This window comes from Medicago sativa, chromosome 3, assembly GCF_051527215.1.
Source record: "Medicago sativa cultivar Bolivia chromosome 3, Bolivia_mono, whole genome shotgun sequence".
Classification (NCBI taxonomy): domain Eukaryota; kingdom Viridiplantae; phylum Streptophyta; class Magnoliopsida; order Fabales; family Fabaceae; genus Medicago; species Medicago sativa.
The window spans coordinates 82378181-82444876 of record NC_140751.1 but is presented as its reverse complement, the minus strand read 5'-3'; the positions used below and the strand labels follow the sequence as shown (position 1 = coordinate 82444876).

General features: G+C 32.6%; 7 protein-coding genes and 1 pseudogene across 9 annotated transcripts; 1 reads left to right on the top strand and 7 right to left on the bottom strand.

The window, feature by feature from the left end:
- Window positions 1-10666: 10666 nt before the first annotated feature.
- LOC146940960 (chalcone synthase 1A-like) lies at window positions 10667-12367 on the bottom strand. Its single transcript, XM_085754746.1, has 2 exons — window positions 12166-12367; window positions 10667-11900 (listed from the first exon to the last, which is right to left on the bottom strand). The coding sequence occupies exons 1-2, from the start codon at window positions 12341-12343 to the stop codon at window positions 10909-10911; spliced, it is 1170 nt and encodes a 389-aa protein (XP_085610872.1). The 5' UTR covers window positions 12344-12367; the 3' UTR covers window positions 10667-10908.
- Window positions 12368-13801: 1434 nt separating this feature from the next.
- On the bottom strand, window positions 13802-19550 carry ALB4 (OxaA/YidC-like membrane insertion protein). Its single transcript, XM_085754745.1, has 11 exons — window positions 19054-19550; window positions 18087-18197; window positions 17818-17892; window positions 17208-17268; window positions 16826-16899; window positions 16605-16709; window positions 15994-16101; window positions 15286-15389; window positions 14988-15200; window positions 14585-14894; window positions 13802-14194 (listed from the first exon to the last, which is right to left on the bottom strand). The coding sequence occupies exons 1-11, from the start codon at window positions 19414-19416 to the stop codon at window positions 14111-14113; spliced, it is 1608 nt and encodes a 535-aa protein (XP_085610871.1). The 5' UTR covers window positions 19417-19550; the 3' UTR covers window positions 13802-14110.
- A 4960-nt stretch (window positions 19551-24510) lies between these two features.
- On the top strand, window positions 24511-25411 carry LOC146940958 (photosystem II reaction center proteins PsbY, chloroplastic pseudogene; annotated as a pseudogene). Its single transcript, XR_015032213.1, has one exon. The product of XR_015032213.1 is annotated as a photosystem II reaction center proteins PsbY, chloroplastic pseudogene (transcript).
- Window positions 25412-26064: 653 nt separating this feature from the next.
- LOC146940957 (uncharacterized) lies at window positions 26065-31565 on the bottom strand. The gene is made up of 6 exons (XM_085754744.1): window positions 31415-31565; window positions 31248-31315; window positions 29101-31156; window positions 27794-28969; window positions 27202-27256; window positions 26065-26481 (listed from the first exon to the last, which is right to left on the bottom strand). Exons 1-6 carry the CDS (start codon window positions 31521-31523, stop codon window positions 26358-26360), a joined length of 3588 nt encoding a protein of 1195 aa, XP_085610870.1. The 5' UTR covers window positions 31524-31565; the 3' UTR covers window positions 26065-26357.
- A 1783-nt stretch (window positions 31566-33348) lies between these two features.
- Window positions 33349-36259, bottom strand: LOC146940956 (very-long-chain 3-oxoacyl-CoA reductase 1-like). Its single transcript, XM_085754742.1, has 3 exons — window positions 35435-36259; window positions 35234-35303; window positions 33349-33819 (listed from the first exon to the last, which is right to left on the bottom strand). The coding sequence occupies exons 1-3, from the start codon at window positions 36070-36072 to the stop codon at window positions 33565-33567; spliced, it is 963 nt and encodes a 320-aa protein (XP_085610868.1). The 5' UTR covers window positions 36073-36259; the 3' UTR covers window positions 33349-33564.
- Window positions 36260-39933: 3674 nt separating this feature from the next.
- On the bottom strand, window positions 39934-43685 carry LOC146940955 (very-long-chain 3-oxoacyl-CoA reductase 1-like). The gene is made up of 3 exons (XM_085754741.1): window positions 41666-43685; window positions 41128-41197; window positions 39934-40410 (listed from the first exon to the last, which is right to left on the bottom strand). The coding sequence occupies exons 1-3, from the start codon at window positions 42286-42288 to the stop codon at window positions 40129-40131; spliced, it is 975 nt and encodes a 324-aa protein (XP_085610867.1). The 5' UTR covers window positions 42289-43685; the 3' UTR covers window positions 39934-40128.
- A 2348-nt stretch (window positions 43686-46033) lies between these two features.
- Window positions 46034-48774, bottom strand: LOC146940954 (very-long-chain 3-oxoacyl-CoA reductase 1-like). 2 transcript variants are annotated; one of them, XM_085754727.1, is made up of 4 exons: window positions 47808-48774; window positions 47096-47146; window positions 46732-46801; window positions 46034-46482 (listed from the first exon to the last, which is right to left on the bottom strand). In XM_085754727.1, the coding sequence occupies exons 1-4, from the start codon at window positions 48425-48427 to the stop codon at window positions 46198-46200; spliced, it is 1026 nt and encodes a 341-aa protein (XP_085610853.1). In that variant the 5' UTR covers window positions 48428-48774; the 3' UTR covers window positions 46034-46197. The 2 variants fall into 2 exon arrangements, with proteins under 2 accessions (XP_085610853.1, XP_085610854.1); XM_085754728.1 differs by lacking the exon at window positions 47096-47146 and having other exon boundaries at window positions 47808-48766.
- An 812-nt stretch (window positions 48775-49586) lies between these two features.
- Window positions 49587-53769, bottom strand: RGS1 (REGULATOR OF G-PROTEIN SIGNALING 1). The gene is made up of 11 exons (XM_085754726.1): window positions 53535-53769; window positions 52905-53025; window positions 52713-52776; window positions 52525-52609; window positions 52305-52378; window positions 51764-51955; window positions 51437-51525; window positions 51048-51286; window positions 50520-50644; window positions 50171-50292; window positions 49587-50060 (listed from the first exon to the last, which is right to left on the bottom strand). The coding sequence occupies exons 1-11, from the start codon at window positions 53615-53617 to the stop codon at window positions 49857-49859; spliced, it is 1398 nt and encodes a 465-aa protein (XP_085610852.1). The 5' UTR covers window positions 53618-53769; the 3' UTR covers window positions 49587-49856.
- Window positions 53770-66696: the final 12927 nt, after the last annotated feature.

Below are 66696 nucleotides of genomic sequence, written 5' to 3'. Positions count from 1 at the left end.
TTGAGAAGAAAAAAAAACTTAAATGTTGATGTAAAACTAATTTTTAAGTTGAAAGATTTCAATTTCGAAACTAAGAATTTTAGATGTGCGCATTTTTAAAAAAATTATATAATTAATCATGTTTAAGTCTTGGTTTGATCCTTGACTTCAAAGATGGGATATCTTAAAGTTCCTATTATTTTTCTCTTGTAGTGTCAGGATTATTAGAATGTACATTAACATTTTTATTCGGTGAAACCTTCTCTACTATTTGATTAGATGAAATAAAATTTTAATAGCGATTCATTACAAATATTCTTGTGTTGATTATGAAAATTTAAAATTTAGACTTGTATTTTTGTTGTAATTTTAAATTTTTTGATTGTATATAAATTAACTTCAAATTATTTTAAAGTTTGTTATTTTATTAATTAAGTTCCTCCTTTGACCAAGTCACATTAATGTTACATGTTCCTTAACTTGCTACGTTTCTCATTCGTAATTAATTTTTTTTTTTAAATAAATTCATTCGTAATTAACTAGGATATATAGTTTTGCAAAATAAAATTTTGAAGGGATAGTTTTGCAACTGTCAACTTTAACCTGCAATTGATGATCGAGGTTCTTGTTGTTACTACCTCATTATTCAATTTTAGATTTAAATTGGGTCACCATATCCCCATCAATATGTTTCCCAAAAAAAAAAAATATTCCCATCAATATGTATTGGTCACTAGACCAACAACAAAATATAAAAAATAAAAATAAAAAAATGATGCAGAGTTTCATACAATGTTGCATATATCATCATTCTTATAGCTAATCCAATTTTTCGATATATTTTGAGAGTTTGTTTCTTTGAGCATCGAATTGTTTTCTTCTTGTGCCATTGCTAATTCATGTGCTATACTGATAAGAAGTGATTTTGGATGTTATAGCTAGTGAACTTTTTATGAGATCAACTACATCAGCTAAGTGACATGTGGTGGGCGAAATACTCATACTATGTTTTTTCTCCCCTCAACCAAATTCGATAAGTTTCGGTGTTCTTTATTTTTTTTAATTATGAATCATATTTATTTGTGCTACTATTTATTTATGATTTATTGTTTTGATATAATTCTATGTCTAATATTTTAAACATTTTGATGCACATGTGATGTTTCGATTTATAGAAGAAGGAAAACGGGTTTTTATATTGGGTTAAATAGAAAAGTGAAGTTGAGTTGGTCTTTTAGGTCTATACCATTACAAATATAATTTAGACCAATTAATCAAATATTTTTGTTGCTTAGGAGTACTTCATCTTGAGAGAGATGTAACTGATAGAGTATAATAGGAAGAAAAAAAAAATTAAATCTTCATTATAAATTGAAAATGACACTCTAATTTGAGACCTATTTTGGATTCGATGCAAATAAGGTAATTATTATAGGACAAAGAGAATATCTTTTCCTATTTAAACTAGTGCACAAAACACTTGTTAAGTTGGTTAAAAATGGCTTGTGTAGGTTATGAATTGTAAGTCTGTGTTAATATCAGGTTCCTACCAAATATACAAAAGCAAGCTAGATCATTTCTTCTATCAAACCTAATCATAAGCCAAATTATAATATTAACAAAGCTCAAACATAAAATTATGAGTTAATTAAGTAAACAAACATTATGAGTTTAACAAACCAAACCACAAATAATAACATATCAAAGAGTGTTTGCTTACCTCTAGCCCCATCTTATATTGAAAAGGTTTTTGGACCTGAAAAAGTGAATTCAGATGATGCTTTTAATACAAAGTGAAATCAGATTTTCTTACGTTGAAATCCTTAAAGCAAAACCTTAAATGAAATATTATAAAAAAATTGCAACAGATAACAAACATCTTGACGAGTATCAAGCTGCAAAGCAATAGATTGTTTAAGAAGTCTTTGGAGGGGAACTCCTTGACAAGTATCTCTAGGTAGTGGATATCAGAAACAAGAAGATAGAAGATTGAGACGTTTAAATATAGACTAAATATTTGTCATCTGAATGGAACAAACAGGGCCGGCCCATAGCCCGTCGAGGCTGGGCTATGGCACCGGGCCTCAGATTTTTGGGGGCCCAAGATATTTTTTTTTTGGTATGTAAAGCACTAAATTATTAATTATATACATCTAAAGCGAAAAATTTTTATGTTGGTCACAGTGCTGTGGTGGCGCGGCCTCTCATGTTTTAATGTGAGGTCATGGGTTCAAGTCCCTCTTGAGTCCTTTTTATTAATAATTTTCTTTTATAGTGCTTTATTTATTTTTTTGGGGCCTAAAATTCAATTATTTTTACATCCCTTAAGAGATTAAAACTGGGCCTACGAATTTGTTAAGACGGCCCTGGGAACAAAAATCAAATCTTAGATAACTAATGACCTAAATATAGTTCATATGGTTATATGAAAAATCAAATATTTGTTGATTAATGGATTACCTAACCATAGTTAACATGGTTATTAAGATACTAAAGTCTACCATTTTACTAAATGAACATTGTTATGATGGACCATGACATGAAGTTCATAGGAAAGACGATACCTTAGTAACGTAAGGGTCATATCAGATGAATGAGATAAATGGATTCATTGGATTTCAAAGGATTAATTTTTTTAAAAACATTTGGAAATATATGTGTGTAACAAGATGCCCTTTATTTGAATAATACGGAGTACAACTTCATAGAAGATGAAACTTCCTATAATACTATTATTCATTCTTAGCGAGGCCACATACATGGAACTAGAGTCTAGATAATCATTGGCGCTCTACTTGAATTTATTTTAAACCAAAATAAACATAAAAATATTATCAGTGGCATCTTTAGGGGCATCTAAACCATCGTATCAAAAGATATCTTGAGGATCCATATCCTCCTCTTCACATATTGTTGAAACAAAACATCAAATGATGTTGTAACAAAGGGTTTCAAGAAACTTGCGGTTACGACGCTTTGTTGATCTCATTTGCAATTGGCAATCACTGTTCGCTTGTATGCTCTCGGTACTCTTATTTTTCTCATTGCTTACTTGACTTTTTCTATCGGTGCACTTTTTTTTCATATGGATCTTTCGACAATCTATACTTTTCTTTCCGCAAATCATGATTGAATCACAAAAAATAGGGAAAAAAGAAAAGAAACATGTATAATTGGGTGCAAATGGATCATTTTTCTAGGCAAAATTTTGTGTGCATCGGATCGGATCAGTTGTGATTTCCACAATTACTCTATGATGCTATAATTTTTGTAATCTTAACAATAAAACCGCTTTGATTTTTTATTTCGTATAATAATTGTGGAAATCACAATTGATTTGATACACCCAAAATTTGGCCTATAAAAATAATCATTTGCTTCCAATTATAAAAGTTTCTTAGTATGTTCAAAGTCACAAATACATACACACACACACACCATCTTCCCTTTTTTCTCTCTATTTTTCAACCATGTTTAGCGGAAAGAAAAGCAAAGATCGTCGAACGATCGATGTGAAAAAAATGTACACCGATAGAAATATTCAAGTGAGAGATGAGAAAAATAAGAGTGCTAAGAGCTTGCAAATGAACAATGATTGCCAACTATAGATGACTTCAACAAAGTATCGTAACCACAAGTTTTTCAAAACCCTATGTTAATATATCATTTGTTGTTTTGTTTCAACAATATGTGAAAAGGAGGATATGAACCCTCAAGATTTCTTTTGATATGAGGGTATAAATGCATCTAAATATGTCTTTCATAATTTTATATTTTATGTTTATTTTGGTTTAAAGTAATTTCAATTAGAGAAGCAAATGTTTAACTAGTTTTATGTATGTAACCTTGTTAAAGACTGAATTTTAGTATTGTTGGGAGTTCCATCGTCTTTGTTTTTCATAAAATCGTAATTAGTGCAAGTGAGTAGCCGAATATCATAAGAAAAGGCCATTGTAGAGTTCTGTTACACTTACATGCCTATACTTTTGAGGGAAGAAAAACACATTATGGAAGTTCTCTACTAACGGTATTCCAGTCATGGCATACATAGGCCAGAGTTTATTGATCCATCTAATTGCGGCACACAAAAATAGCTTCAAATATGATAAGCAGACTATAAAGGGACGTCATATAACCTACAAAGCTGCATACCAGCCATCAAATCACATTCATTCCATCATTTCTGTGGCAATGAACAGTTTTAACCACATAGGCGTCAAATTGCATCGGACGTCGCATTTCTATATCTAGAACATAACCTACTAGATGACAGTTGGACCAGTCAGTCATTCAGCAGCTTAATTTCTAATTCTTCTAATTGATCAATCCTTTGACACGCGATCTGAGTCTTCTCCACGAGGCTGCTTGTTTGTAGTAGCTCTGGTTGTCAATACTTCTCTTGGTTCATGTAAATTTGTGAAATTAGAGGGAGAATGGTAAAATTTACAAAATAAATCCTAGTTAACCTTATCCTAATGGCAAAAAGAATGTTTCCTCATTGCTTCAAGAAGTAATAAATGAAAAATTTAAAATTAATACATTATTATCAACACCCTTTATATAAACTAATCATAACTCAGCAAGCAGTATAATATTGCACACTACAATTTTGCATGCTTATGTATACAGTTTCGCAAACTATTCCAGTATCATAAACCTGAAGCATTTGAAATATAAAACAGCATTCCATGAAAGTTCATTAAAGAGGTAAGCAATCTTCCAAGCAAACACTGATATCATAGGAATTGTTGAGTAACCAAGAACATTGAAGAAAAGAGAAAACTAGAGAAGAAAATCAGAGTGAAATGAGAACTTTTTCATTGAATAAGAGTTTGTTACAATGATCTCTTATATAGGTTGTTATTGTAGGCACATACTATGCTACTGTGTATCAACCCTATTACATTGTACCCTATCATCCCTATAAACTAGGAAGTTAGTTATTTCTGGTAACCAACTCTGAACTAGTGCCAGCTCATGTAACTTGCAGTGCAAGTAACTAAGGTGTAGTGTTAGCCTGTGGCACAAGGAATTGAGAGGCATTGTGTTCCTGCTGCTCATCATTCAATAATGATTCTTCTATCCTTTTTGTACTGTGTTTCAACATCCTCCCACAAGCTTGACCATGATAAATATTTATCATTCCAAGCTTGGATATAAATTGGTTGAACTTTGGAGGTGCTAAAGGCTTTGTTAGAAAATCTGCCAATTGCTCATGTGTTGATATAGGAAGAAGTCTGAGGATTCCCTTTTGAATCTTTTCTCTAACAAGGTGACAGTCTATTTCCAAATGCTTTGTCCTTTCATGGAAAACTGGATTGGATGCAATGTGAATTGCACTTTGACTGTCACAATACATGACTGGTTGCTTGCTGCTGTTGACTTTCAAGTCCTTTAAAAGGTAGAGCAGCCACTGAAGCTCACATGTAGTAGTGGAAAGAGCTCTGTACTCAGCTTCAGAGGAAGATCTGGAAATGGTTACTTGCTTTTTAGCTCTCCAAGAGATGAGTGAAGAACCTAAAAAGAAGCAGAATCCAGTTGTTGATCTTCTGGAATCCACACACCCTGCCCAGTCTGCATCAACATAGCCCAGTAGTTGCTTCTCTGAACTTCTAGGGAAGAAAAGACCAAGACCAGGATTGTTCTTAAGGTATCTTAATACTCTACAAGCAGCTTTGTAATGTGTGATTGTTGGGGAATTCAGAAACTGGCTCAGCTGCTGTGTAGCTAAAGAGATGTCAGGTCTAGTAGTGTTCAGGTATAACAGTCTGCCAATGAGCCTCCTGTAGCAAGACACATCTTCAAAAGGTGCACTTGTGTCTTGATGCAACTTGATGGAAGTATCTAAAGGTGTTGATGTAGGCTTGGAACCTAAAAGACCAGAAGAATCAAGTAAATCCAAGCAATATTTCCTTTGAGAGACTGAAATGCCTGCTTTAGAGTGAGCAACTTCCAATCCTAAGAAATATTTGAGGATCCCCAAATCCTTAATCTTGAATTTAGCATCTAGAATGGACTTGATTCTTTGAAATTCAATCAGAGAAGTACCAGCCAATATGATGTCATCAACATAAACTAAAATTGCTGTAAAATTAGTGTTATGTTGAAGAGTGAATAAGGAGTAATCAGATGTGGACTGAGAGTAACCTTCATGAAGCAACAAAGCAGTCAATTTTTCATACCATTTTCTGCTTGCTTGTTTCAAACCATAAAGACTTTTCTGCAGTTTGCAGACTTTGCCAGGCAAGCTAGAAACCCCTTCTGGTATACTCATGAATACATCCTCTTGCAAATCACCATGAAGAAATGCCTTGTTAACATCTAATTGGTGTAAATGCCAGTTTTGAATAGAGGCAATAGCAAGAAGGGTTTTAACTGTAGTGAGCTTAGCAACAGGAGAAAAAGTATCAAAAAAATCCAGTCCCTCAATTTGATTGTAACCCTTAGCTACCAATCTGGCTTTGTACCTTTCAATAGAGCCATCTGCCTTATGTTTCACTCTATATACCCATTTACTGCCAATTGGCTTCACATTGGGTGGTAAATCCACAATGGACCAGGTACCATTAGCAGTCAATGCCTTTAATTCATCATTCATAGCCTTTAACCAATGTTCAGACTGACATGCCTCCTTATAGGTTTTAGGCTCAGTGAAGAAAGATGGAAAAGACTCTATGTGATGAAGAAAGATGATCAAAAGAGTGAAAATCAGTAATGGGATAAGAAATACCTGAGTTGACTGATTTTGATGATGAAATGGAAGAGTTATTGCATATGTAATCTTTCAAATAGCTGGGGGCAGACTTGACTCTGGTAGACTTATGTATAACAGGTGATGAAGGAAGAGGAGGGTTAGTGATGGAAGTGGAAGATGGTGGTTCATTGGTGGAATTTGAATTTGAATTGAAAGGGTCTGACACAGTTTCAGAAGGAGGAGTTTCAATAACAGGAGCAATATCATAATCTTGTGCTAGATGTGTATGATATTCCCATGAGACATTTGAAGGATTATTTTTATAAGGAAAAATACTTTCATGGTGAGTGACATTTCTAGAAACAAAAATTTCTTTGGAGTGAGTGTCAAGAAGAATGACTCCTTTCATACCACTTTTATAACCAAGAAAAATACACTTTCTTGCTCTAGAAGCAAGTTTGACTCTGTTTGCCTGAAGAGTTGATGCATAAGCTAAAGAGCCAAAAACTTTCAATTGATGCAAATCAGCATTTTGATTGTGTAATAGAAAATAAGGTGTTTGATTGTTTAAAATGGGGCTAGGCACCCTATTCATAATGAAGACTGCATGAACTGCAGCATATGACCAAAAAGATTTAGGTAAGTGGGATTGAAAAAGAAGTGCTCTAGTGATGTTTAAAATGTGTTGATGTTTTCTTTCCACCCTTGCATTTTGTTGGGGTGTTTCAACACAGCTAGTTTGATGCAAAATACCTTTAGAGGCATAAAACTGAGGCATATTAAATTCAGGGCCATTATCACTTCTAACAATTTTAACATGACAGTCATGTTGATTTTCAATTAAGGTGATGAAATCTATGACATGTTGTCTAGTTTCACCTTTAGATTTCATTAAGGTTATCCAAGTGAATCTACTAAAATCATCAACAACAGTTAGAAAATAGGAATGATTATGAACAGAAGAAATTGAAATAGGACCCCAAATGTCAAAATGCATCAATTCAAAAGGCTTTTCAGCTTTATTACAACTTTCAGGAAATGGTAATTTCCTGTGTTTAGCAAAGTGACACACATCACAAGTTGCTTTAGAATCTACATAGACAAAAGGAAACTGAGACTGTAAGGACTTCATTCTAGAAAAAGAAAGGTGACCTAGTCTAAAATGCCAAAGGGCACTATCTGGTAAAGGAGCAAAGTTGGGAACAATCTTGCTTGCTGAACAAGTCAGCTTATTTGAAAGATTCAAGTAGTATAACTCCTCCCTTTTATCACCAGAACCAATCATCTTCTTGGTTTTCTTGTCCTGAATAAAACACTGGAAACCATTAAAACTCACAATACAATTTAAGAAATTTGTTAATTTGGACACAGAAATGAGATTAAAGTGAAATTCAGGGACATAGAGAACATCATGAATGATAAAATCATCAGAAAATTTAATGGTTCCAGATTGATTTGCCATAGTTAAATGACCATTAGGTAGTTTTATGTTAGTAGGAATGATTTCATTGTAAGAATGAAACCATTTTAGATTTCCACAAATGTGATCACTAGCTCCTGAATCAATGATCCAAGAACTTAGAGTAAAATTGTGACAAGTTAAAGAAGAACAGAAACTAGTACCTTGCCTGTCAGTTGGTGAATGACCAAGAGACATGGAAGAAGAAACCTGATTAGAAGCATGTGCAGTTTTTGAACCTTGGTTAAGAGATGAATTCTGAAGTAAAGATATTAACTTCTCATATTGCTCATGTGTAATAGCTGGAGCAGTAGTTTTGCTATCACCACATGATGAAGACTTCTCATCATTAGTAACATCCTCCTTTGCAATATGATTAGCAGATGAAGAACCAAAAGTCTTTTGAAGGTGAGGTGGAACTCCATGTTTCTGCCAACAAGTTTCCACAGTGTGATTCTTTCTACCACAGAAAGTACACACACGTACACCATGTTTAGAATTGGTTCCTTGAGATTGTGATTTTCCAGAAGAGTCTCCCTTGTACTTTCTGGAATCAGCATAGTTAATCAAAACTGAATCTTCACTAGGTGAAGCAAAATTTCCTTGTCTTTCATGTTGCAAAACCATGGAAAAGATTTTGTTCATGGAAGGTAATGGATCCATTAACAAAATTTGAGACTTAACCATAGCAAAGTTCTCATTCAAACCAGTGAGAAATCTAATTGCATAAAGCAGATTATGATTTTGTCTAGCATTGCGCATGAATTCACAAGAACAACGTACTCTGCACACACAATTTGGTACAGGCATATATATCTCAAGCTCCTCCCACAAAATCTTCAACTCAGAGTAAAAAGCAGTTACAGACTTGGATTCTTGTTGCAAAGCATAGATTTCTTGCATAAGTTCAGAAATTCTTACCAAATCTCCTTGAGAGAATCGTTCTTTCAGATCGTTCCAAACATCACATGCATTTTCCATGAAAATTATGGATTGTGCAATTGAAGGAGATACAGAATTTACAATCCAGGAATGCACTAAGTTGTTGCAACGATTCCAAGGTCGAAACAGAGGATCAAAATCATCAGTGATAGGTTCAATTGTACCGTCAACGAATTCAAACTTCATTTTGCCTCCTAACGCTCTTCGCATTGATCGAGCCCAGGAATGATAGTTTGAACCGTCCAAAACCGGAGAAACAGTGACAGATGAAGGTCCATCACTAGGATGAACGAAGAAAGGACTAGATTGATCAGTGAGAACATCGTTGTTACGAGGCGCCATTGATGGAGCTTGAGAAAGCTTGCGGAAGACGAATCAAAAGGCTCTAGATACCATGTTGAGTAACCAAGAACATTGAAGAAAAGAGAAAACTAGAGAAGAAAATCAGAGTGAAATGAGAACTTTTTCATTGAATAAGAGTTTGTTACAATGATCTCTTATATAGGTTGTTATTGTAGGCACATACTATGCTACTGTGTATCAACCCTATTACATTGTACCCTATCATCCCTATAAACTAGGAAGTTAGTTATTTCTGGTAACCAACTCTGAACTAGTGCCAGCTCATGTAACTTGCAGTGCAAGTAACTAAGGTGTAGTGTTAGCCTGTGGCACAAGGAATTGAGAGGCATTGTGTTCCTGCTGCTCATCATTCAATAATGATTCTTCTATCCTTTTTGTACTGTGTTTCAACAGGAATGTTGCTACAAAATTCACTCTTGCATGATTCTTATGACATTAAGCTAAATCGGAGAGTTGAATGGTGCCCATGCACGCAAAATTGCCACAAGCATGTTATAGTTCCCACCTCCCCTGCCAATCTTAAATGTTAGGCAATGAAATCAAAAAGCATTTTCTAGCGTACCTATGGATGAATTAATTTATCAATGCCAAAAAATTTAGGAAACATGTCCTATATTTATATATTTAGTAATACTTTTTCTAGATTTTTCTTGTTTACTGCATTGAAATGAGTAGAATTTTCGTCATTTTCAGTATCAGATGTAGATGTGGAATTATGGATCAGAATCAGCAGCCACGGATTGGGAATTTTCAACTAAGTTGCCTACAGCTTGATCTCCCCCTTCGATTGTTTGCTCGTGATTTGCTTTAGCTGCTGCTTCATCAGCCTTCCTTTTTTCTTCTCTCTGCCGTTTCTTCCTTGCCTCTTGCTCCGTTAATTGCTTAAATATGCAACAAAAAGAGGAACACAATTACAATGTTAGATAAAAGATGCTGGTACAGCAACACTATTTGGAAAAATAACACGTGTTCTTTCATTATAATGTTAGACTAATGATTTTTTCCATAGGTAGAAAGGTATTTTTATTTTTATGTGCAACCTATAAATGGTGTACAAGGAAAAAATTCAATGCGGTGGATAACAAATACGAAATGAAAGGAGTCAATCTTGTATTACATTGATTTTAATGAGTTTCAACAATCCATTGAGACTGAGGACATGGAGTTGATTGATGTTCCAATGGTTGGAAAAGAGGTTTCATTGTACTCACATGTTTGATCAATTGGTATGAGCCGAATCGATGCATTATTTGTATCTAAAGATCTTATCAGAAAATAGAAAATCAAAGGTTTGTTTAATTTAATACATTGATAACCGTGATTAATTATAGATACATGAAACATGTGAAGAATGATAAATGAAAGGAAAAAATTCAATGCGGTGGATAACAAGTTGACTATTTCAGGGGGATAACAAATACAATCACTTTTGGGTGAAATAGAACTTGTTGCCTTGGTAAAATGTGAGGATTTAGGTGGCCACACTATGGAGCACAACAGTCTCGAGAGTGAGTCCAGGTCCAAAACTTAAAAGCACGCCCCATTCAAGTCCTTCTCCTGTTGTGCCAAGTCCTTCTTCTTTTGACTTCCTCCTCATCTCATCCAAAATGAATAACACGGACGGACTTGACATGTTACCATACTCGCTAAGTACATGCCTAGTGGTTTGCATTTTCTCTGGCTTTAAGCCTAATTTGGCTTCAACTTGGTCAAGAATTGCTCGTCCGCCTGGGTGTGCAATCCAAAAAATGGAATTGTAATCAGAGATATTCAAAGGTTGTAAGGCCTCAACAAGAGTTTTCTCAATGTTCTTTGAGATGAGGTCAGGAACATCTTTGATGATATGTAATGTTAGTCCTGCTTCTCTAGTGTGAGCTTTAATAGCTCCTTCACTATCTGGAATGATGGTTTGTGCAGTCCATACCAATTCAAACAAAGGCTTCTCAACTTCTCGCAACGAGTCTGAACCAACAATCACAGCTGCCGCACCATCTCCAAACAATGCCCGTCCCATAAGACTATCAAGATCAGTATCACTAGGTCCACGGAAATTAAATACCCTGATCTCTGAACAAACCATCAACACACGGGCACCTTTGTTGTTCTCAGCCAAATCTTTAGCCAAGCGAAGAGCCATCGCACCAGCAAAACAACCTTGTTGGTACATCATATAACGCTTTACATATGGACAAAGGCCTAAGAGCCTTGTGAGCTGATAGTCAGCGCCAGGCATATCGACACCACTTGAAGTGCAGAATATGAGATGAGTAATCTTTGACTTAGGTTGACCCCATTCATTGATAGCCTTTGTTGCTGCTTCTTTTCCGAGCTTTGGTACTTCCTCAACCACAATGTCCTGTCTTGCATCCAAAGAAGGAGCCATAAACTCACAAAAACTTGGATTCTCCTTCAATATTTGTTCTGTCAAATGCATGTATCTCTTCTTAATCATAGATTTGTCACCTAGAAAAAATGATACGCAGTTTAATCATTAGTCTTTAAGTAACACTAGAAAAAATAGAGACAAATAAAAGATATATAACATGGACATAATTTATATGCAGTCCGAAAATATTTACATTTTCAATCATATGTAATCAATCATTAACAATATTTAACTTTAATCATAACTACTTTTAAAGTCACATGTAATTTGGTGACGGTGCAAAATTTGTACACTAACCATGTGTATAAAAGTAAATTCATATAATATAAATAGATATCTTACACATGCGCTGAAATTTTTCTTTCAGCTCAGTCTTGTGCTCACTATTTGTGATGCGGAAGTAGAAGTCCGGATATGTACTCTGATCCACGCAGTTTAGAGGAGTTGCAGTGCCGATTGCTAACACAGTCGCAGGGCCGTCAGCTCTCTGTGCCTGGCGGATCTCATTAACTGTCACCATATCTTAGCTTGCAATGTATTAAAAATACTAGTTGATATTTGGTGTATGAAAAAGTGTTGTTTGGAACATATGATATATATAGTGTGGCTGGCTGGCTGAGTGAATAGAAGGAAACGTTGTTAGATGGGGTTCAATCATTATTTATGATAAGTATTTACATTGTCAACGAATTGAAGTATATATTACCTTAGGTATTAAACGTACACATTTACATTGTCAACGAAGGGCATTTAACGTATAATCACTTATAGCGTAAATTGTGTTCATTTATATTATCAATATGTTGGGTTCAATTAGCAACTATTATACGTATGGCATTATCAATTTTACAGTAGCATGCTATAGCATATACATTGTCAACGAATTGAAGTATTAAACCTGGATTCACGTAACGTAAGCAACCTGAAGCGATCAAATAAGCAAGGTGGCTACTACATTACCTAACAAAAGAAATTGGGTAACGTTATCCAAAGTTGTCACAAACACGACCCTCTATGTGTAGGATTATTCTTAGGTTTGCTATTTATGGAAATACTAAAAAACAAGTTCGTTTTTAAGTTTTTTTTTATTACAAAGTTGGTCCTTTAAATCAGAAAATATCTATGCCATGCATATTTTTCATCAAGCTCGATTAAAAAGTGTTTATGTAGACGTTTAATGTTAAGTTGATATGTCCAACTTCACTGTTCTCAAAACTAGGATTCATAGATGTATCATAGATGAATATTTATATGTAAAATTAAGCTTGAATTTAAAAACAAGAAGAAAATGTGCATAAGTAATCATGTTTGATGTCATAAGAATTTTTAGACCTATCACCTCATTGTTAAATGATCAATAGTCACTTTCTAAAAAAATTGGCTTAAAAAATAGATAATGTAAATATTCTACAACCTAAAGAACCAAGTTGTAATAAAAAAGCTAAAGGGACCAATTTGAAATGAAAAAAAACTTAAAAACTAACTTGGTCTTGTTCTAAACACACAACTTAAAGGACCGCGAGAGATATTTGTCCTTCCGGAAATTTACAAACACCTCCCTTTAAATATGTTAAAATGTCTTTCATCACTTCTGTTTCTCAAAATACAATATCCTCCCTTCTCGTTAACTCCGTTAAACTACCGTTAAAAAAATTAGTCTCATAAATTGGGGCCTAACAAATTAGTCTCACGTCAAAAGTTAGGCATCGGACAAACTTGCATGACGCATCATGTCTGAAAACGCTAAACCGTCATAAACTCATCATTATTGCAAGTGAGGCCAAATATCATAAGAAAATACTATAAAGGCCAATGTAAAGTTCTGTTACACTTACATGCCTATACTTTTGAGGGCAGAAAAACACATTATGGAAGTTCTCGGATAATGGTATTCCAGTCACAGCATATACATTGGCCAGAGTTTATTGATCCATCGTATAGCGACACACAAAAATAGCATCGAATATGACAAGCAGGCTATAAAGGGTATTGTCCTTATTTATTAACTAGTTGGTGAAAATTGATGTAAGAAAATATAATACAAACTCAACCTACAAAGCTGCATGTCAGCCATCAAATCTAAATTAAACCCAACCCATGCCGACCGGCCAATGTAGAAATCCTCAAATCTCATTCATTCCATCATTTATGTGGCAATGTAGATTGTTAACCAGCCTCAAATCGAATGGGACGTTGCATTTCTATTTGTATTACTAAATCATGGCCAATAGATGACAGCTTGACCAGCCAATTATACAGCAGCTGAATTTTTAAATGCTCTAATTGATCAATCCTTTGACACGCTATCTGAGTTTTCTCCATGAGCTTGCTTGTTTGTAGTAGCTCTGGTTGACAATACTTCTCTTGGTTCCTGTGAAATTGGAGGGAGAATTGTAAGATTTACAAAATAAATCATAGTTATCCTTATCCTAATGGAAAAAAGAATGTTTCCTCATTACCCCCAAAGAAGTAATAAATGAAAATTAAAAAATTAACACATTATTATCAGCACCCTTTATATCATTTAATCATAACTCAGCAAGCGGTATAATATTGCAAACTATAATTTTGTATACTTGTGTATATTATAGTATTGCAAAATTTAACTATCCCAATATCAGAAACATAGCATTTGAGACATAAAACAGCAGTGCCAAGGAAACACTGATATCAAAGGAGATGTTTCTACAAAATTCACTCTTGCATGATTCTTATAACATCAGCCAAAATTGCCGCAAGCATGTTATATATGCAATAATACCTTTTCTAGATTTTTCTTGTTTACTGCATTCAAATGAGCAGAACCTTCATCATTTGCAGTATCAGATGTAGATGTAGAATTCTGATTTCCCTCCAAGTCCTTACTATTACCATTTATTACTCCAGATATAGATGGATCAGTATCATCAGCCACAGATTGGGAATTTTTAACTAAGTCGTTTACAACTTGGTTTCCTCCTTCAACTATTTGTTCGTGATTATTAGCTTTAGCTGCTGCTTCCTCGGCCTTCCTTTTCTCTTCTTCTCTCTGCTGTTTCTTCTTTGCCTCTTGCTCCATTAATTGCTTAAATCTGCAATAAAAAGACGAACACAATTACAACAGGTTAAAATCAATCAATAGCATTATGAAATAAGTGTGGCTCCTTATAATTATAATCACTAACTTGTCACCAGGTCGTGGTCCTTCTGATGTCAATTTTGAATCTTTTCTAGCTTCTTCAATTTTTGTGGAATTTAGATTCGATACTGACTTTTGAACCTGCATTAGGTCTACATTTTTCACATTATCATCAAGAACTTGTCTCAAAGGATTTTTCGCACCTCCTAACTTTTGAAGCCATATTTGCTGTAAAGTGCTCAATATATTATTTGTGAACCTGCACAACTTAAAAAGTATAATAAGCAAATATAGATATCACGCTTACACATATAAGACCATTGGAAGGTTTTACGTGTGCTTACCAGTAAAGGCTAAGACCTGAAGGAACTGAAAGAGCAAAATAACCAATCACTAATGGAAGGACCTTGTTTAAGACTTGAGAACTCTTCACATTAGGATCAGTAGCCTGAATCATGGAAAATTATGAGTAGTTCAGGTGCAAATGTAAACACAAAGATGCACTTAAATGTCCAAATACCAAGTAAATTAGCACAAATAGTTTTCATTAATTCCTATAGAAAAATGGGTCACATGACTGTCATGACATATTAGATAGTAATAGATGATCCAGTTAGACAGCCTGGCTATACCAAAAGGAAAAAAAATCATATCAACATACTTCACTAATTAACAAGTTAGAAAAGTGTTTTACTAAAGCTATAACTAAACATAGGTATAGCGCTTATGCAGTACAACACAGAAACGCTTGTACAGTCAACAAGGTTCAGATAGGAAGTAATGTTTTTATGTGGGTAGTTATGGTATGTTATTAATAGGGTGTCCGCAGTATAGGCAGTTATCTGTGTTTGTTGATAAAGAAGGAAACTCCTAGTTAGGGTTAATTTATATAACCGAGCAGTTTGTTAGTGTTGAATTCAAATCTGGCCTGTAAACTAGATAATATCAGTAATAAATTCAATGTGTTATTTCTTCAGTCCACAGGTTCAGGGAGAGCATTAATTATAGAGCCAAGAAGCCTCCAATTTAATTGTACATGCAACATCAATTACCTGTGATGACTGCATTATCTGGAGAGAAATGTATTGAGAGACAACCAGCAAAACAGGCAAGACAAGGTAAGCCAATGTATCTGGCCATCCAAGGGGAGGGTGACCATCCTGAAATGAAAAAAAAAAATCAAAGCAAAAAGCATTAAAACAAACCTCAAATTTACATCCACCTAGAACCTGCCAGAAATTACCAACAATGTGAACAAAAAATTAAAATAACAATGGAAACTTTTCACAATAATCTAGATTAATGAAGGTGAATCATGTAAGTAATAGGCCTCCAATTGTGAGGACTTATTCAAGGAGAAAACTGAAGAACTTAAGTGGGCCAAGGACTGGGACAGCGCTTTTTTAATCTATAAAAATAAAATGATTATTGAAAAGGCAAAAGCAGCAAAATCAAACAACTGATTCCGAGCAAAAATGCACCTAAAAATTAGAAAATGTAAGAAATGTGCTCTTACTAATGAAACAAATGAATAGAGTTCTCAATTCCATTTCATACGACTTCAGCATGAAAGTAAATGACCTCGTCAAGAAATAATTCTTACAAAGTTGCAAATTTGATAGTCTCGACACGTGTAATTTTACTTGCTAATTGAGGTATTTACCACAAAAGGAAAAAGCCATGAGATACCACTTCCGTTTTGCCGAGCTGCAATTGTAGTTGGACCAGAAAGAGAAGGTATCCAAAAGAAGCCTTCATTGAGGAGTCCCTTTATTTATTATTAGACAAAATATTACATTAGCCATTGACGATAGAAATATATGTATACCTGAAAAACAGCCCAGGTAACTATCTAATAGAAACTCAACATAATAAGCAACAAACCTCATCAGCCACATTAGAAAAGGCTCGATATAGCCCGATCCACACTGGTGTTGTTAAGAGAACAGGCAGGCATCCTGGGAAGAATGAAGAGTGATTGATAAAAGAATTAGCAAGTTCAATTTTAAAAAGCAATATTAATGCTTTATACAGGAGTGGATTGATCACTGCCTCCATCTACCTACCCAAGCCATAATAATCTTTTGTGTGTGTGCGTGTGTGTACAACGTAAGAAACAGTACAAGCAAAATTCTGGAAACAAATCAGAAAACAACCAGACTTGTAATCTGAAAACTGAGGAAGGCCACATCCTAAAAGCCATAGGAAATACCTATGACTACAGTCTACAACCCCTTTGCAATAGTGACAATTATGACATGGATACCTGCTAGAGGATTAATGTTGGCTAATTTATATAACCGGGCAGTTTCAAGTTGAATTCTCTCCTGCAAGAAGACAATACATAAGAAATCTTGTCAGTTGAAAAAAGAAGGAAAAAGCTTCGGTAAAAGGATACAGAGTCAAAATGCTAACATCATGTTTGGAATCCTCAAAAATGCTTTTATTCGATTTAGAAATCAAATTTAATGTTTACAATCATATGTTTGAAACTCGCTAAAAAATGAAATTGACTTTTTTTTATGGAAAAGGCCATTAAATAAGAGTAAATGGTCGATCTGAATAATTAAATTAAATTAAAAAAAAAATCAATTCCCACAAATACTACCATATTCAAGAGGATTTGTGACACATGAAAAGAAATCAATGAGATTTTAAAAATCATATTGTTCCTTCTCTTTTATCATTTCAAACACAAATTTGATTTACAAATTACAAATCAAACCAAATCCCATTTCTCAGCATTCCAAAATCCATACACGCTCTTATGATGGTAAAGAAGTAAATAAAAAAATCAGTTTACATTACCAGGAAATAGTTCAAAAAGAACATGTTTTATTGGAAAAAATAACAATTATAGAAGTCATATAAAATACCTGATCCCCGGCATACTGTTTCTGGATAGCCTTCACTTGAGGTTGCAAAGATCGCATAGCCATGGCAGATTCTACCTGAGAACAGTCACAGAAAAGTTTATCTAACTAAATCATGGTGAAAACAACATGATGAAAAATGTCTTTTAAATGTCAAAGGCAATGACAAGCATTTTACATCCTTAAATTCAGGAGTATCAAAAGAACAGGACCCGTATGGATCATTTTCAAAACTTAAAAAACATGTGAAGCACGTTCCAAAAACGACAAACCTGTTTTCTTGTCAACGGAAATGTGGCAGCTTTTACAAGAACAGTGAGCATTATAATCGCAAAACCATAAGCATACGGCACATGCAAAGTAGAAAGCCCGTCCTTGAGTACCTGAAAACGATAAAATACTTCCCTTCAGAATTACTCTTGACTATATATCCAAGTAGAAATAGAACCATGTGAAGTTATGTAATTTACAAGTACAAATAAATCACAACTCACAAGTTAACAACTTATAACGATTTCAGAAAGAGAACTAGAAGAAACACCTATATGAAAAATAGGATTCTTTAGCAAATTGCATATAATTTATTGATATGAAAAATTATAACTCCAGAGTTGTGTTTCCATGACACATAGAAACAGAAAGGGAAACCGATGGTACATTTTATAGGTTTCAACATAATCTTAGTCCCTGCAAATATAGAGTTTGTTGCTTTTAGTCTCTGCGTCGTACGTGGGCCAATAAAATCACACCATGTCGCTCAATAAGCTGAAGTCGAAGACTAAAAGCAACATTTCTTGAATTTGCAGAGACTGAATCCAAACAACAACAAAAAAACTTATTAGACTAAAACTAAAAAATGCCATAATTGCAGAGACTAAAATCATATCTAAACCTATTTTATATATGGTGCTTGTGATATTTCTCAAGTCACAAGGGGTTTAAAAATGTGGTCTACAATCATATCGCAACTGCACACATTTCACAGCAGATAAAAGGTTCACAACTTAACAATTTAAAACCATGGTAACCATAACTGCTGACACCGTTAACCAAAACCCTACCTACCACCTCAAAATGAAGAAAGCTACAACTAAAATTACAATACTACTTCACAACTCTAATTTCACCCTCTCTAGTATGATTATAATTCAAATTCAAATAAAAGTTTAAATTTCACAATCAATAAAATCAAAAACAAAATTAAAAATATAGTTAAATCAAAGTTTAAGAAACCAAGACCTTGAGAATAGTTTCCATATAATTGGTAATTCCAGAAAACCAATCGTTATTCTGTTTAGCGGCGGTGGTGGTGGTGGTTGTTATCGCCGTATCGGAAGACGAAACAGCAGCATCAGCAATTGTGTAAAGAAAACCCTCCGCTCGGTTAAACAATTCCCTGAGAACGAATTCAGCATCTTCCGGCTCGGGTAAAAAACCGGGATGAAATCCGAACCGGGCAACGGAAAGAGAACCGCGAAGAAAGCGTTTGGTCGAGCCTGGGAAGGCGTGAGAGTGAGGTCGAAGTGGAAGATGATTGGCTCTGCTCCGGTTTACGAACGGAGAAGAGAGTATAGTCGGCGTGCAAGGTAACAGAGCCGCCATTATTTGGGGTTGAAATGAACCGGTTCAATGAAAAAACCAAGCACCGACCGGGTTTTTGATAGGAGCGTTGTAAGTTGTAGAAAGCGGAGTGAACAGAGTGGTGGAAAGAAGGTACACGGAAATGGAGGAGATGTAATCGAACATACAAGTATGATGGTGATATAGTTAGAGAGACAAAGGGGTTTGTAGGATTTTTGTTTTTTTACTCCGCCTTTCTTGGGTTTTTAAAAAATTTAAAGGGTCCACCAATATTATAACAAAATTAATATTTTACACCATAAAAGAAAGAAAATGTATCTAAAATATTTATCTTTTATTTGTCAATTAGTTAGATATTAGTACTCATTTTACATTTTAAAATAAGTTGTTCACTTTAGACAAGTTTGGTCTAAAATTTTGGTGTCAAATATGGGGTTATTTAATTTTTTTTTTGACAAGTATGGGGTTATTTAATCTTTATGTATATTTTTTAAATGCGTATAAATTGTAGAATCCAAAAAATAAAAGAGATTTGTAAAAAAAAAAAAATAAACTAAAAGAGTTATGGAAATTAACAAGCTTTGTGTCACCATGTCTTTATTTTTCGGTAAATTACAATCAATCAAATGTTTTACTTTAAAATTATGAGTAAAGGCTAACCTTGTTAATAATTTGACGGTCATAATTGATTAAAAATGTAAAAATATCTTTATATTAAAATTATTATGTATAAATTAAATTTTGTTTTTGTGAGATATTAAATTCATTGTTTATTTTACAATAAATTCATATTGTAATTAAAGGTTGTTGGCATTATTATTAGGGTAGTTCTATGGTGAAGTCAAGGAAATGACTTTTTTGGTGAAGTTAACACTATACCATCAAAAATGTAATGAGTAACACCCCATTGTTTGTACAATGACATCAAAAGTCTAGTCCTCATAGTATCATCAATTCATCAGATTAACAAGATTACACTTAATCTAATTTTATCCTACCTTGTTATAAGAGTAACACCCCACAAAGTGTAACACTTAAGACTATCACATAATATCATCAACTCTGTTTGCATGTTAAAGATTCCGACAATAAAATAGTACTTGTAAGTTGAAGATGTTGCAAGCATTACTAGATGAATTACTATTGATGATTAATTAGTAATCAACAATTTAAAAATGAATCAAACATTAAAATCAAAAATTAACTTTTTTAAAAAAGTCAGTTTTCTGACTGCACCATAGAAGCTCCCTTATTATTAATTTCTCCTTTCGGTCATCACTTCGAGGGAGTAATATAATAGTAGTATCATATTTTCTTTATTCCAAACTCCACGTGATTAGTTAGTACAACTATTGTGTTTAAATATGATTATTTTAATTATAATGCTTGATCACATCATTACCAAACCAAATTTACAGTGTGATATATATTATATAGGGTAAATACAGACTTTGGTCCCTTAACTTATTTTTGCGTTTCATTTTGGTCCCTTAACTTTAAACTATCTCAATTTGGTCCCATACGTAACTCTCCGTTTACTAAAGTGGTCCCTTCTGTTAGTTTTTTAAAAAAAAAACGTTAACTTTGTATTTTTTATTATTAAAAATAATTTTAAATTATTAAAAACATAAAAAAAAAAAAAAAAGGTTTTACCATCATTTATAAAAAAATTAAAAAACAGAAAATTTAAAAAAACAAAAATATCTTTTTTTCCTTCATTTCTTCATCTTCTTCATCTTTCTTCTTCATCATCTTCATCACACCTTCATAAAACAACACATTTCAATTGGGTCCAAACCCATAACCTTAATTCTCACACCCTTCATACCCATTCCTTCCTTATTCCCATTCTCACTAAAAATCGAAACTTTAAAACAACACATTCCATTTTCAGCAAAATCATCACCAATTCAAATCTCGTTAAATCATTGCTTCATTCCTATACTCACTGTAATTCATCACCCCTGGTTTTGATACCCTTTTCAAGACTTTTGCTCATATGAACAAGCTGAGAAATGGTACTGATACTTTTTTTTTAAATAAAGGAATATGGTTTCTTTCCAACTATTAGTTCTCATTTCATCCAATTCCATTCGTCAACAAATTATATCACCATAAATGTTTTTCATTATCCAATCCCCTTCTTCCTTGGTGTTTCTCTGTCGTACTTTCTCTTCATCTTGAATTTAAGGTTATTGGAAAAAATTAATTTTGATTATGGTGTGAGTGACTGAGTTCTAATCTGATGACCCATTTGATTGAAGAGAAGAGAATGATAATGGGAGAAGCAGCAAGAATCTGCATTTATCCAAAAAAAAACGCAAATTCAGGTTCAACATCTCTGCTTCCTCTCTTCTCAGGTTCAACAACAACAATCAACACAGGTTCAACAACAAACAACAAGAAATCCAAACAAATTCAGATTCATCTCTTCTCATATCAAATAATTCGTACAGCATCAACAAAGACAAAATCAAACCAAAATCTATCCATTCTCATGTCGCCGCAGCTAAAAAAAACATCGTCGCCGTTCATGTCGCCGCCGTTCATGTCACCGCCGTTCAACCTATTGCCGCTGTTAAACCCATTGTTGCCACCGCGCGCGACCTTGAACCCATCACTGTCAGCTGCCAGTTCCTTCTGCACAGATCTGTGTTTATGGGTTTGGGAAGAGAAGAGAAGAAAGGATGATTACAGTGAACCCATTTTTCTTCTGCACAAACCCATTTTTTTTCTTTTCATGTTTTTAATAATTTAAAATTATTTTTAATAATAAAAAATACAAAGTTAACGTTTTTTTTTTAAAAACTAACGGAAGGGACCACTTTGGTAAACGGAGAGTTACTTATGGGACCAAATTGAGACAGTTTAAAGTTAATGGACCAAAATGAAACGCAAAAATAAGTTAAGGGACCAAAGTCTGTATTTACCCTATTATATAAATATAGATAAGGTGCATGAATAGTTAAAAGGAGTAAAACGGGGAGACCTTAGTTTGGTGTGCTAATGTTCATGATCTGCTCATAATAGGAAACAATTATATTGAGATCGAAGAATTCAAAAGTAAGATGAAGGTTAATTTTGGGTGAATTGTGACACTTCATTGGCCATGAGTTTGTGGAAATAAGGAAGGGAAACATGCTTGATCAAAATAAGTACTATGTAGTATATGTATTGAAGAGGTTTAACATGTTGAATTGCAACTCAAATGAAAGCCAACATTAATCTGAATAAGGATGATTAAAGGGCGGAATAGACATCAATATATACAAACTACTAATTGGTTTAGGCATGGTATATTTTTCAGTGTAGGAATGGTGAGCAGACTTGTGCAACAACGTAAGCATTGTCACATGATGGCAGACAAGAGAATCTTATAGTACTTGCAATGACCAATTGATTATGATATTGTTTTCTAATTCTTAAAGCCATAGAGATGGTGAGTTGGTTGGTTTTCTGACTCGTTAGAAAGGATGAGGACCATGAGATGTGTATTTAAGCTATTTGAAACACCAATTTCTTTGGACTCAGATATGCAAACACTTGTAAAATTGTCATTGTGTGAAGCGTAATTTATATTTTCTTTTCATGCACTATGCCAATGAGTTTGATTGCAGTCTTTGTTGCGTGAGATTGGAGTTGGAAATGAAGAAGCAATGAAGCTCAAGGTTGACGACAAGTCAACATCAACTTAGCTAAAAAATTATAGCTCTTAGAAGGAGCAAGCATATGGAGACCAAATTACATTTTCTTCGTCATCAAGTAAGAAAACGAAGAATCAACTTAACATACTGCAAAACTGAAATGTAAATTGCCGAGTGCAAACATCATGACAAAACCTTTGAGGATTGAGAAATGTAACGAAATGAGGAAGATGATGAGTGTGTCGTCCTTGGAGTCATTGGTTTAAAGGAGAATATAAATTGAGAAAGGGGAAATTACTATTAATAAATATGACACTCATAACATTTTACGATTGTTTCAAATGAGATTTAAACTTTGTATCTTACGATTTGATATCAAACTCTTGCTATTAGGCTAACACATCATGGAGAATGAAGACAAGCTAGTTGGTTTAGTTTTGATGTCCACATAACATTTCTTCCAACATATAGTATGAGTTTTTGTTTTTATTCATTGTTCTAGGAGAAATAGATCTACGAACTTACTCCCTCCGTCTCTTAATGTAACCACCCATTTGATTTTATTTTTGTCCCTAAATGTAACCCCCTTTTCAAATTACTAGATGCATTTATTACTTTTTTCCTAAACATACCCCTAATTAATACTACTAACTTGTCTTGAAATATGAATAATCAAATTTAATACACATACAAACAAATGACAATTTGGTAATATTAATACACAAAACAGACACATTAATTACACTGACAACTTTTCTTAAGAAATGTGAAAAATACAAAGGGGGGTTACATTAAGGGACGGAGGGAGTATATATATTTTGTCAAAATATAAGTAAATTTTAGCTACAAATTGATCAGTTTTTATTTGACTTCAATCTCCTTTGATGAAACGCATTACCCATGTGTACCCAACACTTGTGCTTGAATTTTGAAATTGATAGAAGTAATCAAAATATTGTTTGAAAATGATTTCTAAAAGTTGCTTTGTATTTATTAAGATGGAGAGTAATTTAGGTGTTTCATATGGTTTTGTGGAAATAGACGGAGATTACTTGAGTTGAGTTTGTCAAGGATTTGAGCCTTGTTTCATATTTGCAACTGCAAGGAGAGAATTGCTTTTCTTCGAAGTTATCTATTGAATGTGTTAAAATTCAAAAAAAAAAAAAAAAAAAGTAATTCAAGACTACCTACCGAACATTTTTGGGGGGTCTGGAAACATTGGGGGCCATAAAAGCAATTTTTTTGTAAGGTAAGCAATGACCAGGCTAGGCCCAACATCATTCATGGACTCTAGCACTAGGCACTAACTACCCAACATGTTGCATTTTTTGTTGAAAAGAACATGTTGTATTTTTTGAAGAAAAAAAAAATGTAGCTGATCCTCAAGTTCTCACAGCAGACAAAATAAGACAATAATAATTTCATTATTGAATTTTAGTTTTTGTATATAAATGAAGTGATAAGAAACCAAAGAATAGGAGGTGGAAATCTCACCCATGAGTCTATTTAGATAAGAAAAGAATCTAGAAATCACAATATTATTGGTCCTCATTTCTCCTACGTGGCTTTCCCATCTATATTCTAAACTATAGTCTTCATTCTTCAATAGCAACGACCAAATTCACTCCCACTCTTGAGAAATATCAGTGCCAATCTCAACATATTCATCAATGGCGGCAACAATGGCAATGATGATCAACACAAAGTGCCTAAACACAGGCCTACCCAAGTTGCAAAATCTTAGCACCACTACTAAGCTAACATCAACATGCAAAACCACCACCATGCAGAACCTACCAAAGGGTCTTGTCTCAACCAAGAACACCAACTTTGTGTCACCTTCACTTGCAATTGCAGGAGCAATATTTTCATCCCTTGCAACCTCCGACGCGGCTTTCGCAGCTCAACAAATAGCAGAAATAGCTGAAGGTGATAACAGAGGAACACTTCTGCTGTTTGTTGTTGCACCAGCTATAGGTTGGGTTTTGTTCAACATATTGCAGCCAGCTTTGAACCAAATCAACCGTATGCGTAACGCAAAAGGTGTGATTGTTGGGCTTGGACTTGGACTTGGACTTGGTGGACTTGCAGCTTCAGGTATGGTGTCAGAAGCATCTGCTAGTGAGATTGGTTTGATTGCTGATGCTGCTGGAAGTGACAACAGGGGAACACTTCTGCTGTTTGTTGTTGCACCAGCTATCCTTTGGGTGCTGTACAATATTTTGCAGCCTGCTCTGAACCAGATCAACAGGATGAGATCAGATTAAACTAGGGGAGATTTTTGTGCAATGTTTTGTTGTAACACTTGTTTGTAACTTGTATCTAATGCTCTCTCTATCATGTGTTATATATCAAACATGGTTTTCTACTTAGCATCCATTCTATTTTCTTATTTGCCTTACTTTTGTTGTTGTTGAGATCATCTTACTCTAGCACATCACTCATTTTTTGTTTTTGCAATTTTAAAAATGCAATCTCTAGCAAAAGCACCTTCAACAACATAACAGTTATCATAGCATGTTTAGATTCATTGTGGGAATAAAAGTGAATTTTGAATCACAAGATTAATTTTTGACACATTCGATGAGAAATTAATACAACTTTCAAATTGATTCATTCACAACTCATTTGAAAATATATTCAAACAAAAATTACTTTCATTTTACTCACATTTAATTAAAATCATTTTTTTAAAACGATTAATTCAGACTATTTTCATCAATGTTAATCAAATACATCGACTTCTGTCCAATCAAGTTACATTGTATTCCTTGAGCACTTCTCAGGACATTTATCTTCAAAGTCTGACTGAATGTCTCTCATGAAATTATTATCGTCTACACAAATTATTATTTATTCGAATCAGGAAAATACTTGAGTGTCCGCATGATGTTCAGTTCAAATTATTGCAAACATAATTGATTTGTAAGCAGAGGTTTCTTGTTTGAGAAAAAAAATTCTTGCTTGAGAAAATATATATCATTCTAAAATCTATCAATGCAGAGTACCTCAGCCGGTAAGAACGTTGACGAAAAACATACTATTACTAACATTGTATAGACGAGCAACAAAATCGTTTGACATTGACTTCAAAATTTCTACAAAAAAATTGACTGATGTACTGTTTATATCTATGATAATAAATAATATACCACGATGGTATAATTAATAAACTTGACTCGTGACATAAATCACCGCATGATCCGTAAACAAGCTTAAAAGAAAATCAGCACTGTTTGGGATGAAGGTGAAAAGAAGCAAAAATATCACAACTACGGAGAACAAAAATATCACAACGCTGAAACTTGTGATTATAGATCAGAGGCCCTCACTCTCTTGAACTTCAGTATCATCCAATTGAGAGGTTGTCATTCTGGCTTGCTTATACCTTGTTGACCTTCTAACAACATCATCAATTGACATTTTTGCTGTGCCTGACAAACTGGACAAAGAATGATTCCAAAATTCAGCTATTGCAAATTCAAAAATGCAGTGCATAGCACATGAATAATGAAAAGTAAAACAAAAAAAACGCCCACAAAAACATCCATCATCTACAATGATGTATAGCTCTTAAGAAATAAGCAACAACAAGCATGTCCCAGGCAGACAAAAGCATCTATACATTCAAAGAATTGATTAAATAAAATTTTTAATCTTTCATCATACAGATGCAAGTAGCAGTAGAACTTGAGGTTATAGCTACAAATAATTGATGATAGCAGGCCCAAGCTATAACTATGAGCACAATGTGACTAGTTTACATCTCTCACATAATGATCGGCGGATGTGAACGACTCAATTCATTATAAAATAAACCATCCATCTAAAAGATGTTGTATTATAGGGATAAATTCCATTATTTCTTATTATTTGTATAGAGTGTAGATGGATATATTTCCCATCACTTGTACAACTGTTTTCATATAATTGGTTACTAGGACTGGTTATTTTTACTTAACTTGAGGATACCAATTGATAAAATTTATCAACGTTAGTCTGTAATAACAAATTATAAATTATAAATTAGAAGGATGAAAAATGAAACTGAGTATGGAAGCAGAAAGACACACATTATAAGCAATTTATTGCTTTAAAACATGCACATATACAATGTGCTCACTCTGCAAAGTCATCGCAGAAATACAAGTTATTAACTTACCTTGCTTTGAAGGGACTTCTTTCATCATTTTCCAATCTTTTCCCATCATAAGAACCTGATCCAGTTTGATACAAAAAGAGAGGGAAAAAAATTAGTTCCAAAGTTTGACATCACCATTTTTATGAAGAGGCAAGATACAGTGAACTAAGATATACAATGATAAAAATCTTTAATGCAAGCTAGATCAACAACATCAAGAACAAATCTTAAAGACTACCGAAAGTTTTCTGAGTAAGTCCAGTAGATAAGAAAATAGTGGCCCAAGTAGTTAACAGAAAAATTACCAAGTATGCGGACATGCACTGTAATTTCAATATTTTAAACCATAATAAATGATTTATGTGCATGCTTGCAGCTCTTCAAACACACGGTATTAGAACTAACAGCGCATTACAAAATTACCAAAGATCAGATCTCAATGAATGGGGTGAAAAGGAAAAGCTAACTCATAACAGTCTTGTTCAAAAAAAAAAAAAAAACTCATAACACAGTTAGTTAGAAACTCTCCATCCACCCAAAGAATATTTGTATCCACTATATCAACAGATACATTAATGAAGGTAAACTCACAATCAAAGTAGATTTCACTTACCATTTTGTCGTGAATCGACACCTGGACTGTCATTCCCGTCTAAATAGTATGCGTGTGAATTGTCAGATGGAGTTCTAGTGCTGGCATCAGAATTATCAACCTTCTCTTGACCTTCATCTTCAGAGGAACTGCTACTATCATCCTTGAAAATTGCTCCCTCTAACAACAAGCTTTTCTTCTGCTGTGATTTACTCACAACTTCCATGACATGATTTCCAGAAGCTTTTCTTGCTTTATTTTGAACCATTTTGTTGGAACCTTCAAGCTTTGCAGTTGAAATAGGAATGTGTTCCCTTTGTTTATCCAAATCCATACTTTTCCCAGAAGCATTGTTGCGATATTTTCGATTTTCAACAATTGAGGACATGGCGCTGTTAGATGGACTAGAAAATTTTGTAGCTTGTCGAGTCTTGTGTGCATTTGGTGCCTTATCAATCCTGTGTACATCGCGCTCTTTCTTACTATCAAAAACATGACCATTTGTGAGCATATCTGATGTGCTCTTTGAGGTAGAAGATTGTTTGTTGTTTGGTTTCTTTTCCAGTCTCTTACTTACAAGTTCATCCACATTTTCAGCATTAGATGTTGTTTTAGTTTGCTCCAAGGAATCAGCATTGTCCGCGCTAAAATCACTTCCCTTATCAGTCACAGAAAGAACAGTCCCTTGTATTTCCCCCTGCAACATTACCATCCCTTCCTCTTCAGTTTGATTTAGAAGACTTCCCTGTGTTGCAGCATTTTCCGGAGGATCACAAACAGTTTCTTTAAGAGACTTCGCAACAACAGTTTCACTCTCAGAAGCATCCACAAGACCATTATCTGCTCTAAGTGTATGTCCTCCGCCTTTATTCTTACCTTTTTTTACCCCCTTATGTTCCTTTGCTGGTTTTACAGGTTCCTTCATTCTATTCACGTCGTCATTTTGTGGTGACACTTCTCCTTCCCCAGCTCCCTCGATTTTACCAGCTTCACTTTCATGACAATGGCTACCGACAACATTCTCGTTATCCTTCATCAGATCCTTGGGCTCATTCACATCTGAAGGCTGTACTTCCATTTCAATATCACCTTGTTTATTATTATTTCCTGTTTCTTTTGTTGGAGACTGTATGCTTTCTTTGTATGCAACCGCTCCAATCTCCATTTTGTCAAGATTCGTTTTGTTAATGATGATATCTGCCCACAAAAATAACAATAATTGGGATAGATCTAAAAGTACACTATTCTAAAATTTATCAAATTAATTATAACACAAAAATTAATAGGAAGGTATTTTCTATTTTCACCCATTTACTGAGTAGTATCACCTTCTGATTCTTTCCTTTCCTCGTGAGCTCCATCAGCCGTTTGTGCTTCATCCTTTTGAGATGATGTATCTCCCTTCAAAGGTTCTATAGAATTATGAGTCGGAGATCTCTTCCTTTTCTTAGGCTTCTTCTTTAGAGGAGATTTGAGTTCTGAGGCCTCCTTCATTGTCACAGCATTAACCTCGTTCGCAGTGTTATTATCGTTGCTTTCATTGTTCTCCTTCAAAACTTCAGTTGCCTTAATTACTTCTTTATCTGCATTCTCTGCAAAGATGGCTCGGACAATATTCCGCTTAACTGGTACAACAACAGAAGCGTCGCTTTCTTTCAAAGTGTCATCTCGGACTGTGTCTTCTTTTTTCCTTACACTCTTATGCTTCTTCTTTGCACTTTGTACGGATTTAGAAGTTCCTTTCTCACATACAATAGAGTCACCCTTAATGCCTTTATCAGATCCATCTACCTCGCATTGAGTATGTGAATTTGGAACCATCTCCAAATGTGTGACAGCTTTTTCTGTGTGCTCTGGAACACATGGGCGATCAAAAAGGATTTCTTCTTTTTCATCTTTTTTATTCTTTGATTGAGACACCTGAAAATTGTTGAAACTGGATGCCCTTTCAGATGGACAGTCGAGAGGATTATCAACAGAAACAATGTTGTCTTTTGAGATATCACCTCCCACAGTGTCTTTTTTTTTCTTTTTACTCTTACTCTTCTTCTTTTTCTTTGCACTTGGTGCGGGTTCAGAAGTTCCTTCCTCACATACAATAGAGTCATCCTTAGTGCCTTTATTGGATTCATCTACCTCACATTCAATATGTGAATTTGGAACCATCTCCAAATTCTTTATAGCTTCTTTTTCAGTGTTACGTGAAACAAGTGGGCGGTCAAAAGGGACTTCTTTGTCATCCTGTTTGTTCCTTGATTGAGGTACCTGAAAATCATTGAAACTGGATGTCCTTTCGGATGGACAATCGACAGGATTATCAACAGCAGCAATGTTATCTTTCGAATTATCACCTCCCACAGTGTTTTTCTTATTCTTTTTACTCTTGCTTTTTCTCTTTGCACTTGGCACAGATATTGAAGGTGCTTCTTCACACACATTACGATCATCCTTATTTCTTTCACTGGATCCATCTACTTCACATTCAATATGTAAACTTGGAACCACCTCTAAATTTTTCACAGCTTCTTTTTCAGTGTGCTCTGAAACACGTGGGTGATCAGAAGGGATTCCTTCTTTTGATCTATCCCCTACCACAGTGGCTTCTTTTTTCTTTGTACTCTTCTTTCTTCTCTTTGCACTTGGCACTGATATTGAAGGTGGTTCTTCACACACATTATGATCATCCTTATTTCCTCCACCAGGTCCATCTACTTCACATTCAATATTTAAACTTGGAACCATCTCCGAATTTTTGACAGCATCCTTTTCATTCTGCTCTGCAACACGCAGACGATCAGAAGGGGTTTCTTCTCTTTTCCTCTTACTCTTCCGTTTTCTCTTCCCACTCTGCACAGACATTGAAGATTCTTCCACACCCACATTATCATCATCTTTATTTCCTTTATCAAGCCCATCTACTTCACATTCCATAGGTAAACTTGGAGCTTCTTTATTCAAACGTCTACGATCATCTGTCTTGGAGTTTGAACCAAGCAATGGAATCGCCGTATCATTATCACCCAGTAATTTGACACCATTCTCCATATTCGCGACACCTCCTTTAGCAGTATGTTCAGAAACACAAGGGCTAACAACACGAACACCTTCCCTCTTATCTTTCTTATTCTTCAACAATTGCAACTGGGAATCACAAGGCAAAATAATCCCATTATTATCGCCACCAGAACCAACTAAAGCATTATTCACAATGCCAATAGATTCCACCTGACGAAGTGAACCATGAGGTAACAATTTTTCATTCGGTCTAGAATCTTCCAATGCAGAAACATCAACACTAAGAAACCAGCTTTTGTTGACACCAATAAAAGCACTTCTCACAACCATTGAATCAGATAAGTGATAAAAGTGGCCATTACGTTTAACCTAACAGAAACAAAAACGAATAAAAACGACATAATCAATAAGACATTGCAACAATCATTATTTGAACAACAGTGGAAGCAGTAGTGTGTACCTTAATGCCATGAATCTGTATTTGTCCGATTTTGGGAAAGCATGAAAGATGTTCAGAAACGATTACCTCTACATATAAGAAGCATGAATGTTATTCGAAGTTCAACAAAAAAAAAAACAAGTCAATGAAAACTAACAGAGAGAGAGAGAGAGAGAGAGAGAGATTACTTTTGAGGTCGGAGACGGTATCGTGATCGGAGACGGTGAGAGCCAAGTGAGTATCGAGGTTTGTATCGATGAAGACGACGGTACCGGAGTCAGAAATCGGCGTCGCCATCTCGCACACTGCTTACGCAAAACCCTAATTTACAATCTGTCTGATTTGTAAACTTATTCGTGTTCATATATATACTCAAGGGTTTATGGTTTGGTGGCACCCCTTTATCTTATGCCCTGTCCTTCTCTTGCGCCTCGATTGTAAGAGTTTTTTTTAGTAAAAATAAGAGTTTATTAGATTAGTTTTTTTTTTTTTTTTTGAAGAAGTTTATTAGATTAGTTGGTAACTTAGTAAGGAATTATCTCTAGACACATGAATAAAGCTCGATTAATACAAAAAAATATATTAAACAATACTATTGTGGATATTTTTTGCGGTATCCATCGGACTTCGGTCCAATTGTCATCCTTAACTCCAACAAGTGTGTGTAATAGGTATGGCAGTCAAACATGATCCATCTTAAATACTAGCATATGTCATCTAACAAACGCGTCTGACGATGGTTGTCATAGGAATGGAATATATCGTCATCAACAACCATGTAATCCAAGAATGCTTTATGCAAATTCGAGACAAGAGACCCTTTCCATGAACAAACCACGCTAGCCCGTGGAAGTTCCTCGTCATAATTTTTGTCAAAATCATGCTAACATATGGTTTCAAAACGTTCCATAATCCAAGTATGTAAACCCTCTCCATTTTTCGTCAATGACACCTCTTTGAAAATGTAGTGCAAAGATCGTGATCTATCTAATCATAAGGTGTCTTTTCAAATTTTAGGGAGCCCAAAGTTAAAGTTTCACAACCTTCAAACCACAAAAAAAAAAATATATGACAAATTGTCATTTTGTTTTGCCATAAAAATAGTATCAATCGGAAATTATCTCTCAAAATGCACCGAAGAAAATTATCTCTCGAACCAATCGATTTGTAACTCCCAAACACGTTATTTAGGGGTAAAAACATAATTTCATAGGACATGTGAGCAACGAAGAAGGCCAAAAGAGCCATTTTCAAATTATAGTTGTCACTTAGTAGTTAGATTTCACAAACAAAACAAAAAAAACTTTTAATGATTGATGTTTTTTAAGGGACTGAACCATAATAGTTAATTTGTTAAATTAATATTTACTCTTTTGTATAGGTTTAAACTTCTAACTCCCAACTCATTTTTCCTTAACTCAAATCAATTGAACTATCAAATTCTCAAATTTCATGGTAGCTACTCATGCAATTTGAAAATTGTACGGTAATTTGCTCCATTGATCCGACACAATTTCTAAATGACTCACAATCACGTCTAACCAACTCACAATACTCCATTGCTCCATCGAGGAACGTAACATCATCACAAATGTTGCACACCAAATTTGTGTATCTCATGTCTATGAAATACTTGCTTGGGCACAAGTGTTTGGTCACAAATTTTAGACACACATACATAATTGAGAAAAAGATAGAGAGAAAATAATTAAATAATACTTATTTTTCAAATAATTAAATAAAATGTATTTGGTGCGTGAGTGCCTAAATGATGTCTCTAAAAAGTTGTGTCCAAACTAGACTTTCTCCGCATCTCCTCATGTCTACTCTAAAGTCATCGCCTCCAAACCTAAACACATAATGATACTATTTTTACCTTACAATTTAGTCCTTGTGATGTGCCAGTGTTATGAGATCTATAGAAAAAGTTGCATGTTCATTTAACATACCACAGCATTGCTTCTACAAAGGGATCTCCTTGACATATCATTCTGATAGACGAGTTAATAATGTATTTACCAATTTTCATTGACTGATTTTCTCAATTTTGAGACTCAATTTGTCTATTTGCTCTTAATAGCGTGGGATGGGAGAAATGTAAGATTTAAATAACAGAAAAAAGTAGGTTAAAAGATGTAACAATGCATCATCATCAGTAGAACATCAAAGGACAGAAACACAATTGGAATGTGGGAAGAAAAGGAATAGGCCACACAATTGATAATCGTTAAGACCTAAAAACACAACAACTTGGAATCTTAATCTACTAGCAGCAGTCTGCAGTAAACAGCAACAACATCTATGCCTACACAATACAAACAAACAAGCATGGTTTTATTTATTCCTGCTTCTTCGAATCTTTGAGCTGCCCCCTCTTTCTAATACCCATACAAAACCCAAGGCGCCAAGTATCAACTATAGACTCTGGCAGCGAGCGTGCCACGGCCCATAGAAGGGTATGTGGCCAGTATGGTGTGCAACGAGGTTCATATCCTATCCATTTTACACCTGCTTTTGCATAGCCGTCTGTTGATGGAACAAAGAACGAAGATCTCCTGATTGATGCCATCTTTGTTGCCACATATAATGGAACCTGAAATCAAGAAAAAATATCCATCAGAAACATGACAAGAATTATATCAAACTCTGCATGTGTAGTGTCAGCTGTAACAGCAAATCAAATTCGTTTAAACATAGTCAATATCTTCCATAAACAGATTAGTTAGGTGGTCTGTTTTCCAGCTGCTAGAAGAAGAAAAAACTTGGACGGTGTGTGGGAAAGGGAGATGGGAAAAGCAACCTAGACTTGATGTGTACTGTGCATTAACCTAAATTTCACAATCGTTGATACGCTTTTGTATTTACAAATCTAGTCAATGATTTAAGCTACAATACCTTAAACAATGAAATCAGATGTAACTCAATAATTATACAAAATTAGGATGCAATACCAACAACTGAGTATAAAAGTAAAACTTCTGAAAGAGAAAATCATGAAAAAAATGTCAATGCTGCTATCAATTGACAAAGTAAAAAATAATATAAAATAATAGAGACTAAGGCTCCGTTTGGATTGAGCTTATTTTGAGGTTATGAAAAATAACTTATGTAAATAAATAAGTTTTTATTTTAATTTATAAGCTTTCACTAACGAAAATTGTATTTCATAAACTGTTTTTTCATAAAATACCTTAAAAAACTTATAAATAATACGTAAAAACTTATTTATTTGCATAAGCTCTAAAATAAGCTAATCCAAACGGCCCCTAACACACAGACTAAAATTCTTATCATGAAAAAAATCAATATCAGACAGAATTATAGTCTTCAACTTCCAACAAACTTCATAGCCATATAGTTGCAACAACTTGGAGGAAGAAAAAAAAGTAAAAGGGCTTCTTTCCTGTTTAACTTTTGTTCACGGTTTATGTATGTTAACAGTTGTAACCGTAAACATTTGAGCTTTACCAAATTAGTCATAAGTTGTGCATTTCTGCATTATGGTAATAGTTGCAGCCTGCTAAAGTCCACTTCCATAATACTAATGATAAGATAACGCTACCAAAGCAAGCCTATTTTTATTTTTATTTTTATTTTTTATATCATCATCACCACATATTCAATCGACTTCATTTGAAACTATAGCTATTCAGCTGGATTTCCAATTTTCAGTCTATTCTAATCGGTAGTAATAGCTTAGGTATATTTGTTGAAACTTTAATATCTAGATGTATATTTTAAATTTTAGAATGATGTATTTTTTTACCCTCAAAAAATGTTTTACTAAGCATGTTTTAAATAACTGTCACAATAAGAGTAGCGCCACAATCCTTGATACTGCAGAGAATTGTGTCAATTGCGATTGGATATTGGGGTCGCAACCTCAATCACGTTGTGATCACAGCATAAAAAATCGTTATGCTGCGCCGAAATTGAGGTTATGTAGTAGTATGATCCTTAACTAAGGTAGAAATAGAAGTATGTAAATTGAGTGACTCAAACAATACCTGACACTGCACATCAATCCCACTCTTCTTGTATTCAACATAGAGACATCTAGAAAATTGATCAATGTACCTGAAACAAGAAACACAAAAACCCTCATTTCAAAAACACAAAACATCACAACATCTATATATCAAAACCTCAAAAAAGAACAAATCTAAGAACATAGAACTAAAACAAAAGAACAATCAACAAAAACTCACGCTTTTGTAGCAGCATAAACAGCATAAAGAGGATCAGAAGGAATAACAATAGCAGCACCAGACCCAATATTAACAATAGCACCTTTTTTCCTCTTCAACATCCCAGGCAAAACAGCTTGAGTAACCTTAGTAGTTCCAACAACATTCACCTTAATCAAATTCTTCAAAAGCTCTTCATCAACTTCATGGAAAAATCTCGCATAAGGATAAGAAATTCCCACGTTGTTAATCAAAACCCCAACATCCAACCCATCAATCGTTTCAACAATCCTCTTAACACCCTCGTCAAGATCACCAGTGAAATCAACGACAACGGTTTTAACCTCGGTTTTTCCGAATTTCGCTTTGATGGAATCTGAAACGTCTTTGAGTTTTTCGGGGTTACGACCAACGAGGATTAGGTTTAAGCCTTTGCGAGCGAGTTCGAAGGCGAAGGACTTTCCAATGCCGTCGGTGGGTCCAGTAACAAGGGCCCAAGATCCATACTTTTTGAGGTTTTTGGGTTGTCTGAGAAAATTGACATAGAGCCAGTTGAGAAGAAGAAGAGTGAATCTGAGAATGGTGAAGAGACCGAGGGAGAAGAGAATGAGGAACCAGAACGGTTGGGATTTGAGTTTACTGATTATGCAACAATCCATGTTGATGTTGAGATTGTGTTAGGAAGAAAGAGAGAGAGAGAGAGAGGGGTTGAGTATTTATGAAGAAAATCAGAATAGCATTGGATTGGATTGGATTGGATTTATTATGGTAGGAAAGGAAGGAAGGAAGGAAGGAAGGAGAAAGAGAGTAGTGTGGGAATGGTATGGCAGTAGTAACTGGTAAGGTAGATGAGCAGAAAAATCAACAGAAATTAAGTAAGGAGGTTGGACCGTTGGGACACCATGGCATTCAATACTTATGCAGTTATGCATCACATTGCACATGCTAATGACTAATAAATTCATAATTTTGGCTAAGGCACAACATTTAAGACAAAATTTCTAAGATAAATTTTTAATGTGATACATCACATAAACAATGAACTTAAAAAGTCAAATATTTCTTATAATAAAGACCGGAGGGAGTATTTGAAATACTATTTTGTTTTGCAAACGAGTGCTGCAAATCATTGGTTAAACAATCTATAAATAGAAATTATTTGTTAAACAATCTATATACAGTAAAAACTACACTACATCCCTTTTATAATAAAGTTTGTTTGGATTGATTTATTGAGCTTATGTGAGTTTATTTACTAACCTAAATCTTTTTAACGTTTAGGTAAATTAATAAAAATAGTTTATAACAGCTTATGCCACATTTTACAATATCATATGTAGCTTAAATGGAGCTTATACAAATATGAAATATGTGTGAAACATAAAGGGAGGGAGGGACAATCAAGTTTTTTTCATATACAAAATCTTATTTGTTTAATTAACGATGATATAACATTCTCGGGTTTCTTATCTTGTGTTCTTAAGATACATGTTAGCATTTTCAGTTTATTAATTATATATTTTTTTAAAGTGATGCAATCAATCATAAACGTCAAACGGCATCCTTTTATTCAATTTTTAGCCACCAAACTACTTGATAAAAACAAAACCATAAACATCGGACAAAGTAAACACCCATAACATTTTACTGTCTCCTTTAAAAAAAAAAAAATATTGTCGATAACAATAACATTACACAACTTAAATGAAACATCTTAAATATCGAATAATTTTTTTAAGGGAAATGATAGGTTCAGCGAAAATTTATTTCGTGAACTGTTCCCGAAGATTAATGGCCATTAGATTATTTTTTTTTATTTCATGATTTTTACCCCACTCCCCCATGTTTTGTGGCCAGAAAACATTTTTATTGGTTGGAAGTTAATTCGAGACACTCTCGCTATCCTTCGGGATATATAGCAATGCTCTTTTTTTAATAATTTTATTAGGAAAAAAATTACTAGCCTATGGTAACCGTTTTCAAGGGACAATCCATCGACTCCTAAATGTTAATACATGTCACGCAGTCTCTCTTGTAAAAAAAATAAAAAATATGCATTTTTTTTTACAAGAGAGTATATATATGCGTTATTGCGAATAAATTTTATTTGACCTTCGTAACAAAGACACTGATACAAATAATTCTTTAACCTACATCTGATAGCTTAATCAAATGAGAGCTTTAATATGAACTATTGATTTAAGAAAACAAAGGCAGGCACAATTTTCACATATCATAGTACTGTGTCTTTGCTTTGGCGGTAAGATTAGACCATATACAGCTGCAGAGAAGCTAAGCTTCTGTTTTTTCACTTGGAGGTGGGTTTGTAACACATGAAATTCTTTTCAAACGTCAAAGCAGCAAACACATACATAGACTTAAATCTCAAAGTCAACCTATGAAAAGTTCAGCGGGTTTCCGTTCTTACTTTGATGTCCAAATACAAGGTCCCACAGGCCTTAAAACATAACGTCCAAATTTTTTTCTACATAAGTTAAAGTTTGATATTTTCTTTATCAATCTAGTCTTTGTATTGTCGATAATTCAAGTTCATATTAAAATTTAAAAAGTAATATTCGCAATCAATTCATACAAAAATTTAGTTTAAAGTTTTAGAAGATGAGAATAGCAGACCCTGTTTGCGTTTTGTTTGGTTTGGATTGTTAATGGGTGACCTAAACTTTGAGTGTTGTTGGCCGTCTTGTCACGTATATTAATTAATGTCGTGTGGTGTATGTATGGATGGATGGTACTATAATAGGTTTGAAAGCAGTCTTGAGTCATTCTTAGCAACAACCAATAATATTCCAATTTCTCAGATTGAATAAAGAGTGACCTCTAATCTCATCTCAAACAGCATCTACCAAATGAAGGTTGTTACTTACTTTTGCCATGTGGAAACTGTAAATCAAACATTTTTGGCTAACAACTATAGCTACTGACCCACATGGCTAGTTATAACTTATAAATTGATATAATAGACAAAAGGTGACCACAAAGATGATAAATCAAATTTAAAGTCAACATAAGAAATTACAAATAGTAATAGTAGTAAGTAGAGAAAACGTATATAATTTCACTGGGACCTCCACAAGCCCTTATTGATATAAATTACATAGAGATGTTGTTTGTCGTCAAGAATTTATCACTCTTTGACTTTTATGGGAGCCTTGAGAAATTTGGCATAGAAGCATCTGAAATAAATGAAAGCGAACCTCAGAATGGTGAATAAGCCTACCAGGAAGACTAGGACGAACCACAAAGGTTGAGTCCTGAGCCTATTGATTATACAGCATTCCATATTAGGGGTGTAATTAGTAATATTTGTAAATAGAATGAATGATGAATAGCAGAAGAACACAAAGTTTATGATGAATGAGATGAGAGGAAGGAAGATTGTGCAGTAGTACTTATTGAATGAATTGTAATGATAAAATGGGCGCAGAGTCCACAGAACAACATAGCCACTTGTAAAATTGGGTCTGTTCCACTTTCAACACGTTGTTTTGATTGAAGATGCTGTGGGTGGGAGGATGTTTTGAGACTTTGTTTTGTTTTGTTGTGTTCTGGTTAATTCAACATGACTACTGTACTACTATATTACTTTTATCAATAATAGGTGGAGTATAATAACTTGAACCCTTAACCCTTTAGCTAAAAGAAAATCTTATGATATCAAAATTGGTGAGAAGGTGTAAGGAATAAAGTTCAAAACCAACAAAAATTTGTACAAAACCAGAGTGCGAGAATCAGTATGAAATGGTTTTTTTTTTTTAAATTTAAATTTAAATTTAAATTATATTGTTTTAGACAAAAGAAATCAAAATAAAGGTCTACTAATAAAGTATAAACATCCAAATTCAGATTTTTGAACTAATGGGTAAAAAGGGTTTAACTTGTAACTTAGGGTACTTGTTAAGAAATAATCACAAATACAAAATTATGTTGAAATGAACAATTTTAAAACTCTCAAGAAATTGAGTTCAATATTTTTATATTTGGTTCTTTAACAAGTTCACTAAAACTATCCGCAATGAAAAGATCTTTACCAAATTAGAATAAATGTCTTCTAGTAATCTCATTAGAGATAAAAATTAGAGTGTTTGTGTAGTTGGGGTTCTACATGAAGCATCATCACTCTTTGTGAAATCCATTAATTTTTATATCAAATCCAACTTATCTTTACAATAGGTGTCACCCTTTACACTACTTATCTCTTTCTAAGACGAGAATTGAGTTTTTACCTTTTTTTATGTGTATGGATGTGAAATGGATTTAAAAATTTATGGTGGCACCATTATTTTATCTAAGTTACAAAGTGTATCTTTTGTCAAAATCACGGAGGCTCACCATGATTCTACAATCTCCTAACTAATCCAAACATTTACTAATTCAATGATGAAATAAATGTTTCCACTTATTCAATTTCTGATTCTGTTTTTTAAAACATCACATGTAGCAGCTGACCCTTATGGTTAAGATTTTATACTGATAGAAAAAGACAGATGCTACCTCAAAGATGACAAAGCAAATAAGAACAAAATTAAATAAACCACAACAGTAGCAACTAATAGGCCAAATGATCCACCCAAAGTTCAATCTAGAAAATACAAAAAAGGAAACTACATATAATTCACTTAGACATCCATCACCATTCTCACTTTCACAGTGATTAGTTAGGAACTGATAACTAAATTTGGCATCATGCATCAATGTTAATTTGTTTTAGAATTAGTAGATGCTTCTGATCCTTTGATTTGGGAGTCCTTGATGAGTCCTCTTTTACGCAAGTAAAGCAAATTACGCAACATGTAGGAATCCAAGAATACATCAGGAATTTTCCTTATGAGAAATGACTGCAGATTGTGAAAGAGGTAAGGTACAACCAATTTTTCATAGCCAATCCATTTTGTGCATGCTTTGCTGTATTTATCTGGTGTTGGAACAAAAAGTGATGCCCTCATCCTTGTCATTTTTGTTGACACAAACAATGGTACCTGTATATTCAAATTCATTTCAATTTAAGCTCAGAATACATCTCAAGGTATAGGTACAAAGGTATCTAAGGCTAAGATTTACAAATTTTAAAATCAAATTCAAATTAAGTGCAGATTTAAATACATTATGAATTTGACAAAGTTACAAAGTGTAGTTTTTGTCAAAATCACTGTAACATACAATGGTTTTGCAAAACTCACGTCAATCCAAACATGGACTAAAAATTACAACAACTAACTACTAGAATATTACTCCTAACTTATGAAACACGGACACTCCTCGGATTAGACACGTCCGACACCAACACATATAATTACATTGAATTATGTGATTTTTTCAAATTATTATCCCTATCGACGTGTCAGTGTACATGTCGTGTCAGGTGTTCGTGCTTCATCCTAACATATTCAACTCAAGCACCACATAAAAAAAGAGTTAGGTTGGTATGGTAGGTTTCCTTCAAGTTGGAAGATAAAAAAAATAGATTTCCCACATGAAAATATACTTTACATCATACTCAATTATAAATCATGATTAAGTACTTCCTCTGAAACTTTTCGCCTCAAATCAATTACCTTATGTTTCATTTCAAAAAAACAGTTTATCACCATTAATTAAAGGGTGTGAGTATCAATGACCAACATCTTTGGATGAGTTGTCAGCATCACAGATTATTCATCAAAACATAAGGGAAAAGAAGAGAGGCAATAGAGAACCTGACACTGGATGTCAATTCCTAGCTGCTTGTATTCCAAATTGGTGCATGCAGAGAACATTGCAAGATATCTGTAAAATTAGCATCAAGATATGAATTCATATTTGGTTTTAATTAATACAACTACTTCAGGATAATTTCTTTATTTTACATAAATAACAATGAAGAGGCAAAGTAATTTTTTTTCTTAACTAGTTTTTCTAGTGTTGTTTTCAATTAAAGTGATGACATATTTTATATGCAAAACAAAGACTTATAGTCAAATAGTCATCATCATATACACAATTATATAGAGTGAAAGGAGTAAAATTTACACTAATAGACATGGAGAAAAACTTTAAAAAAAGGTATTTTGCTGACAGTGTATTAGGCTTAGGCAAAGGAAATGAAGTACTTTCTTTCTAATCTAAAAGGCCATAAGCATGGTTTAGAAAGAATAAGAAAAGGGCATAAAATTGTATAAATAACAAATCTTTAATATAAGAACTTTATGATTGCATTTTGATAAACAAAAACACACATTTATAGAGCTTACTTACGCTTTTGAAGCTGCATAAAGTGTGACAAGAGGATATGAAGGAATCACAACAGTAGAACCAGAACCAATGTTAATAATAGCTCCTTTTTTCTTCTTAATCATACTAGGAAGCACAGCTTTTGTAATCCAAGTTGTTCCTTCAACATTCACTTTAATAATAGAATCCATCAAATCCAAATCAACCTCATGAAAATATCTAGCATAAGGATAAGCCACACCAGCACCATTAACTAAAATTCCCACATCTAAACCATCTATTGCTTCTTCAACCCTTTTAATTATTTCTTCCCCACTAATATTTTGCATATCTATAACAACACATTTGACTTCAACATTTCCAAAACCTCTATCTATGATCTCTTTTGATGTTGCTTCAAGTTTAAGAGGGTTTCTACCAACTAAGAGAATGTTGAGTCCCTTTGATGCAAACTCAATAGCCATGGCTTTGCCGATTCCGTCGGTGGAGCCAGTGATTATAGCCCATGATCCATATTCATTGAGTTTTTTGTGTGGTCTCAAGAAGATGATCCATATCCAGTTGAGAAAATGGAAAAAGACTTTGCAAACAGAGATGAAGCCTAAGAGGGTTGTAGCTAGTAGGAAGAAATTATCAGGCAGATCCATGTGTATATCACTCACTACTGATGGTAAAGAAACTAGGTTTATAAAATAAAACTGTGTTATATGGCTGGCATGGCAAAGGAAAATCAAATGAGTATGTTGTTGTTTTTTGTTATTAAATGTTCACCAATATCCTCTCCTTCCTATGTAAGTAATCATGTTGGTTATGTGGGGTTGGAAATGAGTGGTCCAGGCCATATATAATGTAATCAGTTACAACTTACTACAAGTGTAGTGTAATAAAATAACCCCACCCATGTGAGTAAATCCTAACGAGTCGTTTGATTCAATTTTTAATGAAAAATTGAAATTGAAACTGATCTATCTACTGCAAGAAGATCTATCACAAAATGCAAAGTAGAATACAAATAAAAAATTACCCAAAAAATACAAGCCAAGTGGTGTTAGATCTGGAACTATGAGGAAAGAACAGCTCCAACTCTATTGCATTGTGTGCAACATTGCGGGCGGGGGTATCTGAATCAGATTTGATGAGGTGTTGGTAGCAATGGAGGTAGATTTGTTTCTCACGTGACTGGGACACAGACACTCACTATGTCTCTAACTAAATAAGTGCAGGACAAACCAAAGTCTCTTACCCCGAGAGGATGTATATAGCTCCGACCACCCAGTGTGCTTAATCCAAGTCAGAAGCACCTATCGATTCAGAACTTTCAATAAGCGGGGAGGGACCGCGATTGACTGCAGTCGCGAAAACACGCAGTCACTGCAGTCGGCAGAAATCAAACCGTTCAGTTCATCAAAGGGTTGTCATTAACTATCATCCTCTCTAACAACACACACATAATAAAAATCCCTTCTCTTCTCCCTCCATCCCTTCGATTTCTCCAACAACTGCAGCAGATGGAGCCGCTGCAACCCAAAATGGACTGAGCAGTCAAAATTCTATTGGAACTTTTTCTTGCTCTTGCTAAAAAAAATCCTTGCCTTCCACTACCCAAGCTTATTACTTCCTGCTCTCATGAAACAGTAATAGCCCAAACGACACCAACACTGATTTTGTGAGTTATTGGACTGAATCATCAAACACAAAAGAAGAACTCATAACCCACCATCAATTATAAAATTAAACATTTAATATGTTTTCATACAATCCCTAAAAAATGAAATCAGTTTTGAAATGAGGAAGTTACAGATGACGATTTGAACATAAAAAAAGCTGCAATCGAGTAACAAAAGTAAGATGCGGGTTGATGAACACAAATCCAGGGTTAGCGGCGAGATTTGAGAACGAATACCGCAGTTGGCAGTTGTGGAAGAAGATGAATCAGAGATGAGCCTCGCCGATAGGTGAGGACGGAGTTCCGTCGACAAATACGTTGGGCACAAAGGGAGGAAAGATGGATCATCAGCTTGCTGGATTGGAGAGGTGGAGCCGTGGAGGAGAAAGGTAGAAAATTGACAGATTGGATTTGTTGTGTTGTGGTTTTTGAGTGAGAGTGAATCTCAAGCATTGCTTTGATCCAATGGCTGCAGTTAATTTGACTGTATGACTGTATTATTATATTGACTGCAGTCAATCACATTCCAGCGGGGAGGTCAAGCTCAAATAGACAATAAGTGAGAATGTGAGATACTAAGAAATTATTAATAAAGTTTATTTCAATAATTCTTTTAAAAAAAAAAAAGTTGATTTCAATAATAAAATATGTGTGGTTTACTAAAACGTGTTAATGAAATATTTATAGATGATTCATATGTAATAAAATCACATTTTTTAGTTTATATGACATTTTCCTTTAGCATTTTAGGGACAAAAAATGTTGAGAGAAATTTTTACAAGGACTAAAAATGTTGATAGAAAATTTTACAAAGAATAAAAATGTTGGCGAAATTTTTTACAGGGACTAAAAAATATGATTTTATTTTGTAGGGACTAAAAATGAAATTTTAAATGTTTATAGGAATCATGTACTTAATTAACCCTATCTTTTTTTTGAAAAAAACATCTAAGAATCATAATTGTTCTCTACATTTTTTTTCATTTTAACTCTATCAAACATATCACTCTCTATCAATGTGACCAAACAATCATTCAAAAATGCATCGCTTATGATGTTCAACGGTTGCATATTTGATTGTTCAGAAAATACATGGTTGAGAAACTTTACTCAACTAATGCAGTTGCCAAAGGCAACCATAATGATAAATTTAGAAGTAAACACATAATTGCATAAGCAATGCGTTTTTTAGTTTCCACTATTATGACATAATTATCACTAATTTGATGTAAATTATGAATTGGTCACTAAAACGAACATCCATGATATTATTTTTAAGTTGATTATGGAGTCACAAAGAAGAAAATTCTGACAGATAAAATTGAACAAAATTAATCAAACTTTTCCTTATCGAATTCATGGACTTAAAGTCTTAAAAAAAAATCACGGACTTAAGATTGATACACAAATAGTTTGTGTGTAATGTGGGGGTCAATGCATAAAAAATACTCATTATTGCTTTAAAAAAAAATAAAGTAAGTGGGGTCAAGTGCCCCCATTTCTTATTACCTAGATTCGAGTTTGCGGGGCAAACCCCCGTGTCCACTGGGATGTCAATGGAGCCGGGTGGAGGTATTTCCCCATTTCCTACCCCATAGCTAAATTTGTTACCCGTCTCCGTCCCTGATCCCCACAGCGGGGGATTATGTTCTCATCTCCGTTTCGGCGGATCCTCGTCAGAAAGGTATTTCTTTCCTTTTTTAGTATAAATTAGAATAATAATTTTAATTAACAAAAAATTGATCAAAATCCATACATTTTTAATTTCTAATAATAAACATATGAAAAGACCATAAAACCAACCTATAAAAATCGATCCCCGTTCCCAAAGTGCTCTCGGCGGAACATCCTCCCCATCCCCGTCCTGACGAGGGGAAAATTCCCCAAATATGGGGACCCGAACGGGGAATCCTCATTGGGATCCGCTCTAACAAATCCCCAACGACATCTCTAATGTCCACTTGTTGGAGGGCGATACCCTTTGCGGTACGGTTCAATGGTATTACATAATACTACCTCCGTCCCAATTTAATTGACACAATTTTGTTTTTCACACATATTAAGAAAAATGTATAAATAAAGGGGAAAGTGGAATATATTGTATTGGGAATGATAAAAGTAGTATTATTTAGTACTACCTCCGTCCCTAATTATAGGGCCCTTTTGAAAAAATAACGGGAATTAAGATAGTGGATATTTATATTAACTATGTTTGTAATTACTATTGTTTTTACAATTTTATCCTTTAAGAAAGAGGGTTGGTTTATGTTTTCAACATGTTATTTATTGCTGATTGAAGAAAAAGATGTATAATAAATAGGGACATGTATGTAAAGAAATAATTAATGTAGTTGGAAATAGCAAAGAGGTCTTATAAAAAGGGACAAAAAAAATTCTCAAAAGGGTCTTATAATTAGGGACGGAGGTAGTATTATATTGTATTGGGAATGATGAAAGTTGTATTGAAAATTGAAATGGATCAGTTATTTTGGGACATTTTTTTTTAGAAAATGGGTCAGTTATTCCGGGACGGAGGGAGTAATATATATTGGTTTTAACACTCTAAACCTTGATCCATCACTTAAACAAACCACAACTATAATGCTCTATAGTCGCAAAAATAGGCATTATTGGCCGAAATGCGTGAACAAAGATCAATCTTGAACAAAGACTACCTCAATTATGACAAAGGGAATAAGAACTAAATTAAGAAAACAACAATAATATAGTAATAGGCAAATGATCGATCCAAATCATATATAGATGTTGATTTAGTTAGTGGATACAACATACATATTATTCACTGGGACTTCCATTCCATCATCAATCTTATTTTTACATAGATACTGATTTAGTTTTAAATTGAAAACTAAATTTGGCATCATCAATGTTAATTTGGCTCAGAATTACTAGATGCTTGTAATCCTTTGATTTGGGAGTCGTCGATGAGTCCTTTTTCACGCCTGTTAAGAAAATAACGTAGCATATAGGAATCCATGAGCACATCGGGAATTTTCCTTATGAGAAACGACTGCAGATTGTGAAAGAAGTAAGGCACAACCAATTTTTCATAGCCAATCCATTTTGTGCATGCTTTGCTGTATTTATCTGGTGTTGGAACAAAAAGTGATGTCTTCATATCACAGGTCATTTTTGTTGAGACAAACATTGGAGCCTGTACATTCAAATTGATTTACTGTTAAACATGGTTGATGTATGTCTAATGCAATATTGTTAATCATTGTTGTCTCAAACCAAATCATTAATCTTATGTTTATTATTTACTCTATTTCAAAATAACATCTTCTACCATTATTAATTAATGGTATCAACGGTCAAAATCTATGTAAGAGTTGCCTGTATCACAGAATATTCATCAAATCAATCAAACCATGAAGGTGAAGAAGAGAGGCGACGAGAGAACCTGGCACTGGATGTCAATTCCGTGGTGTTTGTATTCCAAACTGGTGCATGCAGAGAACATTGCAAGATACCTGTAAAATTAGCATCAAGATATGGATTCAAATTTTTGGTTTTGATTGAATATAATTATTCCCAATATTTTTTATGAAGATAAGAAAGGCTTATAGTCAACAGTTATCATCATACACACAAAATTCAATGGGTGAAAAATACTAAAATCTATACTTATAAGACATGAAGAAAATCTAAAATAAAAATTTAAAAAAATAGAAGAGGTTATTATATTAACTAAAGGAAATGAATTACTTTCTTTTTGGTCTAAAGATACAAGCATGTTCAAAAAGAATAAGAGATCGTTGGATCACCAGTTGATCCGTATGATTGAATCTAAGTAACTCAGTCGTATATCTTGGCGTCTACAAAAAAGATTGTATCACCAAACCAGATTGAATCAGAATGAACCGAAACATAACTTCACAACTAAAGGCATAAACAGAGGCAAAAACTAAAGATAGACATAAACAGAAAACTAAATAACAATATACATATGCAAAGCACAACATAGTATAACAACCAAATTAAAACACAGAATAATTTTAAACCATAGTTAGAGAAAAATTATTAAATTTATCAAAAACACAAATAACCCACCCTAAAACACAAACAAGTCATCAATTTTATAGCAACCAAAAGCAAATAGAAATTCAAAGCCTATGTGAAACAATTAAAAGAAAATGATGTCGTTTTTTTAATGATAAATGCTAGTAACGAGTTGTTAGATTAATATTTACTCATTTGTTCGGATTTTAACCTGGCACCTTAAATCCTTTATAAGAAAATGATGTCGTTTTTTCTACGAATTTCAGGAAAAATGTACAAAGAAATCAAAAAAGAGGTATAGTATTTACCCGATTCAATCCAAGTCATTGGTTCATACCTGTTCAATAGCATTGCCAGTCCATTAGAGGCTCCACCCAATTTCCGGCCGTCCAATCCGGTTTTTAAAACAATGTCTTTAATATCAGAATATTTTGGGTGCATTTTGTTAAAATAAAAAACATACATAGAGATACTTACGCTTTTGATGCTGCATAAATTGTGACAAGAGGAAAAGAAGGAAGTACAACACTGGAACCAGAACCAATGTTTATAATAGCTCCTTTTTTCTTCCTAATCATATTTGGAAGCACAGCTTTTGTAATCCAAGTTGTTCCTTCCACATTCACTTTAATAATAGAATCCATCAAATCCAAATCAACCTCATGAAAATATCTAGCATAAGGATAAGCCACACCAGCACCATTAACTAAAATTCCCACATCTAAACCATATATTGCTTCTTCTACTCTTTTCATTATTTCCTCTCCACTATTATTTTGCATGTCTATAACAACAAACTTTACCTCAACATTTCCAAAATTTCTATCTACTATCTCTTTTGAAGTAGATTCAAGTTTAAGAGGGTTTCTACCAACTAAGAGAATGTTGAGTCCCTTTGATGCAAACTCAAAAGCCATGGCTTTGCCGATTCCATCGGTGGAGCCGGTGATTATAGCCCATGAACCATAGTCTTTGAGTTTTTTGTGTGGTCTCAAGAACATGATCCTTATCCAGTTGAGAAAATGGAATAAAGATTTGCATATGGAGATGAAGCCTAAGGTGATTGTTGCTGCTAGGAAGAAATCTGGCAAATCCATGTGGTTATTAAGATAAAGAAAGAGAACTCCTAGGTTTTTAAAAATAGTATTTCACTGCTGACAAAGGGAATCTAATTAATATGTTTTTGTTTGGTAAGCATCAAATGTTCACCAACCAACAACTTTGATTTCATAAGACGTGAATGAATATAAATAAGCATGTTGGAATTGCGTGGGGATGGAATTGAGTAGCCTAAGTCAGATACAATGCATGAAAATTGCTCTATAGGCACGCATTGTTTGCTCTCACGCAATTTAAACCGACGAAAATATCTTTAACGACAATTAACTACTGTTCGATGGTAAACGGTAGTTAATTGCCGTTCGCTCACCTACAACAGCTAACTGTTCAATGAAAGAAGTGGAAGATTCTTAATGTCCATGTGTTGACATAATAATAATTATTGCAAACGGGTTGTCTCATATCTGTTAAGGGCCTCATGAATTATATAACCAAGCTTGACATGTGTTTTTTTTCCTGACGAAATTGACATGTGTAGTTCATATGTTTCTTTGTTCAACCAAGGATATAAGTTTTTGAATTTTATATATTTGTTGTTGAAACTGATTTTTATAGTAATGCAATTCTACAGTTAGTACCAATGACTTCAGAAAATGTGAGACTCAAGAAGAGTTTTAAGAGGAATTAGAAGATTATGAGGGAAGGCGAGGAAAACTTCAATGCTAGAGAATGATAAATTGTCATTGTGAGTTTAGCTCAATTGGTAGGAACAATGCATAATATATGCATGGTCGAGGGTTCAACAACAAATATATAAGCCACCACCAAAAGAGAGTGATAAATTGTCAAAAGGTAACAAAGTATCATTATGATTCAACGATGTAGAAATGAATACATGGTCATGACAGTGGCCACTATCAACTTACAGAACAATAACTATCTGTAACACTGTAATAAACATTTTACGTTTACAATATATATCTACACTGTGATGTGATTGAATGCATGTGAATAAAATTTTAAACTGTCATGCATAAAAATTAATCTTGGTAACAACTAGAGCTAAAAACAAACTAATAATCAGAATTAAAGGCGGTCATACAAAGGACGTCGTTAGGAAGCTGCATTCAACGATACGAGTACAACAAGATCTCCTGTATGTATGCTTAAAACTCTAGACCTAAGAAGTGGTTAAAGTATCTTGAAAAGTGTAGGGTTCAAATTAAATCAGTATTAGACTATCAGTGTAAGCAACAAGCCCAAGATGTACATGATACTAGCCTGACTATACAGATGTTAACAAAAAGTTAAAAACAAAAATACAATTGCCCTTTTTGTCTTCCTTCCTACATACACCTCCTCACTTGTGGACACTAACCATAAATGGAATAAGAAAAAAGTATATCAGTAATTTTCTAAAAAGGTAACTCTGGTTTGGCAAGTCGATAAGCACTACCAAGTACCAAGTCATGAGTCGGTATCATTGCCACATTCTGAGTTCTTCAGAAGATGATCATGGTGAAAAGGATCATCTGTACCATGCACAGAACTTAACCTTGGAGAATAATTCCACCCTGTCATTTGCTCAAGCTCGTAGCCGTTACATCTCATATCACATTCCTCCTGGAACTTCAGGAAGAAGATTGATGACCAGTAATCTTTTGCCAAGTTCTGGGGAGGTGAATGGAATATATTTAATTTAGATGAAAACTATACATCCACAACCAGGCTAATTTTAATCAAGGGAATCCCATCAAATTGTTTTGAATTAAGGAACTTACCGTTTTCATCAAGTGCACGATCTCATTGAGTGCATTATGAAAGAGATCAGCGCGTGCAAGGTCGGATGTTGATAAAATTTCCTGTTTGCTTCTATGAGAGATGTTAATCTCCATAGCTGCACCTGTAAAATTACATTGTAACAAATATTAAACACCATGCACCCTACAGTTGGAAGAAAAACTTGCAAGCATGCGATTTATTTCTATAAAGTTTGAAAAAAGTTGTGATCATAAAAAGATTGAGAAAATTTTGGTTTTACAATTTTGGTAATGGCAAAAGCAAAGTCTCATAGAGGAGAACAAGGGAAAGGATGAAAAAGGAAGCTATCTGTAAGTACCAAGTACCAACCTGCAACTATGTACTTCTCAATAATATGCCTTGCCATATAGATTCTTCTCACGCAGTCATGTTCGGATATTTTACTTAGCTCATGCACTTCATCAAAGAAGTGCACACTCTCCCCAGCCAAGCAACTGTAGATATATTACAACAATAAGGTATTATTCTTTTGAACGAAAAAAATACAAGGTTTTTTTTCTTAGTTCTTTACTTATACTTTGATGTTTAGGTCCAAAACATCCAAGACCCTGTGGAATAAGATTTCAAAAGATTCTTTAGTCCAAATGTAACAACAATTTTATTTAGAGATTAAAGGATATACACTGCCAGAGTAAACAACCAATCACAACTCGCCAACACAACAAAGAGTTACATACTGCCTTTATTTAAACATTGTCAAACATGAAAAGTAGTGATTAAATGTCAGTGTAAGGTTTACACATTTTACTTGAACTATTTCCCTTAAATAAGCAAAACCATTATTCTCATAAATGTATGCCAATGCCAACATATTGAGTCAACAAAAGGACATTTTACCTATCAGCAAATCCCATAAAAGACTGCCTGAATTTCTTGTTCAAGAGAAGCTTATCCAATGGTTCATTAGGATCTACCCTCGAAATCGGTTCACTTTGTGATAATACCCCACTATCAGGTATGCCCAAAGCCTGGCCCATTGTGCGAAATTCTCTGGATTCTCTTCTCCTCAAGCTGATTTGCGAGAGCAGCGGTTGTGAACTTGATATTGAAAAGAAAGCCAACACAAGTATGCTAGCCTTTAAAAGAAGACAACATAAGATGAAGTAAATGAAAGATCAACAGCATAATTAATGACTTTGAATTCATACTTCCAATCAACTAACAATGTCCGTTATTTCATTGTAATGCAAAAAAAAAAAAAAAAAAAAAACAGTAGGAAAGCATACCAAAACTAAAAGAAGAAATCTGGAGACAATTTGAAGCCATGAGATATTGTCATGAATTTCATTAAGTATGTAAGCAGTAACCCATACAACTGACAGAACAAATGAGCAAAGGTTAAATTATTGAGGCCACCAAGCTGAGATATCCAGAAAATATATGTTACAATATAAGAAAAATATCTTGCAATATCTTGATTGTATCTTGAAGTAATTTAGAGTATCTTAGATTATCTCTTGGGATTAGTTCTTCTCATATTTCCTTTTATATTATGATCTGTTTCCCTATTTACATAAGAGTAAAAGTCTAATTATTAGTATGAAAAAGTATACCAACGGATACGGATGATACAAGTATTCCTCGCCAGAGGTCTCTGAGTTCATCAAACCTGAACTCTATATGATGCACAGCAGCAGTTACCCCAACCAAAGTGGCAACATACAACACATGAAGGCAAACAACTGGTATGGTCCACTGAACTGACATGTGGCAGCGATTGCTAAGAGGCTTCTTTATATGGATAACTGGAGAGAAAATTAATAGCTTCATTAGAAATAAATACGGCAACAGGCAAAAGGGGGATTCTGACAATCATTTCTAGAAATTCCACAAGATGTTGCAAATACTAAGTACATACTGCAGAAATATTTCAAAAATGAATTACTCATTCAACTAAAGTAGACAATATCCAGCAAAATTTTGAAAGGACACAATACATTACATAAAAATAGATAATAAAAAAAAATGCAACTCTACAGGCAAAAAAACATCAAAGTACACGGATAAATTTATAGTCAGCTCTACTCTCAGAAGCAAAGTCTATGTAACACAAACAAAAGCAAAAGGTAACTTAAAATTAATTCAGATTCTTACCAGCAGCACCTACAATCCAGGGCAAAAGAATAAGTGGAATTAAAAGGAATGATCTGATCAGCGGTAAACGCCTCCTGAAATAGCAGTAAAGAAATTTAATTCAGCGCACAATTGACAAGTGGACGGTAACTCATTTAGCACTTGATAAGCAGTAGGGTGAGTACAAAAATAAAACTGGAAGCAATAGAGCCTAACCACTGAATATCAAGTAGTCACTTACTTGACAAAAATAAAATACAACTGAAATGCTTGTGTTATGCGAGAGCTTAACAGCAAACCAAACCCTAGTGGACCTTCACCCCAAACTGGAAATAAACACGAAGTATGATTATGCTAACAAGTAACAAATATTCATATGTTCAAATATGAAGTATAAATAAGTCAGAATAGACGGCATAAGAAGGCAACCTGCCCACATGTAACATGACTGCCACCAATGGCTCTTTTCAAATTTGAAGAAATTGTGTGACATCTGCATTAAAAAAAATATAGATAGCTAAGCATGATAACAAACAGGGCGATACTGAGCATTTACTAGTGTAACGACTGAACAACGAATATTGTTTTATTTTTTCATAGAAAATCAATAACTTTTTCTACCATAATTGATAGAAGAAGGTTGAAGCTGGCAACAACTTGAATTACAGGTATCCAGAAACCACTGCCTTTAGTACGAGGAACCTTGTGAACTATGAAGGGAAATATTGACCATATGAGAAGCCTGAAAGATAGAAGCCAACCATTATTACCAATACAATATGAATAAGATTAAGCGCTCAATTTATATTTCAAAAAAATGATGCTTCAAGTTCAACAATGAGATTAAGGGGGTTTGGAATAGCTTATTTCAACTTATGACACATCCACTTGGGTAATTGTTTTGAAGAGCTTACCACTTGGCTATGTTCAATTATTCAATTTTCTCAAATCAAATTATTATCGGCGTGGTGTCAGTATTGTGTCTGGTGTACATAACTAGGTTAATGCTTCATAATTTGCTTATTGTAGTAACCTATTTTCCGTTTATACAGAGTTTAACTCAGTCCACTTTTTAATTATAGAAACAGCTTATTCATAAGCTCGCAGATGATAAAGCACACACTGTAATTGAATCACATAAATCATCAAAGAAAATCAGAAAGGGGTTAAGCTCAAAATTCATAGAGGCATACTATCGAACATGTTAGATTAGAAAGTGAATTAGGCAGAAAAAGAAAGAGAGAAGCTTACAGAATGAAGGAGACAATGGAAACGGTAACAGCTACATAATCTGTGGGACAGCCACCTTTGACGGCACACTTGAAACTCGCCATTCATCTGACTCAGGTACAAGTACAACAGCAGATTCACTTTCTGTTCATCAGGTTGTTGTTGCATTCAATCTTTAGCTGACAGACAATGTTGTTTTTTTGTTCTTTCTTTGTTTTCCTAGTCAACAACACTTCCACGTGCTTTTTTGTTTCACACTTCGATTTGCCTAACAATTTCCCTATATCTATGATTTAGGAGCGTTCAAAAAGAAAAAGTAGCGTGTTGTTTATAAGCTCAACAAATTATAGGATAATAGTCATTGTGATTCATGAATTTGTAATCACAAATTTTGAAATTTTTAAAATATTGCTAAATTATGCACTTCATTAGTTAAAATGTTTACACAGTAGATTATTTAATTTGTTTTTCTTTCTATCTTTTTTCTGAAATATGTGTCTAAATAATGAGAGTTCAATATTTTAAAGTGAGTAAAGCGTAAAGTGAGAAAATTAAGTGCTATCATTTATTCAAATGAACTCATGAATATTATTTAATTTATAATTTAAAGTGAAATGCTTATTTTAGAGAAATCGGATACATGTGCTCAAATTACTATATTCGTAAAACTTCCTCATTAGAGAGTTTCCGAATAGGGATATTATGGTGAGTGTAGACACTCTTACAATGGCAAACATATATGGATGGTAAAAAAAATTGTACCCATCAATAAAATCTGCAATGAACACGGAGCGGATATTTTAATAGATATGATATCAAAATATATTAACCATTATATATATATATATATATATATATATATATATATATATATCAAATTTATAAAATGATGAGATATATAGTATTTTGTAGGAGTGATGTAAATGATCTTGAGATGAATCAATCTATATTATATATACTTTGGACACCATTAAAATTTCACTTATATTGTACCCAACAGATTAGCTTTTATAAAATTATTTCATATACTTCCTCTCAAAAAAAAAACAAAAATTCATTCTACTATCTATCAAAAACAATTAAATGACGTGATGGTATATTTAATTAATCTCTATCTCTATTATATATATTTACCTTATTTTTTTTCGATAGTACACATGGCATGCTTATATTCTAAGGTGCATTTAATGTTTTATTTGATTTACACAACAAGATGTAATATGCTAGAATTCTAAGGTGCATTTAATTTTTTTTTATTTACACAACAAAATGACATGAATTTTGGTAACTGAAAATTGGTTGATAGGAAGATACTTATTTTGAAACCGTGATTGAAACTAGAAATTTGCCAACCAAATGGTAATGTACTCTGTCATTATTTTGTTTTAATAAATATTGTGTTCTTATTGTGAATAATCAAGTAAAAATTCTATGGACCGAAAATCAACTTAAAATAAAAAATTATTTTTTCGTTACAGGAAAAAAAAACTAATAAAGATATATAATATGAAATGCTCATATTATATAAGACTTATTTAGAGTCATTAGCTTATTTTTTAGTGGGAAAAAAAAAATTCGGGAGACCATGTTTAAAAAGTTATTACCTTATTTTTTAGTGGAAAAAAAAAAAGAAAAAATCGGGAGACCGTGTTTAAAAATGATATAAAAAAGATGTGATACTTTTTTTTGAGATGTTTATTTTTTGAGATAAAAAATATGTGATTCTATGAAAGGAAATGTCAACTATGTTAAGTTTATGAAAGGAAAATGTATTTTATTGCTATTTCAAAAATAAAATGTCATTTATTGTGATGAAACGTTCATAATTAATAGTCACACAATTAAAAAAGGTTTTGTAACAAAAAAAAAAACAATTAAAAAAGGTTTCCATATCGAGTCTTTTTTTTTGTGATATCTATATCGAGTTTTTGAAGCATGGCATCGTCACATTTTAATATGTAAACCAATTACGGTGTAACATGTGTCATCTTTATATAATAAGTTAATCAGATTGTATCGTTTTATTTATTTGTGTCGAATTAAATGTTTACTGCATTTTATTTATGTTTTTTTTTTACTTCCTTCAAAAAAAAATATGTTTTTTTTTACTAAAACTATGATTTGAATCACATGCATGGTTTGACTAGGAAAAAAATCACACTTTTTTCTATTGATTTTTAAATTGCTAACTTTTTGTTTGTCAAAAAAAAAAAATTGCTAACTTTTTGGAATTGATTTAGAATGATGTCCCCTTTACTATTATTACACTATTACAAATTACATATCACCTAATTGTGGCAAAAACAAATCACGATGTACATCCAGTAGTATTTTCTCCTTTAATTTCTCAATTAGATTAAATACTATTTAATTATGTAAATTTCAATCTTCATGCTCTCATTATAAAATGCGGTCATTTGCAAGCAATTCCTCACACCATTGCAATTGAAAGTTATACTTTCTTCACTCTTTTATCCCAATTCCATGTCTCTTTTATTTGTTTTTATTTAGTCATTTAGTCATAAGTTTCATTTTCTTCTTTCTATGTTCTTTTTTTTTTCACGTTTGTTGTTGTTATTTTTTTCTTTTGTATTCTGGTGCCATCTTTTCTGTGGCTAAAATTCTTAACAATGTTGGTGGTGTTAGGTAACAAGAAGAAATTGCAACAATATCCCTTAATATTCTATAAACAAAATCAGCATCATATGTCATAATTTTGACTCCGGTGGTTTAACATTTAAAAAATTATGCACTTTTCTTCCGAAACACAATTTACATGCTATTTTTTCTTTGTCGACAAAGTTACATGTTTATTAACAATTGCAGTGTATTGTGTACTGTCAAAATTAGCAGAGGAAATTCTATCCCTTCAAACTATCAAATGATATAAGAGAATAAAATGAGATTAAAATGAATTATATAATTTCATAACGAGAATATCTTTGTATTTGTAACTTTCTTCGTTCACCTTTTGAATGTGATCATGAAAAAATCTATGGGGAGTTGATTTACCAACAAATTTTTCAATGTAAGAAAAAGTACAAGTGGCATTTTTATATTGTTCGTTTCATTAAATTAAAGTGAATAAATGGAATAGTTTATTCCTTCAAAAAAAAAATGGAATAGTTTATAATGATTATGTACACTATCTCTATTATAAACATTTCCCTTATTTTATTTTGATAGTACACGGGGTAAGCAAATGTTGAATTGTGCATTTAATTTTTTATTTCATATACACACCAAAATGTAATATGCTAAAATTCTAATTTTTTGATTGAATACACCATATATTGATCAATATTCAATGCAATTATGTCTTTCTAAAATAGTTTTTTTTTGTTAGGTTTTACTTAAAAACTAGCCGAACTATGGATTACTAGGTCCTTTTATTATCCTAAGAACCGGATCTGAGGTTTAATAAAAAGAAAAATATCTTTAAAAAAAAATTAAACAATCATTTAAAAAATTGGTCCATAAACTTTTGCCTGAACAAAACAAAATGATTCAAAATTCCATTTATTTCGGTCACCTAATTTGTAAATTCCTATAAATAGTTTTTTTTTTTTGGACAGAAATAGTTATATATCATTCTTAGATTTAAATGATAATCAATATTGTTAACTAGCCTATAATCATTCCCATTAGTTTGCTCGGTCATTTTATATTAACATCATTGTTTTTTATTTCAACCAATCAAATCATATAATTTTTCATTTGTTTTAATTTTCTACCAATCAGAGTTTATTATGTATGATTATTTGATTTCTTTGGCTATAAATAATCCTCTTGAGACTCATACTTTTCACACCACTTTCGAAATATAACACAAATATTTGAGAGACAACACTAAACCAATATTTTCTTGGTTTTTTAATTTTTTTTTGTTTTCTTATTCTTTTATTGTTTTTCTTGCTCCCATTTCATAAAAAGGTTTAATTTCTAAAATTAATCATGTGAGAGAATCAAGGTGATTGATCGTTCCTATTGTTAGGTTTTGATTTATTTGTGATGTTCAAAGTGACAATCTCTCATTCTTATTTATTTTATTTTTTTTTGTTGGTACAACACAATCTGTCATTCTTACTTCATATTAATCATTTTTAAAAATTATTGATTTCGTTTTAATTCTAATCAATGAATTTGTAGATTTCTTTTAATCATTTTTTAATTGTTGTATTAGGGTTGTATAATTCTTGCTATTGTTTGCTTAACTTTGATTAACAATTTTGCCAAACTTTGATTTACAAGGTCGAATCCAGCATTAACAGCGCTACCATGTTTGAGAACTGTCAAACAAATATAAGTTGATTTTGATGTTTAAGGCAACACAAACTGAATTTGATCTAAACATATTGTGTATTAAGAGTATAATATGATGCAAATCTCATTTAGGGAAAAATGTATTCTGTGAGAAACGTTGGTGGTGATGCAAATCTCGGGTTGTATGTAACAGCTCAAATACGAACTCAATCCTATAAGTCTCACAAGTTTTTTTTTCTTATTAATTTCAACCTGGATCAGTCGTAATTATAAGGTGATTGACAGGTATTTTGCAATCATTTTAATAATATTAATTTTCATTTTTCATTTTTTTTCGTTAAGACATTTAATGATATGTATAACATATGACAAACTAATTTAAATGATAAGCATCTTATTTTAACATATAATCCATTCATATTCATATGTATTTAAACATATTAAACGAATTTTAGTTTAGATATCATATGATTCAATGTCTGGGTGATACTTCATCTCTCTTTAATTATAAGTCCTACTTGAATAATCTTTTTTGACCATAAATATAATTATTCATTTGCAATAAACTATGTGCGTTTTTATTTTTATAAAACATTCCGCGTATTTTTTAATAAGTAATGCAAGATTCATTACATAATATATGTGAAAAAAAATTAGAGATGCTTATAAAAAAGGATGGAGAAAGTATAAAGGTATATACCGGTGACCTCGCTTGAACGACTTATTAACTAGAACCCGTTTTACTAAACACGTCGTATATTAAGAACACTCATAATTTATACAAACCGAAAATCTGTCAAATTAAAGTGAATAAATTGAATATTTTATAATTCTATACATTATTATTCAGATTTGAATTTGAATTCATAATAACTGCAAAATGGTATGACTCGAGACAATCAAAACTAAACATGAACCATGGATATAAATGATATGTCTCAAAGTGAATGTATGGCTTTGAGATAATAATTCTACTTCCGAGTTCTTTAACATGTGCTTTAAGGTCACAAGTTAGCATGTTAAAAAAGGGTTTTCCTTTATGATGATGAATATGTTAATTATTAGGACCATATTATTATTTTATTTTATTTCAATTCTAAAAAATTGATAATTGATTTTTTTTTCTGATTAATGTAATTACACCGGGTCTTCATAAATTTTGGGTCTACACCATTTTCGATATTCATTGGTGCAATTCAAAACTCTTCCTTAAATATTGCTTTTCGTATCCATCAATCTTTAATTCTAGCAATATAAATAAATGAAACCTCCTATATTCAAAAGTATATGTGATACTGATATACACCCTTCGGTCACTGATATAAGCAAAAATCCACTTTTTAAATACATTCAATTAATGATGTATGTGACATATAATAAAGACCACATACATCATTAATTAAATGTATCTAAAAAATGAATTTTTGCTTATATTAGTGACCCGAGGGTGTAGTCTAATATGCAGTTAATGCTTCTTTAATTTGAATATTTTATAAATTGAATATTTTATCAATCCTCCTAAATGAAACCTTCTTTCATAATTTTCTTCAAGCAGCTTGATTACCTCAATTTTTTTTTTTACATTTTTAATGATTTGAATATTTCCTCTATCTTTGAAAAATTTGTAAAAAGAAATATTGGAAGAACATTTTTGCTGTAACCAAAAAAAGAAAAAACATCTTTGCAATCAATTTTGTGAAGTAACGTATCAATTATAATCAATAATCAATTATAATAAAATTACCATTACATCATATTTTCAATACCAAAATTATGTAAAACTGATTTCTCCTTAAAATGTTCATCTCTCTTATATAAAAAAAAAATTATAACTTAAGCATAAGGGGAATTTTTAAATGAAATTTAATATTAATTTTAAATTTTAATTTTTCAATTTTTGTATTATTGATTTAGTCATAAATGACATTTAATACTATTATAAATTTTGATTTTTCAACTGAAGGCCAAAATCAAGTAAAAGAGGAATGTTACTATATATGAAGGAGTTTTCAGTGCTTCCCTTCGTCCACTACCTGTGTTCTACTTTTGTTTGCTCCTTCTGGGTACTTTTGTGCTCCAAATAAAGCATTGTTCTTCTTTTCATTGATTGATCAATTTTTTTTTTTTTTATAACGTAACATTGTTCTTTATTTGGTTGTTTCTTTGAAATTAATACATATAGCAAATTGTTCTCATATCTTCTATTTTCTGGGACAAGAGATTCATTGTTCTTGATTTTGATGTTTAATTTAACAGGTTTCCATAAATAGCACTTTTGTTATTAGTGTTTAATACAAGTTATTTTATCAGATCTACAATATAAACAAATCAATGTTCCGTGAGTTTAGCGCAATTGATAAGAACAATGTATAATATATGTAAGGTTTGGGGGTTCGTATCCCCAACACCGCCAAAAAAATATAAACAAATCAATCATCTTCTACTATAAGTTTCTATTCTAAATTTTCTCAAAAAAAGTTTATATTCTAAAGTAACTGCGACATTGTTATGGTCTAATTATCATTTAATGTTTACTCATTCAATTTTTTTCTCACGTCAACACAACTTACACAAGTCAATTTAGAAGAAAAAGAAGAAATTCATTACGTTATTTTATAAACATGTAACTTATATTAAGGTATTAATAGGCCATTTTTAAGATATTCAACTCTTTTAAAACATTTTAATAACCCGGATCATCTCTTTAATTTACCTGTAATCAAGATTAATATAATCAATTATCTGCTGAATTACCATTCAAATAAAATTTAAAAATCAATGTCAACAAAGCAAATCAAATAAAATCAGAACTAATAAATACACTCTCCAGTCACTATTATAAACAGAAAAAAAACTTTTTTTAGAGGTTCATCAAAAAAGAGTTGTTCATCAAAAGAACATAAACTTTTCTACGATTTAATTATTTTCAATCTAAAGAATTGTAAAAACATATGCCAATAATATTATATTAATAAAATTATCCTTTTTTTAAAAAAAGTATTATCATTACGGGGTGCCTAATATGAACTCGATTCAAAAGTGGACCATCATATGTTTGGTAAATTTCAATACAAATATCATTTTTGTTGTTCATTTTTTATTATTTAAAATTTAGTTTTTTACAAAAAAATGGTAAAGGTCCACCTTTTGACCATCTTTGAGAGATTCATATTAGACACACTCTTATCATTAAACTACTTTGTGGTACTTTTGTTTTCTCATGAAGATCTGTGGTACATTGTATTAGTTTTAAATCACACATCTATCAAAAAGTTAGGGAATGTCAACAAATATCCATGAGCACAAATACTCATATTTTATCCATGGAGACAAATAGGGCTACCTATCATATTTTGGGTCTCTTACTCTAACAATTTCAATTAAGAAAAGTTTATATAAGTAGATGCAAAGTAGCATAAATACTTAATACTATATATTCTATAAGTGAGATATGCATTAAGAAAATAATTAAATATCATATTACAAAAACATAAGAGAGGGTTCAATATTTTAAAGAAATCATATTAGAGCATTAGAAGAAAGTGAGACAAACTTATTTAAAAATGAAAATTAAGCACGACCTTAAGCTCAAGGGTAAGAGAAGATGGTTCCCTAAAATTTCTTATATATATATATATATATATATATATATATATATATATATATATATAAATTAATTACAAAGAAAAAAGTTGTTGCCTCTAAATAAATGGGCTCATGTGCGATCCCTAAACGTCATTAGGGCCTCCATTGGATAGTAATGATATATGTTTTATCTCCATATGTGCACGACTATCCGTCAGTCGAGTATTTGTACGGATATTCACAGTTACATTTTTTTTTTACATAAAAATGAACATTGTAAAAAAATCTATAATTATATATAATTAATATTTTTTTAGTTTGGTATATTAATATTATATTATTTTTAATGGACACCAAACAAAGAAAGTTTGTCGATCTGAACCCAATGAACATATTAGAAATATGCTTTTTCTCGCATTTATTCCTCTACTTCTCTGACTTCCTTTTTTTAAAATCATTATAATATATCATTGATGAATTAGGTATGATATATCAAAGTTGAAGAACAAACTTTTAGCCAAGAAAATCTCGAAAATGGCTAAATTGTGGATCTCGAATCCAATTGTTTAAATTCCTTATAAAAATAATATATGTAATTGATCCAAATTTTTGAATGATACATAGATAAGTTACCATAAGTCACCATGAGTTATTAAATTGGGTTGAGATTGAGTGACTTTGTGGACGGATAGTCACCATGACTCTCTCTCTCTCTCTCTCTCTCTCTCTCTCTCTCTCTCTCTCTCTCTCTCTCTCTCTCTCACACACACACACACACACATCTTTACTACTATTATGTCTTTTTATCTTTCTCTCTCACAAAACACAATAAAAAACACTAAAGTCACCCCATATATTTCCCTCGCTAAAGTCGCACAATCTGAATCCTATGAAATCATACAAATCAATTAATTATAAAGTTGTACTTACAATCCTCTTCTTTTTCAAGAGCCTATTCAATTTTTATTTTTTACAATTGGTCGCCGATGATGTTAATATTATTAGGTTTCATAGATGGATGTTTTTGTTTCTTTCTCTCACGAGAAGAGAGAAAAGTAAATTAGGAAAAGAAACAAGATGAGAAAGGATTTTGAACATGACAAAAATAAACGTGAGTTGCTCATAATTTTATGGATTTGTTGGTGATTACTAGGTAGTCAGCTACCAAAATATTAGGCTCATTAAAAAAATGTCACATCAATTTAAAATAATAAACATATATTTTATTAACTCAACATAACACCCAATCTTCCATCAACTTATAACTTTTATCACTTATATGTTATCACTCTTCTTTTTATTGTAGAACTTCGACTCATATTTGACACATTAACTTTGACATCCAAAAATTAAGTAAATGGATCATCACACTTGGCTAAGAGAAACCTCACAAGTAAGATTGACACCACATCTTCACCCAAAACATTAATACATTAAGTGCATTGGTAATCTCACTTATATGTTGCTCAATAAACATGTATTTTTTAAGGATAATAAACATATATTTCGTCAAATTAGTAGAACACATCTATATTTTTTCATTTTTTGATCCCATCAAAGATCAACAATGAAAGAATTCGAAATAATAGAGGTTGAATAAAATAAAATTGCATGAAAATGAATGATATCTAAAAACTAAAATTTAAGATAACAAATGAAACTAATGATATTGGAACTTCTATGGGAGTGTGCATTTGATTATATCGTCATATTAGGCTAAGAGTAACCACACAAATGAGATTGACATCACATCATTATTCAAAGTCTTAAAACATTAGGTATATGAGTCATCTCACTTATATCTTGCTCAACATCCACTCTTGCATCCAATTTAAAATTTTAACTCACACTTGACACATTAGCATCTCTCCATTAAGTGTTGGACTCTCCCTGTTCATGATCGACCACCAAGAAGCAGTGGCGGAGCCATAAATTTTTAATAGTGGGGGCAGTACACATATAAATTTGTAGCAAGGTCATTTTAAATAATTTGGAAACTCGATTCTACTTTGTAGCAGGGTCATTTTAAACAATTTAGACGCGATGTACAATACTAATTTAGAGGTCGATACTGATTTGGAGTAGCCATTTTGGTCTCTAAATGTGTTGTGTTTTCACTTAAATATTTGAAATTTATCAAAACTATGAACACATCTTAAAATGGTTGTTTTGTTATTCATTGTATAGACCAAATTAATTAGTAAAAAATATATTTAAAGATTAAATCAACTATCTAAAGGCACATTTAAAAATTAAAATGACTAACAAAAAATATTCTATTTTGTAGCAGGATCATTTTAAAAAATTTAGACGCGATGTACAATAGTAATTTAGAGGTCGATACTGATTTGGAGTAGCCATTTTGGTCTCTAAATGTGTTGTATTTTCACTTAAATATTTGAAATGGTTGTTTTGTTATTCATTGTATAGACCAAATTAATTAGTAAAAAATATATTTAAAGATTAAGTTAACTATCTAAAGACACATTTAAAAATTAAAATGACTAACAAAAAACAAAGTTTGTTTTTGTAATTTAAATATTGATAATCTATTTTGATTCGAAACCTCTTAAGTTTTTCCATAGTTTTTCCATAATATATAATTACATTATTATCATATATTAATCTTTAAAGAAAACATAAAAAGAAGATGTTGAGAGATAAAGAGCCAGACAATTTTGTTTACTATGTTTCATAACATCTGTAGGAAGGTTGATAAAGGTTTTTTTTAGTAAATATAATAAATAACTAAGTAAACAATATTTGTAATAGTGTATACATATGTAATGTAAATTGTAATATGCATGAAACCAAACCATGGTGCTATGGAAAACTTTGTGGGGGCACATGCCCACAAGTGATAAACGTGGCTTCGCCACTGCCAAGAAGCACTCCCGCTCTCCTACAATGTTGAACCGAGATATGATACAACCGTTGGGCCTTCTGGGGGCGGGGGGGTTGGTCAACACTGTTGTGGATCAACATGTTAAAGAAATAGCAACCACACAAATGAGGATAATACATCATCTTCCAAAATTTTAAGGCATACGTATATGAGTTTTTTCACTTAATTTTGGTTCCACTTCCACTATTTTATCCAATGTTGAGCTTTTAATTAACACTTGATAAATCACAATATTTTCCATCTTGAGTATAACGAAATTCTAGCCCGTGCTTGGCACGGGTGTCCAAACTAGTTATATATATTTGCCTTATTTTTTTTTGAAAAGTACACTTGGCACTCCTTCTTGCTTCATCTCATTAATTGCTTGATCAAAGATTCAAATCACCATATATTTACTCACATTCTATTTATGTCATTTGCATCACTCACACAAATTTAATTTATTTCAATTAATTTATTAAAAAGCAAAATGGAAATTATAAACATTTTAATAGCCTTATCATGAATATGTTTTGTATTATCAACCAATAAAAATTGACCATGATTCATGATTTAAATTATCAGCCAATCATGATTCATGATTAAAATTACCAACCAATCAAATTTGAGCATACATGTCATCCTTTTAACTTTTACTTAGGTTTTTTCCCCTCTATATTTAGGTTTTTTCCCCTCTATTTGCCTTATTTTTTTTGAAAAGTACACTTGGCACTCCTTCTTGCTTCATCTCATTAATTGCTTGATCAAAGATTCAAATCACCATATATTTACTCACATTCTATTTATGTCATTTGCATCACTCACACAAATTTAATTTATTTCAATTAATTTATTAAAAAGCAAAATGGAAATTATAAACATTTTAATAGCCTTATCATGAATATGTTTTGTATTATCAACCAATAAAAATTGACCATGATTCATGATTTAAATTATCAGCCAATCATGATTCATGATTAAAATTACCAACCAATCAAATTTGAGCATACATGTCATCCTTTTAACTTTTACTTAGGTTTTTTCCCCTCTATATTTAGGTTTTTTCCCCTCTATATAGTCAGTATGTCCGTCATCATTTTCATCTTCATCGTAGCACACATCCTTTCTCTCTATCTTCATTGTGACACACACCTTCTCTCTCTCTCTCTCTCTCTCTCTTTCTCTCTCTCTCTCTCTCTCTCTCTCTCTCCCTCTCTCATATGTTTATAATTTTATTTGTTTTCGTTTCCTTTATTTTTCGTTTTTTTATTACAACAATTCTTTTTAAATACGAAGAGACAACTCTCTAAATTTTTGTAACGCCTTCCATAGTTTATGCAGCATGAAAGGAATGATATGGTACATAATATGTTTATACACATTTTTAGTTTTTTTTTGTTACACATTAAAATTAAATAAAAATATATTTGATCAAAAAATAGTGTGCGTACGTAGATGTCAAATATATGGTTATCAATAAAATAAAATTGTCAAAAAAAAAAAGTTATCAATAAAATAAAATCATTTGGTTTGAATTACTACGATTTTGTTTCTAAGATCAAATGCACCAATTGATGAATATTAATGTACAATTTTTTTTTTCCGTTACAGTATGCATGAATCAAGCACTTGATTATTTTGGTTATTTTATGTCTTTGGCTATATATATCCGTTTTGACTCTCACACTTTTCACACCACTCTCTATTTACAATTCATATTATTGAAAGTCTTCTATGAACATCTATTTTCTCTCTTCGTTACAATGTCAATTTTTTTTACATATTTCTCTTATTAATGTACATGACACATGTATTGTAACAACTTATTTGATTTCTTTGATATATGTAAGAGAAACACGAGTTTCGGTAATTCATATTATTGAAAGTCTTTTCTGATTATGTTTTCTTTTTTTAACAAATACAATGTAGTTTTTCTTCTTCGGTATAAAGTTGTGTTGTTGAATATTTTATAACTTTTTTGTTTGTTTTGACTTTTTAACTTGCAGAAATTATTCATGAATAGACAATATTCATGAAGATTGAATTATGGAAAGAAAAAAAAGTATAGTTGAGATCCAAAGAGAACAAAAGACAAACGTGCTTCTTTATTCTTTTAATTGAAACTTTTTCTTTGGCATTGAAAAATATAATTATGATAGTAGCTATACTACCATTTCAGTTGTAAGATAGATGTCAATTATAATTATAATAGGTGATGACGTTATAAATTGAATCAATATTCTATATTTTTAGGAAATTGTCTTAAGGATGTATCTAGCAAGGGTAGGACACAAGACGATAGAAGACAATACTACTATTGTAATTGATCACACATTAATATGACAATTGATTCTTGCACTTAAATTCTTGATCAAAATAAAACTTATTTACCACGTTGACTACCTTGCCTTAACTATATTAGAGTAAATAATTGCAATTACTGTTTATTAG

Bases quoted from the DNA above. Each gene is read 5' to 3' on its own strand.
- LOC146940956 (XM_085754742.1), bottom strand. From the start codon at position 36,072: ATGGATTGTTGCATAATCAGTAAACTCAAATCCCAACCGTTCTGGTTC. The intron at 35,304-35,434 runs GTGAGTTTTTGT...TTCTTGTTTCAG, and splicing joins GTTTATGCTGCTACAAAAGC to GTACATTGATCAATTTTCTA. The intron at 33,820-35,233 runs GTATTGTTTGAG...TCTTGATTTCAG, and splicing joins GGATTGATGTGCAGTGTCAG to GTTCCATTATATGTGGCAAC.
- LOC146940954 (XM_085754727.1), bottom strand. From the start codon at position 48,427: ATGGATTTGCCAGATTTCTTCCTAGCAGCAACAATCACCTTAGGCTTC. The intron at 47,147-47,807 runs GTAAGTATCTCT...TCTTTTTTGTAG, and splicing joins ATTTATGCAGCATCAAAAGC to ACGCCAAGATATACGACTGA. The intron at 46,802-47,095 runs GTGATCCAACGA...CTAATTTTACAG, and splicing joins TCAATCATACGGATCAACTG to GTATCTTGCAATGTTCTCTG.
- ALB4 (XM_085754745.1), bottom strand. From the start codon at position 19,416: ATGGCGGCTCTGTTACCTTGCACGCCGACTATACTCTCTTCTCCGTTC. The intron at 17,893-18,086 runs GTTTGTCGTTTT...GACTGTTCTCAG, and splicing joins TTCCGTTGACAAGAAAACAG to GTAGAATCTGCCATGGCTAT. The intron at 16,102-16,604 runs GTAAATACCTCA...TTTTCATTTCAG, and splicing joins CATGGCTTTTTCCTTTTGTG to GATGGTCACCCTCCCCTTGG.
- RGS1 (XM_085754726.1), bottom strand. From the start codon at position 53,617: ATGGCGAGTTTCAAGTGTGCCGTCAAAGGTGGCTGTCCCACAGATTAT. The intron at 52,610-52,712 runs GTTGCCTTCTTA...GTTTATTTCCAG, and splicing joins GTCATGTTACATGTGGGCAG to TTTGGGGTGAAGGTCCACTA. The intron at 51,956-52,304 runs GTAAGAATCTGA...TTTTCTCTCCAG, and splicing joins CTGGATTGTAGGTGCTGCTG to TTATCCATATAAAGAAGCCT.
- LOC146940957 (XM_085754744.1), bottom strand. From the start codon at position 31,523: ATGGCGACGCCGATTTCTGACTCCGGTACCGTCGTCTTCATCGATACA. The intron at 31,316-31,414 runs GTAATCTCTCTC...TCTTATATGTAG, and splicing joins TACCGTCTCCGACCTCAAAA to AGGTAATCGTTTCTGAACAT. The intron at 28,970-29,100 runs GTGATACTACTC...TTTTGTGGGCAG, and splicing joins GGAAAGGAAAGAATCAGAAG to ATATCATCATTAACAAAACG.
- LOC146940960 (XM_085754746.1), bottom strand. From the start codon at position 12,343: ATGGTGACAGTTAATGAGATCCGCCAGGCACAGAGAGCTGACGGCCCT. The intron at 11,901-12,165 runs GTAAGATATCTA...CATTTTTTCTAG, and splicing joins AGAAAAATTTCAGCGCATGT to GTGACAAATCTATGATTAAG.
- LOC146940955 (XM_085754741.1), bottom strand. From the start codon at position 42,288: ATGGATCTGCCTGATAATTTCTTCCTACTAGCTACAACCCTCTTAGGC. The intron at 41,198-41,665 runs GTAAGTAAGCTC...CTAATTTTACAG, and splicing joins CTTTATGCAGCTTCAAAAGC to ATATCTTGCAATGTTCTCTG. The intron at 40,411-41,127 runs GTTCTCTATTGC...TTGAATATACAG, and splicing joins GAATTGACATCCAGTGTCAG to GTACCATTGTTTGTGTCAAC.